The 72,089-nt window shown below is 33.0% G+C and overlaps 3 protein-coding genes and 1 pseudogene across 4 annotated transcripts in view; 2 read left to right on the top strand and 2 right to left on the bottom strand.

Moving 5' to 3' along the window:
- Positions 1-231, bottom strand: part of LOC120073255 (Tetratricopeptide repeat (TPR)-like superfamily protein) — a 2,795-nt gene extending 2,564 nt beyond the window's left edge. The window contains exon 1 of the mRNA XM_039025989.2: positions 1-231. This exon is cut by the window's left edge and continues 2,564 nt beyond it. Within this exon, the coding sequence (XP_038881917.1) occupies positions 1-48 (48 nt within the window). The 5' untranslated portion in view covers positions 49-231.
- A 34,308-nt stretch (positions 232-34,539) lies between these two features.
- Positions 34,540-37,283, top strand: LOC120073048 (putative hydrolase C777.06c; annotated as a pseudogene). Its single transcript, XR_016528373.1, has 5 exons — positions 34,540-34,600; positions 35,010-35,102; positions 35,467-35,600; positions 35,886-36,041; positions 36,393-37,283. The product of XR_016528373.1 is annotated as a putative hydrolase C777.06c (transcript).
- Positions 37,284-47,625: 10,342 nt separating this feature from the next.
- On the top strand, positions 47,626-51,290 carry LOC120073266 (Remorin family protein). Its single transcript, XM_039026004.2, has 6 exons — positions 47,626-48,313; positions 48,752-48,929; positions 49,102-49,779; positions 49,896-50,337; positions 50,486-50,567; positions 50,729-51,290. The coding sequence occupies exons 1-6, from the start codon at positions 48,284-48,286 to the stop codon at positions 50,930-50,932; spliced, it is 1,614 nt and encodes a 537-aa protein (XP_038881932.1). The 5' UTR covers positions 47,626-48,283; the 3' UTR covers positions 50,933-51,290.
- Positions 51,291-53,299: 2,009 nt separating this feature from the next.
- On the bottom strand, positions 53,300-59,834 carry ARF6 (auxin response factor 6). The gene is made up of 14 exons (XM_039026003.2): positions 58,560-59,834; positions 58,175-58,287; positions 57,448-57,546; positions 57,314-57,370; positions 57,075-57,230; positions 56,887-56,971; positions 56,701-56,791; positions 56,352-56,516; positions 56,121-56,243; positions 55,799-55,874; positions 55,574-55,721; positions 54,233-55,413; positions 53,915-54,105; positions 53,300-53,760 (listed from the first exon to the last, which is right to left on the bottom strand). Exons 1-14 carry the CDS (start codon positions 58,600-58,602, stop codon positions 53,559-53,561), a joined length of 2,730 nt encoding a protein of 909 aa, XP_038881931.1. The 5' UTR covers positions 58,603-59,834; the 3' UTR covers positions 53,300-53,558.
- Positions 59,835-72,089: the final 12,255 nt, after the last annotated feature.

The following is a 72,089-nucleotide window of genomic DNA, read 5'->3' as shown; positions in this document are numbered from 1 at the left end:
GATTTGCTTTCTTCCAATTCTATAGTAGTAATTGAAAATGAATAACATATCATTATAATGCAGGAAAAACAGAGAGGAAATTGACGAACTAGCGACTACCAAATTCCTCCAACAGCCGCTCTTTTCCGCCACTTCGAAGATGAAATAATAACCAGTATTTGGCCGCTCCGTCGATTCTTCAACTTCGCGGCGAAACAGGGCATCGCAAGGATGAGCAAGTTAATATTAATTTGGGATATAAAATCAAAATTATTATTATTATAATTATTATTTTGAAGAAATTAGATTACAATTTTTTATTTTATTTTTTACCATTTTTTATTTTTAGTTCCAAAACAGCAGATGGAGAGGATGAATTCGAATTTTTTTTAACATTTGTTATTTGCCCTAGGATTTCATTTGTTGAAATAAAATATTACTATTCTTTTAAAGAAAAATATTATTATTTACTGAATTTAAAAATCAATCCTTATTTTTATAATAATAAAAAAAAACAATCCAACGTTGTGAACATGAACACAGGGGTGTTAAAAAAATCCGATAACCTAGATTACTTAATTTAAACTATAAGAGGTGAGTTGGGTTGAACGTTTTGTTCTTGGGTTGGATTGGGTCTCAGGTTTAGGGTTGGCAATGGGATTAGGGCGGGGTGGGGAGACTCCCCATCCTCGTCCCATGCGGGGGTATTTTCCCCCATCCTTGCCAGGAAAACAGGTCCCCGTGGGGACCCATCCTCGTTATATATATATATATATATTAAAAAAATAAAAAATTTAATATGGGGACGGGGGCGGGATACCCTCCCTGTCCCGGACTCGATTTGACCCCATTCCTGGTTAAACTAGGGATTTCCGGTGGGGATTTTTGCCAACCCTACTATATATACATCCGTCTAAAATTTGACTACTTTGGATTAATAAAATTATGAATTTTAAATATTTTTCTTTTAAAATTGTTATGATGTTTGTATTTATTTAAAGTTTGTAATATACATCTTAGATCCATTTGGTTTTGAAAATTAAACTTGTTTCATCCACGTTTCTTACAAGGATTTATATCTTTATTAAGTACAATGGTTGAATTCTAAGCCAAATTTTAAAAACAAAAACAACTTTTTGAAAGCTACTTTTTTTAGTTCTTAAAATTTGACTTGGTTTTGGTGAAAAGTAGATAACAAAGGAAGAAATTTGGAGGTAGAACTTATTGGGTTTTATGCCCTAAGACTCGTAGATAGTAAATGTAAATAATTGATTGTCATCAATAAAGAATTATCATGTTTTTTTCAATAAATATTATTGATTGTGTTGTATTTTTTTTTGTCTTAATAATCTTAAATCCAATCAACTAACACCCTAAGTTGTTTTATGAGTCTTGAACGGTATGTGGAGACATACAAGGATCAATGCTCAAGATATAACCTAAAGGGTCTATAGTATAGGGATAATGCTGAGTATCTTATCCTGCTGACACTATGGATACGACTCACTTTGTATTTGATATAAACGAAATGATCCAACGTATTCGTGTAGGCGACGTGCGAGTGGGAATATTCTATGCAATGAATTTGTATAAGATTGGACCACGAAATAGTAACTACTAGATGTAACACCATTGACTAGTTAGGTTTCTATTTCAATAGGATGACTTAGGCAACTTAGTCTTAATCTTGAGTATATTATGAACTCATTTTCACGAAGGATTTTCTTTTGCTTTATATGGATGAGAGTGGTCAGTTCATCGACTCAATAAGCCTACTATTTGTTGGACAAGACGGAGTGAAAAGTTGGGAACACAATAATACAAGATGGATTTTACTCCTTTTCGACTTTAGGGTAAATAAATAAGTGTTCACTTAAGTGGTGTCTCCAGAACTTGAACAAAGAGCTCTACCCTCTCACTGGCCCAAGAGGAATTTCTGTTTAATGGTTGGACCATAAACAGATTGTTCATTGGAAGCGCATTGATACTTAAGGATACATAAGTAACCTAGGGGTAAAACGGCAATTTGACCCATCTGGTATTACAGACACTCATGAAGGACTAACTTTCTGTTATTGGTCTATATTCGTAGACACATAAATATATCTCCAGTGAGAATAGTGCTATTGTTAGTATTTAATGGAGTGTACCCACAGTTAACTAATATTGATTAATGTGGTTAATGAGTTTAGCCAAATTAATCTTATATCGTTGAGGCTTGTGATCTGTAGGTCCATGAGATCCTCTTCCTAGCTCGTAAAGGGAATTGAGGTAACTATGTCTTGAATAGAGTTTGAAATGTTCAAATGCACTTAGAGAAATAATATGATGTATAATGATACATTATAATATAAAGTTTATATTTTAATTAAACTTTATAATATAAAAATTAACTTTGGATATGATTCAAAATTAATGTATGGAGAATTAAATATTTGAAAGAGTTCATATATTAATTTAATATGAATTAGATTCATATTAAAACTATAAATTAAAATTAATGTGTATTTGATACACATTAAAACTAAATACAATTGAATATGATTTAAATGTATGCTAAATTATATATTTGATATTTAGTTTGGTAATTATTTAATTGAATTAAAACTATAGGTTATGTGAGAAATGTTTCATTTAATATGATTTAAATGAAATGGTAATAAATTAGATTTAGTTTATTTAATTATTTTATTAAATTAATTAAATCAGATAACTCCCACGCAGGGGAGTTATAAAAAACGTGGGCTATCCCACGTTTACTCACTCTCTCCCTCATTTTGGTTGAAAAACCTACAAAACGCAGATTTTGTAGGATTTATGTTTTCAACCTATAGTATTGTTTTGCATTCATAACTCTCTCAAAATTCTCCACCTTCTTCCTATATTCATTTTGTTCCCATAAACCCATTTTACCTTAATATTTCTCAGAGGATAAGGAGGTAACTCTTTTGGTGGTGTTCATGAAATCTTAAGGAATTTTGACAATTTTTGTTTGAGGTTTCTACAAAAGTAAGTTCTTTCCATTTTTCTCTGTAATTTTAAAGAATGCTCTTAACCTAAGATTAATTTTACAATAGGTTGTATCTTTCATTTTGGCCTCTGTAAATGCTTATTTGAATTTCCTAGTGTATGGGTATTTCAAAATACCTAAATTAATTACAATAAATGGTCCTATGTTTTCTTCCACTGCTTTAGGACTTTCTTCCCTATAGTTGGTATCAGAGCCATCTCATAGAATTAATTTAGGTTTCTGAAATTTGCACTAGATTTTTTGTGGGATTAATTGCATTGTGAATGTAATTTTTGCGAATGAATATTTATGGTAGTTTTTATGACCATAGAATTTCATGTTTTTTTTTTTCGATCAAAATTGTAAAGGCCTTTACATTTTGGGGCATTTAATCATGTAATTCGAAGTTTTCTATAAATCCATGTCTAGAATTAGGGTCGTAGTCGATGAAGATCGAGACCAATATTTGGCCAAAACAAATAACAATCGAAGAAACTACTCATAGTTGCATTTTGGTGTTGCAGCGTTGCAATACTGCCCATGACGTTGCAATGCTACGACTATTGGGTTGTATGTCCTAAAACTCACGGTTTGTAAAATTAAACATATTCTATTTACAATAAAGATGTTATTGAATTTATTCAATAAAGTTGTTATTGAATATGTAAAATTACACTTGTAAAACCTAAATTCAATAAACTAATGAACCCCTGGCTATAGTATGAATACTTGAATCTTATGTGGAGACATAAAAAAGAATCATGTTTGAGTATATAACCAAACGGTCTATACGTATAAGAATAGGGTTGGGTACCTTATCCTGGGGACACTATGGATGTGATGTTTTATATTAGATACAAACGATGTGATCCCGAAATCGTTCATATAGAGACATGCGAGTGGGGGCATCCTATGCAAAAGATGTTTGCATAAGACCGGACCACAAAATGGTCACTTTTCTTTATAACGATTGTTTACTGTTAAAACTGATTATTTCAATATGATGACCTAAGATAACTTGATCTCAATCCTGAACTAACTATGAACTCCTGTTTATTCAAGACTATCCTTTAATTTGCATGGATGGGAGTGGCTCAACAACGTCATTCAATAGGCCTCTTATTTTAGGTAAGATCAGGTAGATAACTAGGGACATAGTCTTGCAAGATGGAATTCACTCCTACCCGTTTTAGGGTTAGCAGATAAGTTGTTCCTTTAGAATAACGTGATGAAAGAATTTGAAACGTTCAAATTCGTTTCAAAATCGAATTAAGGGAATTATTAATTATATGTAATATAATTAAACATTTAATTATCGAATTAAATGAAAGTGGAGAATTGAAAAATATTTAAATATGATTTAAATATTAAATACATGAATATGAATTCATGTTTGGAATAGGTGTTTTATTAATTTAATATTTGATATTGAATTAATTTAATTTATTTAATTACAAAAAATTAATTTTAGTTAAAATTAATTATATAATTAATTTTAGTTAAAATTAATTAATTTATTAATTATTGAATTAATATATTATTATTATTATTCATTTTAAATTTGAAATTATATTTCAAATTAAATTGATTTTTTTTAATTAAATTCAATTGAAATGAAAATTGGAAGTGAGTGGGAAAATCCCACTTCTTCCACTTATTCTTACACTCACAATTCCACTCACAAGTAATTGATTTGGTGTCAAGCCATGATGCAAGTTATTTGCATGCTGAATTTGATCAAAATCAAATTCTTTCTGGGCTAAAAATGATCATGCAATTGTGAATTGCTTTGACACAAAACTCAAATTCTCCAATTTCTCTCTAAATTCAACCTCATTTTGGAATTCAATCTAAGGTCCTAGAAAATAGTAGGGAAGATCATATGGTGGTTTATAAGCTATTGAAGAGGAAATTCGAGCAAGAAGTTGTTGATTTAAAAGTAAACACTTGAAACCCTATCTCAATTTTCTGACCTTGCATGCTTAATTTCTAAAATTAATGGAATTAGAGTGCTTAAGATTCAAATCGCTTCCACTTGTTGATTGTTAACACCAACAACGACACATGTGATGCTAGGGTTACATTGAGCGCAGTACAGCTGCAGTCCAGGCTGGTTCAAAGTGGTTTGTCCGATTTTACACTGGGTTGACTCGGTTCGTGGTTTTGGGGTCTGATTTGGAGTGGTTCGGATTGGTTCGAGTTGGTCTGGTCTGGTTCTGGATTGGTAGAAGCGGTTTTAGAATAAAATTAGCATCATTATTGTAATTAGGGGTGATCATCGGCTGGTCGGAGTCGGTTTTTCGACCAGACTGGCCCCGAACCGACCAAAATCGATTTGGAATATGTCCAAACCGGTCCTGACCGTTGGCTGAACTGTTGGTCAGTCGGTCGGTCGGTTTTGGTCGAGTTATGGTTTTTTTATTATTTTTATTATTTTATATTTAAAAACTTTTTTTTTGTTTTTTTTTCTTCCTTTAAAAGAAATTATATTTATTTATTAAAAATCTAAGAAAAATTGCTATTAGGTAGAAGTTATATTTAGTTATAAATCATTATCGTTATAAATAGCAATTTTTTAATACAAATAAAAAATCAACTATTTATTAAATTCCTTATCAATCATGTTTAGATTTCTCTCTTAATTTGTGATTGTGAGCCAGAATTCAAAATACTATTTCACATTTTATTATTTTAATAGTTATGGAATAGAGCTAGCCTAGAGGTATTAAAAATAAGATATTGATATGATTTGATTTGATAATTCTTAATATTTAACAATTAACATGTCCATTTTTTGGGATTATGTTACTGTTCGCTTCGCTTAATTGCTTAAAGAACCTCTAATACATATTACATATATAATTGAAAACAAAACTAATATGAGAGTCGAGAGTGTACGTCACAAATAGAAATGTCACATGTCACATAGTCACGTACAATCAAATTATAAATTGCAACATAAAGTCAATTGTCAAGTATAACCCAATTACAATAAAACATAAAGTCAATTGTCAAATACAACCAAATTACAATAAAATCAAATGATAAATGCTTAATCGATAACTGACGACTTTGCAAAATCTGGAAGGTCTTGAATGTCTTTTTCAGTGTCCATAATCACTCTAAATCCTATATAATTAAGATTAAGAAAAGAAAGACAACCTCTTTAAGATTTTAATCTAACAAGTTACAACTACAAAATACAAATGATAATAAATACCTTCTTCAAATAATGAAGCTTCTTCCATGTCATGCTGAACTTTAAGATCTATTGGACCAGAATTTAGCCAATTTTGAGTACAAATGAGAGTCTCCACTGTTTTTGGAGCCAATGAACAACGTGATAAATCAACAACACGTCCACCTGTACTAAAAACTGACTCAGATGCTATAATAGATACTAGAATTGCCAAAATATCTCTAGCCATACGACTAAGAACCTCAAATCGATGACTGTTCCTCTTCCACCATTGAAGTATGCCAAAATCACCTTCATTCTTAACATTCGCTTTTGACAAATAAATATCAATCTTTGATCCTTGTTCAAAAGGTGTGGTCTCATCGCCTTCAAAATCAAGATCAATTGTATCATAGACAAAGTCTTCACCCACCTTTTCAGTTGGATCACAATCAATCATGGTCTCCGAGGCTGAGACAATTGGTGTATTAGTAGTATTACTCCCATTCCCACTCTGAGTATGAGTAATATTGTACTCATGAAAGAGACGTCTACAACATTGTTCCACTACATTTCCCATAGATTTGGCAACCTCTAGCCCAAAAAAATTTCTTTAAGGCAAAAATATACAAACCTTGGCTTTTTTCGAGGATCTAGCACAATAGCAACATACAACAATAGATTATTTTTTTTCATTGCTCCCCAATACTTCTCAAATTTGGCCTTCATGCCATCGAACATTCCAACTAGCATTGCATTTGCACTACCAACATTTAAATGTATATAATTTTGAACCACTGTATTCTGATGAAAAACCATATTCGAAGTGGTGTACAAAGACCCTGAAATTTTCAATGTCACATCATAAAAGATCTTTAAAACCTAATCAACATCTTAAAATTTGTCCAATCTTCCTTATTTGGTGACAAATCATGTTTATAAGAAGCATCTTCATCTTCTAATCTATCAAAAGCATTTCAAACTTCACAGATGCCTCAAGTATCAAATATGTAGAGTTCCATCTAGTGAGAACATCTCTTACAAGAAATTTTTTCAATTTCAATGCACTTTTTAAATTTCAAAAAACATGCAGGAGAAGATCTTATAAATTGTACAGCATATCAAATCCTTTCAATGAAATCATTATGTTCCTTAAAAGCATCACATACTATGAGATTTAATATATGAGCACAACTCGAACATGCAAAAATTCTCCATCAAACAATAATCCCTTATTGAATCTTTTTAGAAGATAAGCAATGACAGTGTCATTCAAACTTGCATTATCAACAGTCAAAATCATTACCCTTTCAATGGCCCAATCCTTCAAATTCTTTTCAATGATTTTACCAATAGTATCACCTTTATGATTCTCAATTGGACAAAAACTAAGTATTCTTTTATGTAATCTCCAATCAGAATCTATGAAATGGGCAATTAGTACCATATAATTTATATTTTGTCCCGATGTCCAACAATCCGTAGTGAGAGAAACTCCATACCTCTTGTTCACAAATATGTCTTTCAAATGATTTTTCTCATTAACATACAACTTAAGCACATCTCTAGCCACAGTAAACCGAGACAGAACAACAAATCTAGGTTGACTTGCACATGTTAATCTATTGATAAATTTCTAAAATCCTTTACCCTCCACAAACTTGAATGACAATTCGTCAACAATTACCATTTCAACCAACGCTTCCCGACAACTATCTAAACTATATGACTCACATACAAGTTGTGACGTATTATCCCTAATATTGTCTTTGGCTTTAGTTTTGAAAGCTAATGTCATTTAGGTTGGATCTCTTTTTTTCTGGTAAGGGTATTTTTTACAATTTTTCAAATGATTCTTCATAATCCCAGTATCATTACGTTTGGAATGACATGCAAAGACAACTCCATAGTACTTACATTGAGCATGAGGGCCTTTAACCTTTTAGCCTCTCAAAATGATCTCAAACCATGGATTTTTTCACTGCCTTCCTTCTTTTTGATGGATTTAGAACATGTGATATCTCATTTGTTGAATCAACATCAACGATATTTGTATTGGCATCCGTTTCTTCTACATCTTGTTTATTTTTTGAAGCATCAGTTGTAGTTCCATCAAACTCTATATCCGTTGAATCCATGTAGCTGAACCACAATATATCAAACTTCAGTATCACACAATTCACAAAAACTCAAGGTATTTCAGCTTTACATAAGCTCAGCAAGATTGTTAAGTTCATTCACACTAAGAATGGCTTGGACAATTGTTTTAAAAAACTAATTTTCATTTTTGTTTTCAAACTAATTTCCATTTTTTGGCCACTGTGCACAATCTACAATACATTACAATCAATCAATCACTACCCACACATCCATAAATCAAACTAGTTTCCATTGAAACGAATGGAGTCTACAATCTACAATACATTAAAACGGCTGGAATGGAAGATATCAAGCTATAAATATAGGGACTTGCAAAAGAAAGAAGAAAGTTGGACTGGAAGTCTACCACTGGATCACGTGCGTGCGGAGCGGAACGACGATGTTCATGCAGAGTGGCTGGCGTAACGAAGAAAAGAAGATTGGTAGAATGGCTGGTTAACAAAGAAAAGAAGATCGGTTGGCATTCATGCGGAGTGACTGGAAGAACAAAGTCTGCAGTTAGAAATGGAACGAAGAAAAGAAGATCGAGGACAAGACAACGAAGAAAAGAAGAAAGAAGAAGTTGGAACGAAGTCTGGCTAGAAGAATGAAGTCGTGCGGAGCGGATGGGGTGTGTGGTGGCGGCCTGTGGGTGCGGAAGAAAGAAGAAACTAGAAAGAGTCAAAGACAACCCTAATAACATTTTATATTATTATTTTTTAAATAATTCGGTCGGGTTGGGCCCTTGCGCACTCCAACCGTTTATACCTTCGGTTTGAAAAATCGAAAACTGACCCCAATTGATTTATTTAGATTTTCGACCATCCGACTCTATTTCGGCCGGTTTGGGTCGGTCGTGTCAGTTTTTCGGTCTAACATGCTCACCCCTAATTGTAATTTACTGCTTTATTTTATCCTAAGGGCCAAATTACTCGTTCATTTTGCTATTTAAATGCTTTATGGATGTCATTTAGATAAATCCCATCATAGATTAAGCATGATCATGCATTTTTAATATGTTATAAGCGTTATAATGTATGATTTTAATGCTAATGTGGATATAATTTCATGAGTTATTTAATATATTTTGATATGTTAAATATATGAAATTGGAAAAATATGATGCATGAAATTACATAGGTAAATATAAAGAGTTATATTTATTAATGTCTTGTATATGCTTGGTGAATTTTTATGAGTTATTTAATATAAGCGTTATATTAAGAAAGTTAAAAATCAATTTACATTGAGCATAACACTCCATAGTTTAATATAATTGTTATATTAAAATCATGAAATGCATGTAATATGGTTTTCCTGTTAATTAGAATTTGATTGTTAATCAAGTAATCCATAGAATGCATGATTATAGGGCTAATAATTGATTTTGTAATAGTTATAGAATTAATATTTAGTAACCGTTGTCAACCTATAATAAAGAGTGCATGCAAACTTAGGATATTAAGGAATTGGAATTAATTTTAAAATGTTTAAAATTAATTTAGACCTTAGATCACATTAATTCTAGTAATATGAGAATTATTTCCTATTTATTTTAATAGATTTTAAATATGACTAATAGGACAAATAGGACTTTAGGTTATAAGGAAACTCTTCCAATGAAGTTCTGTCTAGGTTGGGGGTTCTACAGTTCACGAAACTCTTCCTACCTAGAACTGACCTGGAACTTGATTTGAATTAACCCTAATCCTGCTGACATGCAATGTCACTAGGTGAATTAAACTATTTAATTCACCTAGAACATTAGGATAAAGACCTCATTGTAAGAGCTATAATAGGCATAGACTTGGATGAATTCATTAGTCAGAAATTAACTAAGTATAATAAAACTCTATATTGATAGAACACTTTAATGGGAGAAAATGGTATATGGGATATATCAATTTTTAGCTCCCACGTCCCTAAGAGTTCACATCGTGAGATCCATGCTCGGCTTCGTGTTGCGCTGGGCATGGCCTCCCTTCGGAAAATGTTTGCATGGATCAATACTAAGGTGAATAGGGAAAGTGTTCATAATAAGTGGGAGAAGGACGCATGTCAATGTATCCTATGATCTCCTCCATTAGGTTTCACTGTGTGATTCCTATGGTCTGTCTGTGTGTCGTCTTAGAGCGACCATCTCTTCGGTGGGCCTGATCATAGGGTTCGAGACAACGCAAACACCAGTAATGGATAGGGTTTCTTAGGTTAATCTTTAACAATTATCTTTCTTTTTGGTATTCTATTGAAGCATACCTCTGGGATCAGAAAATGGTAGGGTCATAATTACAGGATGAATTAAGCTAGTTAATGAATCCTTGACCGTAAGACGGTAGCTAAGAACTATAGGAATAAGAGTTATTCTAGTATTAGTAATTAGCTGAGATTGTCTCAATTCAAGGAAAGGATAACTAACCACCCTTCAGTGGTTGTTTCTCTAAACCTCTAAAATATTGTTATAAAAACTAAATCAATAGTTTAACTAGGGTTCTGTGATTGCTTGTTTTTTCTGAATTGATTGGATACTTATTTTTATGTAATGAGTTAAGGAAAATATAACTAATATGGTCAATTTTTTGTCATTTATTTCAGTATGTCTTCCACAATTATTTCCTTGCTTAATAACGAAAAACTAACTGGTGAAAATTATGCATCGTGGAAATCTAACTTGAATACGATTCTAGTTATAGATAATCTATGGTTCATCTTAAGGAAGAAATGTCCTCCAATCTCTTCTTGGAATGCATCCCAAGCATTGAGGGATGTTTATGACCGCTAAATAAAGGCCAATGACAAGGCCCCAATCTATATCTTGGCAAGTTTGTCTGACGTTTTACCAAAAAACATGAGACCATGATCAGTGCACGTTAGATCGTGGAGTCCCTCCAGGAGATGTTTGGACTCTTGAGTTTTATGCCTCAAAACTCATAGATAGTGAATGTAATTAAATGACCGTCATTAATAAATAGTTATTAATGTTTTTCTCAATAAGTGTTATTGATGTTTTATTTAATTTTGTCTTATTAATCCCAAAATCTAATAAACTAACATCTTAGGTTGTCTTATGAGTCTTCAACTGTATGTAGAGAAATATAAGGATCGATGTTCAAGATACATCCTAAAAGGTCTATAGTATATGGGTAAGGTTGGATACCTTGTTCTAATAACATTATGGATACGACCCACTTTGTATTTGATACAAACGCAGTGATCCAACGCATTCATGTAGGAGACACGCGAGTAGAGATATCCTGGGCAACGAGTTTGCACAAGATCGAACCATGAAATAGTAACAACTAGGTGTAACTCCGTTGACTAATTAGGTTTCTATTTCAATAGCATAACCTAGGTAACTTAGTCTTACTCCTGAGTATTTTATGAACTCCTGTTCACAATGGATTGTCCTTTGATTTGTATGGGTGAGAGTGGTCAGTTCACCGACTCAATATTCCTACTATTTTTGGGATAAGACCGAGTGGGTAGCTAGGAACATAATCATACAAGATGGATTTCACTCATTCTTGACTTCAAGGTAAATAGATGAGTGTTCCCTTAAGTGGTGTCTCCGGGACTTGAACAAAGGGTCCTACCCTCTCATTGGCCTGAGAGGTATTTTTATTTAATGGTTGGACCATAAATAGGTTGTTCATTAGAGAAGCACTGGTACTTAGGGATGTAGAGGTAACCTAGGGGTAAAATGGTAAATTGACCCAGCTGGTGTTACGAACACTCATGAAGGACTAACTTGTTGTTATTGGTCTACATCCGTGGACACATAAACATATTTATAGTGAGAAAAGTGCAGTTGTGGGTCTTTAGTGGAGTGTACCCACAATTAACAAATATTGATTAATTTGGTTAATGAGTTTATCCAATTAATCTCGCATCATTGGAGCTTCTAATCTGTAGGTCCATTAGATCCCCTTTTTAGCTTGTAAAGGGTATTGAGGTAATTTGTTATTAAATTGAATTTGAAATGTTCAAATTCAAAAATGGGAATTCTTGAATTTATTATTAATTATTGATATGATTCAAAAATAATAAATGAAAGAACGAAATATTTGAAAGGAGTTCAAATATTAATTTAATATGAATAAGATTTATATTGAAAACTAGGTTAAAAATAATGTGCATTGGATGCGCATTAAAACTATAGGTTAAATGAGGGAAATATATTTGAATATGATTCAAATGGGAAATTTAAATTAAATATGTGATATTTAATTGGATGATAAATCAATTGGAGAATTAATTAATTATTTTATTTAATTTATTTTTGAATTTAATTAAATTGATTAAATCAAAACTATAGGTTGAAAGTAATGCACATTAGATGCGCATTAACACTATAGGTTATGTGGGAGGGAACCATTTAAATATGATTTAAATGGTTATTGATTTTTATTTAATTAATTAAATAAATAGTTTCATTTAATTTTTATTAAATAAATAGTTTCATTTAATTTTAATTAAATAAAATGCAATTCCCCACGTAGGGGAGTCACTAAAGATGTGGAATGAATCCCACGTCTCCTTACTTTCACCCTCTCTCTCATTCTCTCTGTATCAAAACAAAAGGAAAAAAAAAAAAAGCAGTGAAGATCAATTTTGATGATGAGAAAATTCTCTACGTTTTTTCTTCTTCCTCTCAATTCCAAAAAAAAAAAAAAAAAAAAAAAAAGAATCTCACAATTCTCATCTCCTGAATTTCCCTGTAAGAATAGGGAGGACTCCAAATGGTGGTGCCCATTCACAATACATACGAATTCCACAGAATTCCCAAAATATTTGCAATGTAGGTTTTTGCAAAATTATTCTGTTTTAAATACCAATTCTAAATACATTTGGGTTCTATGTTTTGGATTCCGTTGTGTCTGGGGTTTTCATCCCATCACGGACAACCGTCCTCTTAGATCCGGCATGAGGCCCTCAAGTACGTTTATAATGTGCGAATGAACAAGGCCAGTCGGTGAAGAACATGTTCTCGACTTGATGGTCCACTTCAATGTCGTTGAGATGAACGACGCAGTCATCAACAAACAAAGTCAGGTGTCTTTTATTCTGGAATCTCTTCTGAAGAGTTTCCTCCAATTCTGTAGCAATACGGTTATAAATAAAATAGAGTACACCATGACTACCCTTCTGAATGAGTTACAGACTTATCAGTCTCTTATAAAATGTAAGGGACCGATAGAAGGAAAGGAAAATATTGTCCATTCGAAGAAGTTCCACAAGGGTTCATGTAGTGATTCGACTTTCTAAGATATCTCATAAGGCCGTTACTACATGCATGCATAAATGTTTATATCGAAAATAAGAAAATTTGGATTGTTTTATTAAATAAAGAATTTAAACAAAATTTCACCTTAAAATTCCATAATATTTAATTCGGGGTACCCCTAAAACACAAATTTTAAAATAAGAGAAAAAAAAAAAAACAAAAATGAAAATCCCTAACACCTAAATTCTTTCAAAACAAGTTCATGAAAAGAAAACTGTAAAACATGAAAAAAGAAAAGACATATGAACCCAAATGCAGAAGAGTTTTCTAGTCCCTTTGGTGCTATCACGGATTCCTCTTGTCAGTTGCCCGAGTATTCTTGCCCTTACCTGAAAAACATGTGAACATAAAGGATGAGTATAAAATACTCAGTAAGTGATCCCATTACCAGAATCAAGCTATGCATTCTCATGCAGCAAATGCTTAGGCTAGTGGGTCAAACAAACTGAAACTGTTTTTGAATAGGATAACCTATCTCACCTCGACTCACATGTCTAATGGTTTGATGGCACACCGTCAATACATGGAAAAACATGAAAGTGAACCTGTCGATTCATGTAATCATAACATGCAAATGAACCCGCCAGCTCATGCATGTCTAGTGGCCTGAGGGTGCACTGTCAAAACATGAAACTGGATTCGTCGGTCCCTTGAAATAAAATATATGTCGAGGCGAGACAGTAGATCGCCCCTGCTGGTCTAATCATGCATCACATACATAAATGTCATTAATGATCCCACAACACAAATCATAACATATCATGTAAATTCAATCATACTCACAATACCCTTAACTTTCACGCAACAAAAAGTGTATCACATGGTCTAAATCATGCTTCTAAAGTCCATTAAATAACTTGATAAGTTTAATCTAAGATGTCTGGCATGAAGGCACCGGCAATAGTACCACTTACCTCAAGGCTTAAGCTCAATAACAGACAAAATAATCCCCTTCTTGGCTTAGGAATCTTGGATAAAGGTCCCTAATGCAAAACACAACATTCAATTCCAACCTTAAACACCTTGAAATTTCAATCTAACCTTCGAAACATTATAAATAACATGAAAATCCATGCCAAAACTTGATAGGCTTTCAAAACTAACCAATACTTCAAGGGAATTCATCACATCTTGAAGAAAATGGCCTTACTTACCAAAATCCAAATAATTCGGCAAGCAAAAGAGGTTGACGGCGCACAGGTCGATGACAGCCAGATGGGGCGGACAATGCACAACCAGTGCAAAACGGACCCACGATTGGTGGGGCTAGAACCCACGAACAACACTGGACGTAACCCTCGTTGGCACGGCTGGAACCCACGAATGACGCGACTAGAATTCATACTGGCACAGCTGAAACAGTGAGGACGATCTGAAGGAAATCACAAACAGAGATCTCCATGAGCAGCAGAAGTGGATTGTTCCAAATTCCATTCAAATGAATGGTGTTGTGCCCGAATCTCTTTTTGATTATCCGCTAGTGATTCCACAAAAACTCTGTTATAGCCATTTCTATACATTCAATGTACATGTACAAAAAATTACAATCTTAAACGGAAACTAATAGATTATACATCAACAATATAAACTACAGCGTGCTACAAAAGATTCAAGGGATAGAGTATGCGTACCTTTGAAGAACCATTCTTCAAGTATCCCTCGATTAGTCTCCAATGTGTCCAACAATGCACTTGAATGCAACGACCGAAACAACCAACAACACGAACACGAACACAATGATCGTCTGAATGCTCCTTGAACCTAATCGAGTCTAACTCGATCCAGGAACTGAGTAAGAACACCACCACAAGTGTTACCTTGGTATTCTCAGTGTGAGAATCCAGGAGTTGTGAGCTCTGTATGATTTTGAATCGAGGAAGTGAGGAGGTATGCGATCGAGTAAGTGGGAGATATGAACACTGTCTACTGCATAGACGATGCACTCAATCGTTTAGAAAACGCAAGCCTATTGTATAGACTTTGCCACTCGATCGTGTAGCAATGATCAAAAGAGTAACTGTCACATAGTCAACTCTTAGTTGATTGTGTAGACTCTATCAACGCTATCACTTAGTAAAACTCCTTTTACTTGATAGCCTATTCCATGAGATTTATCCGAATGAAATCAACTACTAAATTTGGAAAACCGTTTTTCTTTTATCTCATGGTTACCATAAAACTTCCAATAACCTCCCTCTCAAATCGGTTATTAAAGAAAAAGAATTAACTATCATATAATTAATATATTATAAATAAATATGATAACCAACTTATCATGTTATATTTATAACCTATGTTTTAATATTTCATCATATGAAACATATAAACCATAGTTCTTTTTCTATTTTATGGTACTTAATATAAATCATATTTATATTAATTCTTCCAATTAATGTATCTAATACATCATACTAATTATATCACATATAATTGAGTTTCCTCTTGTTAATTTGAACACTTCAAACTAACCCAAAATCTTATTATCAACTTGAACCCATTGAGCTACCAAGGGGACCTCATGGACCTATAGCTTGAAGCTCCAATGGTACGTGAATGGCTGACTAAACTCTTTAGTTACGAGATCCACCATCTGTTAACTGACGGTCACTCTACTAAAGATCGAAAGCTACACTCTTCACACTACAGATATATTTCTATGTCCATATAACCAATCAACAGTGCGATAACCCTTCACAAAACGCTCGTAAATACAACTGGGCCAATTTACCGTTTTGCCCTTGTAGTTACATCTAACTCCTTAAGTACCACTAATTTCTCTAATGAACAATAAGTCACAGTCCTACTATGACCGAGTCCTCTCTTCCAAAGAAAGGGTGTGGCCACTATGTTCAAGACCCGGAATCAGCCCTTAAGGGAGCAATTTATCTATTTACCCATGCTTCAGGGAAGAAGTGAATTTTGTCTTGTGTAACTGAGTGCCCAGTTCCCCAATCAGACGAATTCCCAAAAAGGTAGGCTTGTTGAGTTAGCAATCTGGCCACTCTCACCCATACTAATCAAAGGACCGCCCTCATAAGCAGAAGTTCCCAAAACACTGAGGATTAAGGTCATGTCACCTATGGTCATTTTAGTAAGATGTAAGTCTCAAATTATCAACAGCGTTATATAAAGAGACTAATCATCTCGTGGTTCAATCTTATATAAACTCTTTGTATAGGACACCCCCACTCGCATGTCTCCACGTGAATGGTCAGGATCAAACCATTTGTAGCACTTTACAACACTTGTAAATATCTAAAAAGCGGGGTCGTATCCATAGTATCACTAGGATAAGGTATCCCTCCTTTATCCTTATACTACATACCATTTAGGTTATTACTTAAGGAATGATCCACTTGTATGTCTCATATACATGCTTAAGTTACATGAAATAACCACAAATCTTATTTTATTAGATATGAGTTGCAAATAAAGTAACATTTATTTTATTAATAACAATGTGTACAAAAAGTTTACAAACTACGAGACCACTGGGAGAATTAGGACACCAATCCTAGCACGATTGATGTTTGACAACAAAGGTGAGCAGCATTCGACGAAGGTGAGCGGTTGGCTTCGAATCGAATCGGAAGAAGGTTGTTGGCGCGTGAATAAGAAGAATGAGATTTTTTTAAATCTTTTTTTATCTTCTTTCACACCTAACAAGGTGATTTAAATATATATAAATAAATATAACTTCTTTTTTCTTTTCCTTCATACATTCTAATTTCGATATTCCTCTCCTTTTCCTTCTTAAACAACAAATTAATCAAATGAGCAACCCAAATTAAGATATCAGTTAAATCCAAAATAATTCAATTTTCTCCAAAATCAAATAGAGGTAATTAATAAAATTTTGAATCAATTAAATTCAAGTTAATCAATGAGGCTTTACAATTATCTTAATTAATCCCAAATTACTAAAATTAAAGGAAACTGGAATTCAATAATTTGAGATAAGTATCCTAAATTTTTTTGGAAACTTGGGATGTCATATTCTCCCCTCCTTAAGAAACTTTTGTCCTCGAAAGTTCTAATCTTGAAAAAGCTCTGCGTACTGAGTCCTCATCTCGCTTTCTTCTTCTCAAGTTGTTTCCTCAAACTGATGATTCTTCCATAACACTTTCACTAATGTTATTTCTCTGTTGTACAAAATCTTCACTTCCCTTGCGAGAATTCGGATAGGCTTCTCCTCATAACTCAAGTTCTCACTCAACTATAAAGGTTCATAATCCACTACATGAGACGGATCTTCCACATTCTTCCTTAACATGGAAACATAAAAACATTATGAACTGTAGATAGAGACTGTGGTAAAGAGCCACGGGGCCAATTTTCTATAATATCTCAAATGGTCCAATGAAACGAAGACTTAGTTTTCCTTTCCTACCAAACCTCAAGACACGTTTCATAGGTGCCACCTTCTGGAACATTTTATCGCCTACCTCAAACTCAAGGTCCTTACTCCAAACATTAGCGTAACTCTTCTGTCTACTCTAGGCTATTTGCATCTAAGTTCTAATCTTCTGTATTGCTTCATTCGAAGTCCTCACTAGCTCGGACCCCAAAAACCTCCGCTCAAAATCCTCATCCCAATAGATAAGAGACCTACATCCCTTCCCATATAGGGCCTCAAATGGAGACATGTTAATAGTAGCCTGATAACTATTATTATAAGCAAACTCTATTAAATGCAAGTGAAAGTCCCAACTCCCTGAAAACTCTAACGCACAAACGTGCAACATATCCTTATGTGTTTGATTCAAACACTCCGTTTGCCCATTTGTCTGTGGGTGAAAACCTGTGCTGAAATCTAACCTTGTACCCAACGCAGACTGAAGACTCTTCAAAAAATTAGATGTGAAATGAGGGTCTCTGTCAGACACGATAGATAAAGGCACCCATGCAATCTCACCACCTATTTCATGATAACTATGTCCACTTATTCACCAAGTAAGTAGACTTTTCGGGAATAAAATGTGTTAACTTAGTGAGTCTTACTACTACCACCCAAATCACAGTAAAGCCCTTTGCTGTCCGGGGCAACCCTACAATGAAGTTCATAGATACATTCTTCCACTTCCATTTTGGTACACTTAAGGTCTACAACAACTCTGCTGGCTTCTGCCTCAGAGCTTTCACTTACTGACACACCAAGCACTTACCGTCAAATTCTACTATCTCTCGCTTCATGTCATTCCACCAGTAGAAACATTTCAAGTCTTGGTACATCTTAGTACTACCAGGATGTATTGAAAATGGAGAATTATGAGCTTCTTACAATAGTTCATTCTTAAGCTCACTGTCTGCAGGTACGCATAAGCATCCTTGATTGAGAAGACCATTATCCATGGCACATTAAGAACTCACCACCCTGGCCTAACTCCACCTTGCAAAATTTCTCAACGAGGTAAGAATCACCCTGTTGAGCATCAATAATCTTTCGTTTGAAGGGCGGTTGGACCGTCAACTGTGCCAAATGTGTAATTACTTCCCTACAGCTACTACAATCTTGACCCACTCAAGATCCTTGCACAGATGAGTTTGTCTGGTAATCAGAGCTGCTGAATGGGTTGTCTTCCTACTTAAAGCATATGCCACCACATTCGCCTCGCCTGGATGATACAAAATTCACGATCATAATCCTTCACTGACTCTAGTCATCTGCGTTGTCTCATGTTTAACTCCTTATGAGTGAAGAAGTATTTTAAGCTCTTATGATCTGTGAAAATCTATATCCTTTCTCCATATAAGTAATGTCTCTAGATATTTAGGACAAAAACTACCGCTGCCAACTTCAAGTCATGTGTAAGATAGTTCTATTTGTGGTTCTTTAATTGATAAGAGGCATAAGCAACCACCTATTGAGGTTGATACCCTAAATCTCGTCGGTCTTGTAGTTTTGTAATTGTAATGATACAAAGAATTTTATTTATTTAATAAAATCTGAGGTATTTTATTCGACATTTTGTAGCATTAACCCACAAACCAATAAATTAACATCCAAGGTTACCTTTGTTGGGGTTGATGCCTTAAATCTCGTAAGGTTCTGTAGTTTGTAAACATTTGTATGAACAAACATTTTGTGATTTACAATATATGATATTTTATTCACTTCAACTATGAAATATGAAATATTTTAGTTGCATTAACCACAAACCAATAAACTAAGATCTATGGTTATCGTTGTAACTTAAACATGTATGTGGAGACATACAAGTGGATCATATTTTAAGTGATAACCTAAATGGTCTTTAGTATATAGATATGGAGGGATACATTATCCTGCTAACACTACGAGTGTGGCCCACTTTGTAGGTATTACAAATGTTGTAAAGTGCTACAAATGATCTGATCCTGATCATTCATGTATTAGACATGCGAGTGAGGATATTCTATACAAAGAAGTTTGTATAAGATCAGACCACGAAATGTTTCGTCTCTTTATATAACGTCGTTCATAATTGAGATTTTCATTTCACTAGGATAACCATAGGTGACATGACCTTAATCCTGAGTAAGTTGTGAACTCCTGCCTATGAGGGTGTTCCTTTGATTTGCATGGGTGAGAGTGGCCAAATCGCTGACTCAACAAGCCTACCACTTTGGGGATTCGTCTGATTGGGGAATTGGGAACTCAGCTACACAATATAGAATTCACTCATTCCCTAAAGCATAGGTAAGTAGATAAATTGCTCCCTTAAGGGTTGATTCCAGGGCTTGAACAATGTGGTGCAACACCTTCTCTTGGCTCGAGAAGGGTTTAGTCATAGTGGGACTATGATCTATTGTTCATTAGAGGAATCAGTGGTACTTAAGGAGTTAGATGTAACTACAGGAGCAAAACGATAATTTGGCCTAACTGTACTTACGAGCGATTTGTGAAGGGTCATCGTACTATTGATTAGTTATATCTAATGGACACTGAAATATATCTCTAGTGCGAAGAGTGCAGCTGTTGGTCTTTAGTGAAGTGTTCGATAGTTAACGGATGGTGGATATCGTGATTAAAGAGTTTAGTTAGTTATTCATGTACCGTTGGAGCTTTAAGCTACAAGTCCATAAGGTCCCCTTGGTAGCTCAATGGATTCAAGTTGAGAATAAGTTTTTGGGTTAGTTTGAAATGTTCAAATTAACAAGAGGGAATTCTATTATATATGATATGATTAAATTAATTCAATTATATATGATATAATTGATATGATGTATTTGATACATTATTATTTGATAATAGGAATTAATATAAATATGATTTATATTAAATGCCATAAAAATAGAAAAAGAACTATGGTTTATATGTTGCATATGATACAATATTAAAACTATAGGTTATAAATATAATATGATAAGTTAGTTATTGTATTTATTTATAATTTATTGATTATAAGATAATTAAATTTCTTTTTCTCCAATAACCACCCTTAGTGGGTGGTTACACGGTTTTATGGCTAACTGTGAGATGAAAATAAATTTGATTTCAAAATTCTTTAGACAACGAAATACACTATCAGATTACTAATTGAGAGACTAAACGATAGGATCGAGTTTTACTATACGATAGTACTCATTTCTAAATGATCGATCATCGAGTCTATGCGATAGACTTCCATTTTCTATACAATCCTTCTGTCCAATACTCGATCGTCTTCTCCTCCTACATTCCTCTTTCCCTTTATCCAAAATAAGCCAGAGTTCGCAACTCCTAGATTCTCACGCCGAGAATACCAAGGTAATCTTGTGGTGATGTCTAGTTCTGATCGAGGATCGAGTTCATACTCGTTGTTGGTGTTTGAGAGAGATCGAGTTTGAGTTCTTGTTCGCTACGTTTGAGTTTGATCGAGGGAAATACGTGAAGAAAGAGTTCTTCAAAGGTATTGTTTCTCTTATCCTTTGTATTTGATTCAAACATTTTGTACTTTATCTTTAATGCATAATCGTTTCTGCGTAATTGTAAATGTTTGAATTCTTTCACCATAGAGTTCGGAACGATCTGCTTCTACTCATGTATATATACTCGGGGCAGGGCGAGGAGTCGGGGCCGGGGTCGGGGAATATATTCCCCGACCCCGGTCCCAAAATGGAAATGGGGAAAAAAAAATCCCCACTCCCTCCCCCATTCCCCGTGTATTCGGGGATTCCCCGCCTCGTTCGGGGCGGGTCCCCACGGGGCCCCAGCCCCGCGGATTAAATGGACATCTCTAAGGATAAGGTTTCCTTACTCCATATACTATAGACCATTTTGGTTGTCACTTAAGACATGATCCACTTGTATGTCACCACATACATGCTTAAGTTACATAAAGACAACCAGGGATTTTAAGTTTATTGGTTTGTGGTAAAGCAAATAAAACATCTAAATGTGCAAAGTCAAGAAGTGAAGTAAATATCATATACTATACATCACAAGTGTTTATACAAAATGTGTTTACAAACTATAGGACACAAGACTTTAGGGCATTAACCTTAACAATCTCCCACTTGTCCTTAAGCGAAGTGGGGTGTACAAAACAAGTACAAAACAATAAACTAGGGCATAAAAACCCAATACAATAAAGTCTCCCACTTACCCTAGTCTAGTCACGGGCGGTCTCATAGACCCATGCTTTGAAGGTGACTCTCAAACACTGTAGCCGTGAGAGCCTTCATAAACGGATCAGCAACATTTTGCTTTGAGGCGATCTTCGTGACGATCACATCTCCTCGATGCACTAGCTCGCGGATCAGATGATACTTTCGCTCTATGTGTTTGTCGCGCCTGTGACTCCTGGGCTCTTTGGAGTTCGCCATAGCACCACTATTGTTATAATAGAGGATGATAGGCCTAGACATATATGGAATAACTTCTAGCTCTGTCAAGAACTTCCTGAGCCAGACGACCTCCTTAACAGCTTCACAAACCTCTACATATTTGGCCTCCATCGTGGAGTCGGCATGCACCTCTACTTAGTGCTCCGCCATACTACAACTCCGTTAAGAGTAAAAACTGACCCTGAAGTGGACTTCTGAGAGTCCTTATCAGTCTGAAAGACAGAATCCGTGTATCTAGTAAGGATCAAATCCCAAGACCCATATATGAGTTTGTAGTCCCTTGTTCTCCGAAGATACTTTAGGATGTTCTTAACTGTGGTCCAGTGACCTTAGCCTGGGTTAGACTAATATCTACTGACTATTCTCACAGCATAACAAATGACTGACCTAGTGCGGAGCATCGCATACATCAAACTGCCAACGACAGATGCATATGGGACCCATATCATTTCCTCAACCTCTTGAGGTGTCTTAGAACACATGTCCTTAGACAAAGTGACTTCATGCCTGAATGGTAGTAGGCCCTTTTTGGAGTCTTTCATCGAGTACTTGAGCAAGATCTTGTCAATATACGATGCCTGAGACAACACTAGCACTTTGTTCTTACGATCCCAAAAGATCTGTATACCCAGAACAAACTGAACTTCTCCCAAATCTTTCATTTGGAATTAGATCGCTAGACAATTCTTAACTGCAGTCAGTAGACCTACGTCATTTCCAATGAGTAGTATATCGTCTACATACAACACTAAGAAAGCTACTAAACTATTGATGATCTTCTTGTAAACATAAGGTTCATCCCGATTAAGATCCTCCATTGCCTTTTGATAAGACAACGGATCCTCAACACCGCCATCTGCCATCAAAGCGAGGATTTTCGTGAAACCTAGATAGTAATTAGGGGGGTTCGTAACCCTCCCACTACGTCGAGGTTCCCTCAACTCTTAAGGTGGAACCGACCTACCAGATGAACTATCATCAACAACTCTGGTTAATAAAGCAGGTTCTTCAACAACACTTGTTGAAGTTTCAGTAGTTTCGTTGGAAAGCTCACATAACATAACTTTACTACGTGGATTGTGCTCCCTGATATGATCTTCCTTTAGGAAAGTAGCGTTCGTGGAAAAAAACACCCTGTTTTCAAACGAATTATAAATGTAACCCCCTCGTATACCTTGGGATAGCCTACAAAGAGGCACAACCTCGACCGTGATTCCAACTTCTTGGGATTTGCCTCAAGCACATGTGCTGGGCAACCCCATATGCGAAAGTGATGTAAACTAGCTTTATGCCCATTCCACAACTCCAGAGGTGTTCTCGCAACACTCTTAGAAGGAACACAGTTGAGTATGTATACCAGAGTCTCCACTGCGAAACCCCAAAACAAGTTCGGTAAGCAAGAGTAACTTATCATCGAACGAACCATGTCCAACAAGGTTCTGTTTCTCCTCTCCGCTATACCATTCGGTTGAGGTGTACCCGATCCTGAGAGTTGGGAAACGATTCCATGTCCTATCAAATAGTCCTGGAACTCAAAATCCAAAAACTCTCCACCTTGATCTGATCAAAGTGTTTTAATTCGTCTATCCACAGCATTCTCAATTTCAGTCTTGAATACTTTGAACTTTTCAAAAGATTAAGACTTTCATTGTATCAGATAAACATACTCATATCTAGAATAATTATCAGTAAAACTGATAAAGTACTTATAGCCTCCTCAAGCTCACACATTCATAGGACCACAAAGGTCAGAATGTATTAATTCTAAAGGCTCTTTGGCTCGATAACCTTTTCCAGTAAAAGGTCTTTTAGTCATCTTGCCCTCAAGGCAAGATTCACACACTGGTAAAGAATTTTCTTCTAATTCGCTTAGAAGGCCATTCTTCACCAATCTCTCAATCCTATTGAGATTGATGTGCCCTAATCGAAGGTGCCAAAGTTGGGCATTTTATTTTGAAGAAACTCGTTGACGTTTAGATTAAGTTACGATAGATTTAAACATCTCTATGTTATAGAGGGAACTTAAGGCTAACGATCTTAGCACATAAAAGTTATTTTCCTGTTTAGCTGTACAAATTTCAACGCCATCCTTATGAATAAACACTTTATTCAATTTAAAAGAAAGAGTGTAATTGCATTGTAACAGACACTTTACAGAAATAAGGTTCCTTTTTAGTTTAGGAATTACAAAGACATATTTTAATATAAGAAACATATTATGTAAAGTTAACTGGATGCCTCCCACTGCCACAGCTGAGATGACGTGCTCGGTGCCTACTCGCAATGTCATCTCACCAACTTTCAGCTGTCACTGGGATCTAATCCCCTGAAAAGAAGAACAAACATGATTACTGGCGCCCGAATCAATTATCCAGGCAGAATCATCATTCTTCACTAAACAAGTTTCTAACTAAAGTAAATCACATTTAACTTTGTCTGCCTTGGTTGCCTTCCTTTCCTTCAGATAGTGAGGATAATTCCTCTTCCATTGTCCGTTCTGGTTGCAATGGAAACATGTTTCTTTTTCAACCGGCGGTGGACGCTTCTTCTGGGCGACAAGTGGTGGGTTAGCAGGCGTTTTCCCTTTCCCTTTACCACCCTTCTTCTTCTTCCCCTTTCCAGAGTTAGAAGTTGAAGGTGCAGACTTCGTTCTTGAGGTCGAACCTCGATGAAACCTTTTAAAAGACGAGACAACATTTGCCTCACCTCTCTTTTTCTCCTTACTTTTCAGCAAGGATTGGTAAGTTTGCAACTCGTTGAGAAGAGTAATAAGGGTATAGTCCACTTTGTTAAGAATCGTATTGCTAACAAAATGGAGGAAGCTCTCGGGCAATGAATGCAGGATAATGCTAACCTAACTACCCTCATCCATTTTAGACCCATTCATCTCCGTCATGTTAAAGTGGACCATCATATTCAGCACTTGTTCACAAACAGAGGTGCCTTCCTCCATTTTGGAGCTGAAGATGTGTTTCAGAGCCTCGTGCTTGAGCTATCCAGACGATTGTCCGAACATTCCGCGCAGGGACTCCATGATCTCACGTACTGAGACTATGGGCTCATGATTCTTGCCTAATACGTCACTAAGACTAGCCAAGTTATAGGCTCGAGCCTTCTTGTTTGCCTATGTTCAATGCTCGTATACCATTCGAACATTTCAAGTAGTGTCCTGAGGTGGAATAGGAGGATAGTCCTCCGTAAGGACAAACTTCAAATCTTCGATGATGAGTATTCGTGATCATATGTTTCCAACTCGAATGGTTTTGGCCATTCAGTTTTTCGATGCTAAGTAAACTGATAGTGGCTGTAGCCATTTAAAACTGTTGCTGAAAAACGAATAATCTTTTATAAGACTTTGCAAAACCATATTTTTAACCAATTAGTTTTAGCAAAACAGTTTCAAAGTACTCTAAGTGATCAGACTTTTATTTTGCAATAATGCCCCAGTGAGGCAGGACAAACGTTGTCGGTGGGGTGATTAGATATACCTTCATTGGGATGAAATATTCTTAACCATTAGACAGAACCAACTCTTGGATCTGAATCTAACAGCCACCATTTGTTCAGTCCAGAACTGTTAATCTTTAACAATTCTGCGTAAGTTTAGCCCCTCGTTTTCGGCCCCAAAGTCCCCCCCTAATGCGCCCACCGTAGGAAAAAAGTAGATTAGGACAAGAGACTAAGTAACTTTATCCTCTTACAGGAGATCAAATAAAGAAACGCGCAAAACAATCATCCTATAGGGGGACATTCCCACGGTGCCTCGAGGCGATGCGCAGAAACTTTATTTAATCCAATGAAAGAGACTGTGGGATATACTATCGCACTTTCCGCTCCCACTTACTATGAACATTCTCTCCATCCACCTTGATATTGACCTACCCAAACATCATCCTTTAGGGAGACACTCCCAGGGTGCCACGAGGCCGAGGATAGACCTCACAGTGTGGACAATAAGGGAGAAATGTGAGAGGTTTAAATGAAGCAACAGCACCAAGTACCTCTCACTGAATGTTCTACCTAGGGGTTCATTAACCTAGACAATTTGGCTACTGATTAAAATCTAAGTTATTAATTAATTCTGCTAAAAACAACGTTTGTCTTTGAAATAAAACAAGTTCAAGTAGTCACATATAAACTCTTTAATGGAATGTCCTTAACTTGCATGCATGCATCAAATCTATCTAATTCATTTTTCCAGGTAGGTTCCCAGGTAGGGGTGTTCAGTTGCCGTCACCTTAAATACCCCAGCCTAGACAGAACCTACCTTAGACAAAAGGTCCCTTATAGATAGATTTGCTACATTTTAACCTTTTATTATTGATTTTAGTTCTAATTTCATTTTATAACCTTTATAAAAGAAACAACTAAAACATACATTGCTACACAACGAGGTATTTATAATGCTTATAAATATAACGCTTAATAAATAATGCATACATAAATATAACCCTTATATTATATGATGCATGAGCATGCACTTACGTAATTTAAATCATGTTTCTCTAAATAATAACACTTATAATAAAGAGAATATGCATGACCAATGCATAACCTAAGGTGAGATTTTTCTATATATGCATACCATATGACATAAAAAAAACATACATCGCATGTATAAAACCATGTATTAATGGACCGGGATGAACCAACACTAAACTGGAATGAAAATTCTAACTATTACATTATTCCACCTAGCAAATCGGTTCACAAGCAAATCAGGTCTTGAACCGCCAGGCGAAGCTCCATCGTTTAGTAAACGCCTCTAGGTAAACGATCGTGTAGCGTATACTAGACGATAGCGTGAAAGCTAAACGATCGCATAAACGACAACGAGGCCACAAAGCCTGATCGTTTAGACGATCGATTAACAAGATAAAGGTAAACGATTTACCACGCATTTACTCCACGATCGTATAGTCAGTAACTAAGTGATTAGGCTTGTTGAGCTATACGATTGTCTAGTATGCGAGTGCGTTAAACGACAGTCGAGCATCTAATACTCAGCGATCGTCTACCTCATCGTCTACACGACTCGACCAACGCTTGATCGTCTTCTTCCTCGAATAATAGCAACCCTTGCTCCAAACTTCTTCACGAACGACTTAAGACTCAAACTAAATTTGATATAACAAACTTGATAGCAATTGATTGTGCCCAAAAACATGGGGGCCTTTACAATTAGCTGGAGAATTTAACAAACCGAGGTTATATCCCAGAAAACTCCATTAATCCACACATCCACAAACGATTTAACAATTAAAACAGAGAGTAGACATGCTACACCCACCAAGAATGTAAATGCAATTCTTTTGCAGCAATGAATTGGAATACCAAAAATCTGGCTCTAATACTAATTGAAGGAACTCTTATACAAGAGTACCTATGAGCAAAAGCGGATCTTTCCAATTCATTGTGACAGAATTTCCACATATACATTCAATCATACAGATATGCATTCTCAACGCTAAATTACTGACATGCTTTAAGGATCAATAAATAAGAGACCAAGAGATCATACCAGTTGAAGACTTTTCTTCACAGCAAATCTCGCTTTCGCTGGAACGACAAGCTATCATTTAACAACTCCCAATCGTCTACCTCGAACAGTCTCCACATGAACAAAAGGAAACGGGGATGACACCACCACTCAGAGCCCTCAGTATTCTCGGAGTGAGAATCCCAAGGGTGGGCTTTGTTCAGATTTGGTAGAGGGGAGGAGGAAGGGAGATCGTATACAACGATCCAGCAAGTGGGAGAAAGGCTCGTCTATCGTATAGACAAAATGCTTGATCGTTTAGGTGAAGTATATGATTGTGTAGGAAATGATAAGCAATCGTCTATACGATCATGTAGGAAAAGCTAAGCGATCGTCTATACGATTGTATACTTCAACTAAACAATCAAGCATTTTGTCTATACGATAGATGAGTCTTTCTCCCACTTGCTGGATCATTGTATAGAAAAACTTGGGCGCTAAACGATCATTTAGTAAAAGGTAAGAGATCGTTTAGTAAATAGCATACGTGGGTGTAAGCGTTAAGCGATCGTTTAGCACTATCGTATAGGTAAGCGATCGTTCAGCACTATAGTATAGGCTCTGATTTTACTAAGCGACGACACACTTCAACACTATGTCCAATCCAATTATTAACACACCTTGAGCTATTTAAGCATCTCAAAGCGATTCTTCATCTTACTCATCCGTTATGAAAATAGAAGAGACGCTGGCCAATTATCCCATAACTGTCCAATTAATAGATAATAAATATAATCACGTTATATTCATAACTTATGGTTTAAAATCATATATTAACCATAGTATTTTTCCTCTACTAGATATAAATCATATTTATATCCAATTTCCTTCAAATTAATGTATCTTATACATAAAGTCAATTGTATTATATATAATTAACTAGTTCAATTATATCATATATAATTGAACTCCCTTTTGTCAATTTGAACATTTCAAATTAACCCAAAAACTGATTCTCAACTTGTATCCACTCTATTAAGGGGATCTTATGAACCTATGGCTCGAAGCTCTAACGGTACGTGAATAACTAACTAAACCCTTTAGCCACGATGTCCACCATCCGTTAACTACCAGGCATTCCACTAAAGATCGACAGCTAAACTCTTCTTGCCATAGATATATTTCTATGTCCATTGGATATAACCAATCATCAGTACGATGACCCTTCACAGATGCTCGTAAGTACAGCTGGGCCAATTTACCGTTTTGCCCCTGTAATTACATCTTTCTCCTTAAGTACCATTGATCCCTCTAATGAACAATATAACATAGTCCTACTATGTGTGAACACTTCTCGGGCCATGAGAAGGTGTGTGGCGCCTCATCGTTCATGCCCTGGGATTAGCCCTTAAGGGAGCAATCTATCTATTTACCCCTACTTTGGGGAAGAAGTGAACTCCATCTTGTGAAGCTGAGTTCCCAACTCCCAAATCAGACGAATCCCCAAAGTGGTAGGTTTGAGTCGACGCTCTGGCCACTTGCACCCATGCAAATCAAAGAACTGCCCTCAATGGCAGGAGTTCCCAACTCACTCAGGATTGAGGTCATGTTACCTATGGTCATCCTAGTGAAGTGAAGTCTCTATCATGAACGGAGTTATATGACAAGACGTTAACACTTCGTGGTCAAGTCTTATATAAACTTTTTGTATAGGACGCCCCCGCTCGCATGTGCCCTACACGAATGATCAGGATCAGAACATCTGTGACAAGTTACAACACTTGTAACTATTCCACAAAGCGGGTCGCGTCCGTAGTGTTACCAAGATAAGGTTTCCCTCCTATATCCATATACTATAGACCATTTTAGTTGTCACTTAAGACATGATCCACTTGTATGTCACCACATATATGCTTAAGTTACATAAAGACAACCAGGGATTTTAAGTTTATTGGTTTGTGGTAAAGCAAATAAAACATCTAAATTGGAAAATTCAAGAAGTGAAGTAAATATCATATATTATACATCACAATCGTTTATACAAAATGTGTTTACAAACTACAGGACACGAGATTTTAGAGCATCAACCCCAACAAGCTTAATGTATGTTATGCTCTACACTAGGCCAGACATTTGTTATGTAATGGGAATAGTCAGTAGGTACCATTCCAATCCAGGGTCAGACCACTGGTCTGTGGTTAAGAGTCTTCAAGTATCCGAGGAGAACGAGGGACTACAAGATGGTGTATGGATCTAAGGATTTGATTCTTATAGGATACATCGACTCTAATTTCCAAACTGACAAGGATTCTAGGAAATCCACATAAGGATCAGTGTTCACGCTGAACGAGAAAGTTGTAGTATGGTGTAGCATTAAGTAATGATGCATTGCAGACTACACTATGGAGGTTGAATATGTAGTTTTTTGTGAAGCAGCAAAGGAAGCAGTTTGGCTCAGGAAGTCCTAAAGTGATTTGGAAGTGGTTTTAAACATGAACTTGCCTATCACTTTATAGTATGATAACAGTGAGGCAGTAGGCAACTCTAAAGAGCCTTGTAACCTCAAATGAGGAAAACATATATAGAGGAAGTATTATCTAATATGGAAGATTGTGCAATGAGAAGATGTGATCATCACAAAGATCGCTTCAAAGCACAATGTTGATCCACTTACGAAGACTCTCTCGGCTAAAGTGTTCGAGATTCATCTAGAGAGTCTAGCTCTTTAAGACATGCACATTGTATCATCTAGGGCAAAGGGGAGATGTGTAGTGGGTGTATAGATGCTTAGTTTATTGTATTTATTTAACATTCTCATTGTTTTGGATTTTAATATTTTGTACATCCCACTTATTAGAGTTTTAGTTCAAGTAGGAGTTGTTGGGTTTTATGCTCTAAAGCTCGTAGATAGTAAATATAAATAATTGACTATCATCAATAAAGCGTTATCGATGTTTTTTCAATAAGTGTTATTCATTGTTTGTATTCGTTTTTTCTTAATAACCCCAAATCCAATAAACTAACATCCTAAGATATATTATGAGTCTTGAACTGTATGTGGAAATATACAAGGTTCAATTTTCAAGATACAGCCTAAAGGATCTATAGTATAGGGATAAGGCTAGGTACCTTATCCTAGTAACACTATGGATATGACCCACTTTGTATTTCATACAAACATAATGATCCAACGCGTTCGTGTAGGTGACATGCGAGTGGGATATCCTACGCAATGAGTATGCATAAAACCTGACCGCGAAATAGTAACCACTAGATGTAACACCGTTGACTAGTTAGATTTCTATTTCAATAGAGTGACTTAGGCAACTTAGTCTTAATCTTGAGTTTATTATGAACTTCTTTTCATAAGGAATTATCCTTTGAATTGTATGAGTGAGAGTGGTCAGTTCGCCAACTCAATAAGCCTACCATTTTAGGGACAATACAAAGTGGGGAGCTAGGAACATCATAATACAAGATAGATTTCACTCCTTCCCAACTTTAGGGTAAGTAGATAAGTGTTCCCTTAAATGGTGTCCAAGACTTGAACAAAATGCTCTACCCTTTCATTGGTTCGAGAAGGGTTTTTGTTTAATAGTTGGACCATAAACAAATTGTTTATTAGAGGAGCAGAGGTACTTAAGGATACAAAGGTAACATAGGGGTAAAACGGTAATTTGATCCAATTGGTGTTATGACACTCGTGAAGGACTAACTTGTTGTTATTAGTCTATATCCGTGGAAACATAAATATATCTACAGTGAGGAGGGTGCAGTTGTGGGTCTTTAGTGGAGTGTACCCACAGTTAATGTATATTGGTTAATGTGGTCAATGAGTTTAACTAATTAGTCTCATATCATTGGAGCTTCTGATTTGTAGGACCATGAGATCCCCTTCCTAGCTAGTAAAGTGAATTGAGATAATTATTTCTTGAATAGAGTTTGAAATATTCAAATTCACTAAGGGAAATAATATAATGTATAATGTTACATTATAATATAAAATTTATATTTTAATTAAACTTTATAATATAAATTTAATTTTGGATATGATTCACAATTAATTTATGGAGAACTAAATATTTGAAAGAGTTCAACTATTAATTTAATATGAGTTGGATTCATATTAAAACTATAGATTAAAATTAATATGTATTTAATGCACATTAAAACTATAGGTTATGAGAGAAATACAATTGACTATGATTCGAATGTAGACTAAATTAAATATTTGATATTTAGTTAGATAATTATTTAATTGGAGAATTATATAATTATTTAATTAAAATTTATTAAATTAAATTAATTGAATTAAAACTATAGATTATGTGAGAGATGTTTCATTTAATATGATTTAAATAAAATGATGAATTAAATTAGATTTAATTAATTTAATTATTTTATTAAATGAATTAAATCAGATAACTCCCAATAGGGAAGTTATCTGAAACGTGGGCTAGCCCACGTTTACTCACTCTCTCCCTCATTTTGGTTGAAAAACCTGCAAAACGTAGTTTTTGCAAGATTTGTGTTTTCAACCTACGAAATTTTTCTGCATTCATAACTCTCTCAAAATTATCCACCTTCTTTCTATATTCATTTAGTTCCCACAAACCAATTTTACCTCAAGAATTCTTAAAGGATAGGGAATTACCTCTTTTTGTGGTGTTCGTGAAATCCCAAGGAGTTTTGGCCATTTTCATTTGAGGTTTCTACAAAAGTAAGTTCTTTCGCTTTTTCTCTGTAATTTTAAAGCATGCTTGACCTAAGATTAATTTTGTAGTAGGTTATATCTTCAATTTTGGTCGATGTAATGTTTATCTGAATTTTCCAATGTATGGGTATTTTAGAATACCTAAATTAATTATGGGAATGGTCCTGTGTTTTTTTCCGTTGTGTTAGGGCTTTCATCCCTATAGAACTAGTGTCTATAAAGTTAATTTTCAAAAACAAAAACAAAATGGTTACCAAACCGTAACCCAACCCAACCGAATTTTAAGGATTGGGTTGGAGATTTTGTTTAGGTCTTTTAGGTTGCCAACCTATCCAACTTGAATTTTCAGGTTGATCGAAAAAATACCCTCAACCCAACCCAAACAATGTACACCCCTACATGAATAGAACCATAACTCAATTAATGTGTTTTTAAAAATAATAATTAAAAAAAGCTCAATTAACTTGCACTATCGACTTTGAGATTTGAGGTTTAATCCTTCCATATACTTCCGCTAGCAGTTTAAAAAATCATCTCACAAAAGTTTTTAAATACTTGCAAAACTTTTTATACATGGAAGATGAATAATAGAAATATCTGTATTAATTTTATTTTTCAACAAATTTATACTTAATTACTATTTTTATTACTTAAATTAGAAATTTGAACTATCAACGTTACTTTTTATTGTCATTTTTTTAAATAAAATTAATGTTTATTGTAAATATATTTATTTATTTTTATATAGATTGGTATCAATTTAACCGTAAAAGTAACACTAAATTTGATTTATAATTATTTTTGAGGTCTTACATTTAATTAATTAATTATAACATTTTTTTAAAAAAAACTATAACATATTACATTAAAAATATAACTAAATCTGGTCTTGGTTTTGCCGGTATCAAGCGATTTCATTGTTCTGCCGGTCGGGGTTTTGAATTCCACTGGAAGCAATTTTTGGTTCTTTCCAATTTTTATTTTTATTTTTATGTTTTTGAATGATTCAATTTTTATATCATATTCAATATTCCATCCAAATATTTCTTAAGTTTTCTTTATTTATGTATTTATATATTATTTTAATAAATTTCAATTTTTTAATTTTCGTATTTTAAATTTTATGCAATAATATAGTTAAGTTAGTTGTGAGTTTAAAATTATTTAAGACAATAACTAAGTGAGGGATGACATTGTCGATCAAGTTTGGACATTATTTGAAGGATAGATATATATTTGTTTTTGCATTTAGTTATATATTGAATCTTATTTGTATTACATGATATAAATATTTTATATATTTTTTTTCAATATTTAGTGTATGATATATTTTTTTATATTATATTATTAAAAAAATAAGAAATAAGAAATTAGAAATAGTTATGTTTCTGATTCTAAAAGTAGAAAATAAGAATAAGAATTAAATATATTATTATTTCTAGTTATTAAAATATAAAATAGAATAATTATAATTGGTAACATTTTTAGAAATAATGATCAAGTACATAACATCATTTTTAAAAAAATTACAAATATAACTAAATCTACGAGCTAGACTTCTATCGTTGATAGTCTATCAATGATAGGTCTATCACCAATAATATGATCTATCATCGATAGACTCCCTACCAATAGTATAGTTTATTATCCATAGACCGTTTAAATTTTGTCATATTTTTACCGATTAAAACTTTTTAAGTTTAATGTCCGCCTTTTTTTGATGAGATACATAAAGGAAAGCCAGAAAACGGGAAATATTACATTATCAAACCGGCTTCAAGTGATGGAGTTGGTTGAAAATGGTTAAAAGACTCGAGACCGTTGAAATTGGCGGGACTCGGAAAAGCATCCATAGTGTAGCGCAGATTCTCCCGGGAAAATGTCGATTTCCGGAATAGGCGACAATGGCGGCAATGAATCAGCGCTCATCTTCTCGAGCACAGCCTCATGATCCCCCTGCCGTGTTTGCTTTTAGGCACTGGACTCCTTCCGAACCTCAACCCAAACTACAGGTGATTTCATCAGATTGCTCGTTTCTGACTCTACTTCGAGGCTAGTTTGAGGAATAGGTGTTTCCGCTTCTAGATTTGTGGTCATCTCTCTGGAGCATGGATTTTGGACTTCGTTGCATCTAAATTGCGCTGCATCCTTTGTCTTCTTCTTCCTTTTTATAACAATGGTCTGAGGCAGTAGATTCAGCTTCATGGTAGCATAAATCAAGAAAGAGGAGGCCCTATTTCACTTGAAACTGTGGTTTTCTGATTCGTTAGCTGAAATTTCCTTGCTGCGCAATTTAAGTTGTAACTGGACCTAGGTATATGCTCACCGGCGCAGTTGCTTGCAGTTCCATTGCCCTCGTTTTGTTCGTTATATACCAGTGGCTACGGCGTAGATGCTAAACCAAGTTTTGTATATTTTCAGATGCAACAAATTACTGCTCATTGATTATTGCCAAAGCAACGGTGAGTACAAGTACATATTGATCGATGTAGGGAAGCCGTCTTTAGGGAGCAAGTTCAAAGATGGTTTTCTCGCCATAAAATTGCTTGCGCGGATTCTGTGAGTCGTTTTCACTTGCTTTTTATGTTTTTATGTAACTGATGTACAATTTATTGCAAAATTTCAAAATAAAACGTAAGATAATTATGATCAGGACGTTATTTCTGTCTCCCCTCCGTTATTGCTTTCAGAAGCAATTTTTGTTTGTCTTGGTTTCACATTTGCACTTTTAAAGTGCTTGAACCTTATATGGATCACATTTCTGTTTTGCGCCATTTTTTTGAAAATGAAATTTCATTATCCTTTTAATCAAAGAACATTTTCTTTGCAATAAATTTGGCTCTTAGGGCATGTTTCTTTTTCTTTCAAAATTCTTCAGATTATTTTGACTCATGAACATGTGGATGGGATTCTTGGTTTGGATGATATACGTATTGTGCAACCTTTTAGTACCACAAATGAATTTAACTTGACGCCTGTTTACCTAGCACAAGATATGAATACGACAAAGAGGTACATATGTGGCTACCTTTTCTTTCCTTTTTTCTTTAGATTATTTTCCATAGCATCTTACCTCATAGTTAATTCGCCATGGAGTTATTTGCCTTTGTTTTAAATGTTGCGCAAGCTGCTTGTTCAAAGATACTTTATTAAATGGACTAGATGTCTGATGATGGAAGAATTCCTATTAAGTGAGACTGGTAGCGCAGCTTGACTGGAGAATCATCGAGGACATGAGGCTCACAGTTTGTTCCTTTCCCAGTTTGTTCACCTTGTCTTTCTTTAAATATAATATATACAAATATTTCTTCTGTTCTCCTTCTTACCTGTAACTGTTCGAGTTCAGTTTATGCATGGAGAAGATTATGTCTGTCTGGGTTTTCTCTTTGGGGGAAAAACATAAAGTTGCCTATATATCTGATGTCTCAAGATTTTGTCCAAGCACAGAACACAGTTAGTGTTGTTTCATTCATCTCCTCTATTAGAATATGCTTACGTTTCTGTTTTCTTGCACTTCTCTTTTGGATTTTCCATGATATTATGAAATACACACAGATCAGTTGCTAAAGTTTGCAAACGTCCTCTAAGAGCCTCTTGTGCAGAATATGGTATGCTAGGTAGCTAGAGTAATGTTTGTAGGAAACTGCTAACTTCTTATACTACAATGTGATACTAAGCCAGAAATGGCCTTTTTTTTTTTTTCCTTTTTTGAACGTATTAGTCATTGGATCAAATCATTGAAAATGGCTTCTACAATTGACTAGTATCTTGAAGCTCATTTATAGAAGATTTTCTTTTATCAAGATGACGTGGAGGGATTCTGAAGTTCCCATGTGCAAAAACAGATTCTCCAGAAATCTTTTTTAACGGTAGTAAATCTGAAAAGATTCCACGTTTAGAACTACAATTTGGGGTAACCCTGCCTTGAATCCCTATACTTGGCATAAAAATATTACATCTTTACGGGTTTATATTATTGAATTTACGTTCTTTGCTATTGAGTAGCCCATAGCTGTATATTGAGTATGCTGCTTTTCTTGTTTTGTCCAGCAGAAAGCTTCAGAGACTAGTTGCTGCGAAAAAATTGGATGTTATCTTGATCTTGGAGATTTTGGTTCTTTGTCTACTTCTGTTTCCTTTTTGTTCATGGGTTAAGGCTAAGGATCTTCCAGTCATGCCATTTAAAAAGGATTCTTCCAAGACTTCAAGATAAATTTTAAGCAAGAGAACATTTCTTTAGAGAACTCAAGGATACAAATGTACAACCTATAGAACAGATCCTGTTCAAGTAAGATCGTAAGCAAGAGAACATTTCTAATATTTATTTTTGCGCTGCAGTCATTTCAAAGGGTGAAGCGGGTGTTGGATCTTCTCATCTTGGATGCACTGCGTAGGATCAATGACACAAATCTGAAGAAATTTATTCTGTGAAGTTCTTTGTGATGTATATGAGAAGAATGATTCGTAATTCACACGAACACTTAGAAATCATACTGAAGCCAACTAGCTCACATGATTCGTTTTATTTGAAGCCTTTTACCCTGTATTGCTTGGCTTCCCAACTTCTCCACCTCTATATTTATTTCTATCCCCTGTATATTTACAGTGATAACTTACTCCCCCTACTTTAATTTGAACCATTTATTTTGTTGACACTTTATCGGAGTTATTTAATGAATTAGACATTTTAAGGTATACGCAAGACCACAATTTTTAATTAACTTGATATACATATGCACATGTGAGGTCGTAAATGTTTTGTTAATCATTCATGTGAATGTGAAATACTGTTGTCTATTGTTCAATGTGAAATGTGAGGTGGGCAATGCTTGATTGTTTTAATAAAAGTTGCCACACATATGGAGGTGCGTATAAGTTTTTTCAAGTATACTTGCACCACCATCTCGATCAGAGGATTATCGTTGGCAATATATTACCTAAGTGATTATAAATTTATGAACTTTCTAAATTTATTTGTTGGCTTGCAGTGGTTCAACTACAAGAAGTTGAAGTACAACCAAATAGCAGAACTAAACAACAGTCTAATAACCTCTGTTATTTATATTCTAATTTCTCTGTTGGCAATCTTCTATATAAGAGATTGCAAAAGTTATCTTGATCTTCTTAAATATTCTTTTTCTGTCTTAATTCACATAAGTCATTGGGAAGTTTCTTAGATTACTCTTCTACAGTATTAGAAGTGTTCATTGGAGAAACTTTTCGTTGACTGATGCCAATGAAATTAATCTTGTACCTGTTTTCTGCCTTGAAGATAGTTTTCCTTAGATTCTGTATTTCACCTTCTCATTACAGACTGATTCCCACAATGTCCATTTCTGCCTTCTGCAGGTTTTGTAGACATCTTTATGAGTTTGGTTTTAGTAATTACTTTCATGACATTATATCTCTTGGGTCTTTTGACAGACTCTTGAAGCAGTGAAAAGCAAATGCCAAAGCAAGCCATGCTAATTGGGATGGTTCATGGATTTGATCACCACATGGCTAAAAGGTATAAAATTTACATTCCGGTCCTAAAAATGGAACTAATTAAGTTATAAATATTCAATCAATGACTGTCCTGCACATGGCTGTCAAGTTATAGAGATCGTTCCATCGTTCCAAAGGATTCTACCCCACCCCACCCCACCAAGATGGGATTTTCAGTACTGATCTTTATGTCCTATCATCACACTCATGATGGTCTTAAATCTCTATAGACCCATAATGAGGTAATGTTTCTTCATTTAGGTCCTTTAAAGGGGCAACATGATTACCATTCACTTCTTCGAAAGCTATCGTTAATGGTAGTATTAACTATACAACCTCGCAAGTGAAGAAAGTAAACCAAACATTCTACACACCATGGGTGGATGTGCTATTAGAGAATGATACACCTTAATGAAGCATAATGATAGAAATGCTATTAAGGGATGCATTAGTAATTAGTTAGGAAAGTTGTTATGGTATTTAGTTATAAATAGAGGGAGTGGAGAAGGAGGAAGATAGATATTGATCAAGTTAGTTTAGGCTCGAGTGTTCTTGAGAAAAGGATTGTCCAAGTGCCTTAAATTACTTGGTTTATCTTGTAGCTATTTTATGTTTTATGTTGCAATATATTTTTGGGTTCTATCACATTATCTACGTGATTGCTTTTTATTAACACCTTGAGTTTTCTTTTTCTTTTTCTTTTTCTTTTTCTTTTTCATTTTTTTGGGAGTCAAAACAACATTCAGTTCATGTCCTACTCATGTTTGTGAGAATAGAGTTTATATGGAATTTGAATCCCTTATCTGAGCTGGACGGGGGCCGGAATTGTATTGTGACAGAAGAAAAATGGAGTTAGTATGGTTAGCCATTATTTAAGTAGGTACAACGAGTGCAAGGGGAAAGTATTCAAACCATCAAACACTGTAAAGTTCAAACCAAATATACCAAACAGAAAAGTAGAGAAAGAAACTTTGTTCAAACTAAACCGTCAAAACTTTGAAAATGGAAGGAAAATTAGCAAACATATGAATGATGATGGATCATGGGACCCATTTGGAAAGACGAAACATAATTATGCAATTCCTTTTAACAACCCCACGATCTCCTTCCTCAATTTCTCTGTTCATTTTAGAATCTTCCACAGCAAAGCTGGAAAAGTTAAAATTTAATAGAGAGACAATATGGAGCTTATGGTATACAAAGTAGGACCTTGCGTGAATAAAGCTTGGAATAGTCTTTTTTGTTCGTTCGTTTGTTTGTTTTCCCTTCAATAATAACAATGCGTATTGAAAACTTTTCTTTTTCAAATATTTTATTTTTGGGAGACATTATGGAAACATACATTGTAGTAGAGTTTATTACTGAAAATCTGTTGCAAAAACTGCTCAAGCAACCAATCATGAAGAATTATTATTGCTTAAATCTTCACTTTCTTTTTATCTTTTTTCCCTCTTGAGTTTTTAGTTTTTTTTTTTTTTTCCTTTCTCCTAAACAGAAATTTCTTATTTTCTTCTGTAGTTGGATATTGTATAAAGTAGACATTTCTTATCTATTTTTCAAGGAAAAGTATATCAATGGCACATGAAGAGACAAGGGCAAAATACAAGAAGGATGTATCAGAAGCATTGTACTATGATAGAGAAGTTTTGAGAGAAAAGGTAAGTTTCTTACATACCATGACACGTTCTGAACTTTACATATTTACTTCTTAAAGTACTAGGAAATTTCAACTTCTTCCTCATTGGTTGGTAACTTTTTCATCCAAAGCTTAGGTGAAATTTTTATTACTATCCTTATTAATATAAGTAGTTTCATTTGGTGTTTATAAAAAGAAGAGAGGACGGTCTTTGAATTTGTTTAAATAAATGAAGATTTTTGGAAAGTGTGGTCTTCCTGTTGTCTTGAAAAGGGGAACCATAGGAAAAACTTTGATCAAAGATCACAAAGAAATAAATATAGGTTGATTTGTCTTAATCCAACATCTCCCCATTGGAAGGGAATTTTGATGCCCTGTACATTTACTGATCATCTAAGATATTTTCAATAATCATAATAATATCCTATCCCTATTGTTGATTTTTGTCCTCATTACATCTTTGGATAGATGGTTATGTAACCCTCCCACCACTCTATTTCACAGCCACTCTTTTTCTGCAATAACATTCTTTTACACAGGCATCGTACAAGTGGGGATAAAGAGAATATCAATTCTAAAGGAAACGTAAATATAAATTGGATTTTGTCCGTTTAACCACGAGTTAATTTAAGAGTTCAACTTGAATATAGTTCAATTAGTTAAGACATGTACTTATGACCAAGACGATATATTCGAATCTCTCCCTCCCATGTGTTCTTGAATTAGGAAAAAAGACTTTGAGGACATTTGGGCCCTTGACTTGTCTTAAGTTGAGTGTGTTATCATAGCCAATCCAATGTTTGGTCCACCCATTATAATAGTTGAAGTTTTCAATTATCATAAATCACATTTTAAAACTATTTAAAAACCCTCATTTTCTACCGTGCTTATTATTTTGTAAACATTTTCTCTCCTCATTTATAACACAATTAAAATAGTCATCACTCCAAATACAGACTATTAAAGCTCAACACCGCAAACACAAATTATTAAAACTAATAGACAATAAAACCAACTTAGGGGGCGTTTGGGGCAATGACTATGCTAGGACTATGATAACCACCTCTTACTGTAGTACATAATATTTTGTAATTTTCAATTAGTTACAGTCAACATTATTTCAAAATACCCATTTTCTATAGTATTTACTATTTGCTACAATTTTTATTATTTTATATTCATCATTTTTTTATTATTTGCTAGAGTGTTTACCCTTTCTTTCTCAAACTAAAATAGTTTACACCTCAAACACATACTATTATAACTCAAACTAAAATAATCTACACCCTAAACACAAACTATTATAATCCAACTATAATAACCTAGTACTATATTAAGAATTCCTTGCCTCAAACGCCCCTTAAGTGTTCAAAACATTCCCTTGCATGATTAATGTTTGGAAAATTATTGGCAGATTAGAATGTGAATTGCTAAGGGAATGTGAAAAGAAGGTTAGAACTATGGATGGATATGTTAAATCAAGTGAACATTTCCAACCCAGGTCCACAAAAGGAATTAATGAAAGGAAGTGGGCCTGGAAACAAAAAAGAAAAGAAAAAGGAGCCGAAATGTCTAAAAACGTGGAGAGTATGGTCAAAGAAAGCAGCTAAGGAGTCGAATCATGTCTGTATTGTTCAAAGAGATTGCAAATGGTCAAATAAAATCAACAAGGACGTGTAATTCATGCCCTAACACACCACCAAAAGACATGTCCAACCCACCCAACACAACACGTGACCTACACCCAATTCCTTCCTTTCCCTTTGATTCTCCATAAAGAATGTTTTTGGACTTCACACTTTCACCCTCCCCATCAAATTCTCCTGGAAAATATTATTATTACAAACCCCAACTTTTACCTTGGCCTTTGAGTTTATACTATATTCATTAGGTTTCCTCTACATGTTTTTTTTTATTGTTTGATAGCAGTATGTTATAGGTTAAATATATATATATATATTTCTTCTTAGTCTTTGGGTGTGTGTTTTCACTTTAGTTTCAATTGTTTCAAATGCTCCAGTTTGTTAGTAAATTTTAAAATTAATTTATATTAAATGTATATGATATTGTACCTGGTGAGTAGGTAGAAATTTAGATTAAAAAAAAATCGGCTATCTAACCAGGAAAAGTAAATTTAAATTTCTGCCAACTATTTAGAAATTTAAGGAAAGAATTATGATTTTTTTTTTATCATACAAGTTTTAGTTCCTTTTCTTCTAAATTTTTACAAAATCATCGAGTAATGTATTATATATGTTTTGCCGACTTTATTTGAATAGGACTTATTCTACAGATTATAATGTGTTTGAGTTTGAAAAGCTATCAACCAATTTCAACATTATAATGAAAGTTCCGCAATTGAAAAATGTCTAAATATTAGAGACTAATTTAAGAAAAAGGTGTAATTATTTTCATTGCTTTTTTTTTTTTTTTTTTCCAATAAGCGCAGTACTAGAGTTTTAAATTGATATTCCCCCGTTTTTGCTCCTGTTTTTGGGGCAACTTCCCTTTTTTATTTTTGGTTTAAGCAGAGGATAATGCACAATATTAAGTTGATTTAACTTTTTTCTATCTCTCAATTTATTTATTAATAATGGCTTTTGACATAAAGTAGGGTTAATTTAAGGCCTTTGGATTCCTTTAACTCCACGTGTACCTTTATAAAAAGGAAAATAATAATAATAATAATCTCTCTGCCATGAAAGAAAGTGCTTTCGTTCGTTTGTTCTCCTTTTCTTGTAACTTAAAAAGGTTAAAGTGGGGAAAATAAAACGTTGGGTTTGGGGCAAAAATATTCCCAATTAGTTACCGTCTATATTATTTTAAACATCCATTTGTTATTTATTATTTAACATTCGTTATTTTTGTTATTCTTTGTTATAATGTTTACTATTTTCTTTTCAAACTAAAATAGTTTATACTTCAAACACATACTATTATGACCCAAACTAAAATAATCTACATCCAAAATACAAACTATTATAATCCAACTATAATAATCTATAACTATAATAACCAATTTCTTGGCCCAAGCGCTCCCTAAATCTTATATGGAAGTCTTAAACATATCGAAATTTGTTTTCTAAAAGCGTTAGGTGTCATTATTGGTACTGGTAGATGATATAATATGAAATTTATCTTCATTTATTAACTTAAGCTTTTGAGTTCAGTTATTTAATATTGTACCAAAGCAGGTGATCTAGGGAGATTATGTATTTAGACCTCAACAATGTTATTTCTTCCCTAATTAATATTGATTTCCATTGGTTGGATCTTCTTTAATTAATATTGATTTTCACTTGTTTGGTCTTCTTCATATTTCACACAAGTGAAAGAGAACGTTAGATGATATGATATTAATTTTTTTTTTACCTATCAAATTCCGTTTTGGGACCATAAGTGATCCAATAGGTATGTAAGTTTCATGTTATTAATAATGGAGGTATGATAATTTTGAGAATTAAGGGCATATTTAGGATGGAGTGTGGAATGTACTCTTCATTCTAAGTTTTATCCAAAATTTGTTTGAAAAAGGAAAATCATCAACCTGCCCTTTGTGAATAATTGAATCCACTTTGTGGGATACATGGACCATTTTGGGTTAGACTCCTAGAAAGGAATTTTGATTCTCCCAATATTTTGGAAAACTAATTTGGGTTGGTACCCCTAATTATATTATCCTAAACTATTAGGGACTTAGACTACAAGCCCTATGTGAGAAGCAACAAATAATTAATGCAACAATTCCAATAAAAACAATAACTTTTTTTTTAAAAGCCCTAATCGAATATTATTATTAGTTTGAAAAGAACCTAGTGGAATATAATTTGCTCGTGACTCGTATCTTTCAACTTGTCCCTTTTTATTTTTATATATATTACAATGATATTATGAATAGGATGTATAAGAAGTGAGAACGCCTCATTTGTTTTAGATTTATTGTTTCATAAAAATATTTGGAGTTCAATCTGTCGTATTTATTTCATGTATGAAAAATTAAATGCACGAAATGAATTTATTTTACTTTCATATTATATACATGAATTCTTTCCGTGAGCCAAAAAATTTGACTTATATTCATATGAAGTTGTTGTGTGACCCTGCTAATTAGTACTAAAGAAATTAAAAATAAACATCGTTTCTTAAAAGAGGACATTGACCATTTGAAAAAAATAGGTTAGCACCGACAATTAAGATATTGGTTCCTATCAAATTAAGGTAATGAAATGTGTTTGTTTTTTTTTTTTTTTAAAAAAAAAAAGTGTTTGGATTAACTTTCTTAATAGAACCTTAATCAATCACATTCATTGGATCACTTTTTCGAATTTGATTTGTCCTATAAAATACTTGAAAGATATCGTACCTGGAAAAAAAATGATTAAATCGGTTGAAAACAAATCAAAGTTTCATATTAGCTAGCAGAAGGAAAATCATAGATAGTTAAGCGTGATATTTTATCTCTATTAGTGCCCTATATTTTCAAGAAATCCCTCGTTAGTTTGTTGTTAATTTTTTTCCGAAAATATTTAGTTTTCATCACGTGAAAATATATTTATAACTGTTTTTAAGAACGTATTATTAGTGTTTAATCAATTTCGATAAAAATTTATGATTAAATTTAAGATTTATTGAAAGTTGAAGGACTAAAATTATATTGACTATAATAGGATGAAAATAAGGTCACGTTTACAAAATATATATCATAATATATAAAAGGTAATTTGAAAAGTGGGTTTTTTTTTTTTTTTTTTTTTAACATTAGTTAGTGTTTACGAGCGTTCTGCATTCGTATTGACAGATGAATTCTAATTGAAATTTCATAATCAAGTAATGTAATCTGAATAACGGGCGTGAGGTGATCCATTGAATTGCGTCCGAAAATTACATCATATCATTACCATTACCGTTATTGGTTGTCGTTACCATTATTGTTACTATTTCAAATAAAAACTATATATTTTGACACATTTACTGTTATCGTTGTCGTTATCATTATGGTTTGATTCTTAGAGATAAAAGTAACCATAACGGTAATAGTAAATTTGACAAAATTCTTAATTTTAGGTAAATGCGATCAAAAGCAAATTAATTACATGTATGATTGATGTCCATTACAATTGACCTGTCAATAAAATTTGATTACAATTCCACCAATTTTCATTCAAATTAGTAAATGTGGCCTAAATTCCATTTGAACAAATTTCAAAAAAAAAAAAAAAAAAAAAGTATATAATTAAATGGGAGTCTCCTAGACCCAAAAGTAAGGATGACAGTCAATAAATTCAAATTATAAAATTCTGAACCCCAACACCCTACATTTCTTTTTCATTTTAAAAAATCTTTTTCCTGACATTGTGAATTCTTTCACTTTTTTTTTTTTTTTTTTTTTTGAGCAGAAATAAAAATAAAAATATCTTTTTAGGAAAAAAAGGAAAGGGTTTTGAGCATGGGTGAATGTGCTTTTTCCCTTAAAAAAAATAAATAGAAAAGAAAGTATCTTTGACTGCTGACTTCACAAACCTTCCGCCTTTACCCAAACTTTCTCCACTTCAAAAATTTAAACAAAAAGTAATAAAATAATAATAATAATAAATAATCGTCGCTTTTAAATAATCGTCATTTCCTCGCCGCTCAATTCAAATTCCTTTCCCCTCATTTTTGTCCGAACTCGGAGATTCTTTAATTAACCGTTGATAGTGCCGATATTAGCGCTACTCATCTTATTTTCAATTTACGATATTATCCACAACGTAAGATTTTTCTTCGCTTGTGATTTTTCAGCTTTTTAATTGGAAATTCCAACATCTCATGTTTTTATTTTACTAAAACATTATAAATATGTATCAATTTGAATATAATTTAATAGAGTAGACATTAATTATAATTCAAAAAGATCAATAGTTAGCTTTTTTCATTCTCTAATTGTTGAACTAATTTTTTTTATAAATAAACAAAACCACCATTGTAAATATGTATGACAGTATGTTTTGTATTTAATTGAATTTTGAAATTTTGATCTCTTTCTTTAGTAACTTTTAATCTCCTATTTTATCAAATTCAAATATGTACTTCAATAATCAATTAAATTATTATGAAACGAGATTCTTGTATGGAGGGTTGAATATATTCACTAATAAAAACCATAATTCATTATCATCCGAAATAATTCATACATGAAAACTTATATAGTTATGTGTAAATACAATGTGAATATAGTTATAGTGTAGCAATAATTCAAACTTCTATACTCACATTTATTATATTAAAAAAAAACCATGTATAAGTTAAAAAGATTAAAATTTTCATTTAAAAAATAGAAACAAGAGTACATATCAATTAATGTGTTCAGAATTCTTTTTAAATATATATATATTTATATTTCAAGATAAAACTCAAAAAGGGTTTTTTTTTTTTTTAAATTTTTTGCTTAAGCCGAAACATCTTTGAATGTCTGTTGGTGTTTGCTGTGGAATCTGATTCCCTCGAAGTTATTAATCTTATTAATGGATTGTATTTCTCCTTATATTGATATTCTAGTTTATGTGAGAGACATTGATTTTGTGGACATTATTATCAATGTCTCACATTTTTGTCACGTTCCTTAGAGGCAAACAACGCCACTCATGCTTTCGTAGCTTTGGCTTCCTCTTGGAGTCTCTCTCGATCCTAGATAGAGTATATTCCCAGTTGTAATTGTTACGTAATTAGCAATTAAAGAATACAAAAAAAAAAAGTAAAAAGAATCAACAAACAGATATACGTAGTTCACTTATGGTGTGTTAGCTACGTCCATGGAGTAGATGGAGAACAGTATTATTAGATATAATATTTTCTGAATACACCAAACAATGCCTCCAAGCACAGAAAATTTATATAGCACGCTACTTTAAACCCCGAAGTCATAATCATAAATAATTATAAATAAATAAATATATTAAATACGAATTTTGTTATACTTAATTGTTCGAAATGCCGACAAATAAATTCAAGATTTTTCAACTGTAATCTCTCCATATTTTTTATGAAGAGATTTCGATTTAGAGATGTTTCTTTTTGTATTTTTTTAAGAAAAAAAATATATATTTTCCGAAATAACAAGTGGAGAAGGTATGGAAATGTTGCTAAATCCCCATCCCAAAGTACCCCTTCTGACTCTCTTTCTGATCTCTGTCGTACGGTCAATCCAACCTCCCAAATTACTACACTCTTTTCTTTTTTTTTCTTTATTATTATTATTATTATTATTATTATTATTATCATCATGTGAATCTCTTTCAAAATTAACCTTTTTTTAAAAAAAAATATCTGTAGCTTTATCGATGAAAGAAGAAGAAATAATGGTTATTGGTTTTCAACCCCTCTTGAAGATTTAATAAAACAAATATTACAATGAAAATTTAAAGCTAACGAAAAAAATCATCGTGAAATCTGATTCAACAAATATTATTTGTGTTCTTATTGAGTCAGTTATTGATAAGTTGATAACAAAAGATATCATGGATGTTTCTATATTGATCGTCCATCGTTTGTGGTTGTTTTTGTTAATCATCATTGTTTATATAATTTTATTATTCAATCACTTGTGAGTGGTATAGTTTTTAGTTTTCTTTTTCATCTAGTTTAAAAGATCAAAGGAATTTGCGATTTTCTAATTTTCCATGTTGAATGTCCTATGTTCTTAGTGAGGTATTTGTTTGCGATTAGTTTATATTTTTTAGTAATCACCAAAGGACGACTTATTTTATTGGAACGGAATGTAATCCAAAATACATATTTGGATTGAGAGTTTTAGATCCAAGCTATGATATTAAACTCATTCTATTTCCACAGTTCAATTCTCTCTACTGTTTTCACGTTTTAGATCATATTTCCATTTCGATTTTTTATAATTGGTTGTATCTCACTCTCCTAAACAGCTTCGAATTTATGATCAATTGTGTTATAAAAAAACATTTTCACTATTCATTATTTAGTCAATTTGATCGAGGGATGATGAATGAATGAACCATTACTTTACTTCAACAGTTTCTATGCAGAGGAAAATTGAAATTTCCACTTTCCTTTTTCCCCTTTCTCCTTTCTGCTTTCCCATCATTTTCACTGTTCATTGTTCAATGCTCTTCCTCTTCTTCCTCCTTCCTCCTCCTTTCTTTTAATCATTTCCCATAATTTTCACTCCTCTTTGTCTTCTTCCCAAATCCCAACTACTAATTTCAAAACCCATCTTCTCCCATTTCCATTTGAATTAATCGCCGACCATCCCCTCAGTGTCTCCTTCTCATCTCGCCACCTCATTTTGGTGGGTCCGCCGACTGCCGTGGAGAAAATCCGAGATGGGTTCTTCAGTATGTTGTTGGATTTGTTCATGAGCTTCTAGGAAAAGAAAAAACTGCTCTCTTATTTCCCACTCTTTGTCGGTATTTCCAAATACCCTGAAAAATTGTCTTGTGGGTCTTCTTTCTTCTTTTTTCTCCGGCCATTCTCTTTATTTCTTCCTCTCTCTCTCTCTCTCTCTCTCTCCAGCCTATCTGCAGAGTTCCATCTTCACAGAGAGAGAGAGAGTTGAGCTCTAATGGAGTACGAGAGGATTCACAAAGTTCAGGTGGGTGTTTCTTTTCCATGTTAGCTAGGAAACTGGGAATACCCAAGTCCATTTTTCATTTGCTTTCTGATTTCCTTTGGTTTTTGGGTTGGATTGTTCTTGTTCTTCTGGGTTTTAATTGTGCTGAAGTTTGTCCCTGTTTTTTCACCTGGAACTACTCGGCTAGTGTTATGTTTGTTTGAATATGTATGGGAAGAAGAAGAACTCTTGTTTAGGTTGATTGGTGAGCATGTTATTTCTTGATCTGGGTTTGTTGAGTGTGGGATTGAATCTAGTGATTGCTTTTAATTTGTTTGGAGTTGAAATCAATTCTGATTGTGAGTGATGCGTCTGTTCCAACTACTTAAGACAGAATAGAATATTTTTTGTTCTTTCTTTTTCAGTAGTTATTTTTTTTGTAATGGAAGAGAGTTTTATGGGTGTTCTTCTCTATTTCAGACAGGTATAATTTCTCCAAGTAAACTGAGGATGAAGCTTATGGGTCCTCATCACCATAAAAAGAAGGATGGATCAAACAGCAACTCTTCAAGAACTTCTCCCTCCAAGCTTGAAGACTCTGAGTTTGTCAGAAATAGTTTATTATTGGGCACAGAAAGTGGTGGCTTTGACGAGGAAGGTTTGTCCATCTCACGCTCTCTTCTTTACCCTTTTCGTCTCTATTCCCTTTTCTTCAAATTATAGCATAAGTTTCTGTCACCTAGTGAATTTCATTAAATTATGTCTGAAGGTGGTGGAAGATATGTTGTGTCTATATTTTTACTGATGTAGAGACATTGTATGTCGTGCAGTGACATCTTCCTGCTTGGAAGTTCCATCTGAAAAGGTTTTGAATCAGTCAGTTTCAGACCCAAAACCAAATGATCGGTCTTCAGGCCTACCGAAAGAGTTTCTCTCAAAGGAAAACGGTGAATCCGTTCGAAATAGAATGCAGCAATGTCTGAAAGGTGATGGTTGTAATTCAAGCACAGTACACCCTTCGAAATCAGTAGAAGATGAAAATCTGGATTATGACAGTAATGCAAGTTCATCTAGTTTCGAGTTTCACAAGGGGGAGAGGTCTGTACACAGTTCCATCTCAAGGTCCCACTTGAGACCGATGCCATCGAAGTGGAATGATGCAGAGAAATGGATAATGAATCGTCAAAACAATGGGCAGGCTGCTAATTATTCTAAGAAGAATGTTCCACAAAACCATGGATATAGAATGATGGCAACGAATATGGTGAGGGTTGCTCCTGAATCTGCAAACTCTGAGCTTCGGTCGTCAATTGGTAGAGTCATGGAGGCAAAGCACGTTGATTTCTGTCAATCTGGAATGCAGATGGGGCCCGAGAAGTTCTCTTTTGTGCCTGCTGGTGTTTATTCCGGTGCAGATAATGTGTTGATTGATTCATGTTCTCAAATTAAGGACTTGAAGGAAGTGGATCACAAGCCATCCTCAAAAGCTAGTAAAGAAGATTCTACAGGTATAAGATCAAAACTAATTTAGTTTTTTCCCTCATCTATCTCATTTATGTTCTTTGTTTTGATTTTTTGTAAAAATATTTTGCTTATGTATAAGTATAAATGTTTAATTGTTCAGGCATCCCTGCAATAAGGGCAGTTTCAATGAGAGATATGGGAACTGAAATGACCCCAGTTCCTAGTCAAGAGCCTTCAAGAACAGCTACTCCCATTGGGGCATCTCCACTTCGCAGCCCGACTTCTTCAATTCCCTCCACACCTCGGAGAGATGCACCAGCTCCAACTCCTATTGAGCAATCTCTGACCGGGTTGCAACAATCGACAGAAAATGGCAAAAAGGAACTATCAGAAGATGAAATGAAGCTCAAGACAAGAAGAGAGATTCTGGCACTTGGTATGCAGCTCGGCAAGACAAATATTGCTGCTTGGGCAAGCAAGGATGAGCCAGAAAAGAAAAGACAGAATGCTGAAAATGCTGACAAGGAGGCACTCGAACGAGCAGAGTTTGAAAAACGTGCTGCTGTATGGGAGGAAGTTGAAAAGTCTAAGCATATGGCAAGGTTTTCCTCTTATAATTCATGTACTTCATTACCCTTGTAGTTACCAGTAACCCTTTATAATGCTTACGGTTATCAAGTTTTAAGATCTAGGAGATCTAATGGCAAGTTATTCGTTCTAATTTGATAAGAAAATTTTGACATTGCTTAGATATAAACGTGAAGAGATCAAAATCCAAGCATGGGAAAGCCAGCAGAAAACGAAGCTTGAGGCCGAAATGCGGAGGGTGGAGGTAATTAGATTTCTTTTAAAGATTTAGATTAAGTAAATTGGCTATCTTTTTTATGAAGGGATGAACTAAAAGGGAGATCCCATATCATAACAATGAAAGTCTGTCATTGCCAAAAGTATGGCAACCATATTAGTACTGATCTAAAGCTTGACACAAATCAGGCCCAAGTTGAGCAAATGAGAGCTCAAGCTGAAGTGAAGATGATGAAGAAAATTGCCATGACAAGGCAAAAATCAGAAGAAAAACGGGCAGCGGCCGAGTGTCGGAAGAAGCAAGAAGCAGAAAGAGCAGCAGCCCAGGCTGAACATATTCGGCAGACAGGACGGATGCCTTCGTCTCCGTACATTTGTTGTGGTTGGCTGTGATAAAACCAAAATCCTCCCATGAAAAGGGAAGAAAAGAACTATGAATTATTCAGGAGAGTCATCTTTCAAACAGCTTCAGTTAGTTCCCAGAAGAGAATTTTGCAGTTGATGAATTAAATCCTTACCTCAAGAGTGAGTGTCCATATTGAATAAACAGAGAGAAGTAACTTCATTTTCTCGATGAAAAATCTCAATAGGAAGAGAGCCATTTTCCCTTATTGTAAGTTGTACCTAATACAGTGAGAAAGCTTGATTGTTTGCCCTTGTGGATTTGGCTTGATTTTCACTGGAAATTGAATTGATCAAAAGATTTGATGGTAAATGAAAAGCACTCAAGAACATGGCAATTTTGAAGTTATGTAGAATTGATTTGGACATGGTTTCACTCTTAAAGTAACTGAGAAAGCTACATGGCATGAAATTGGATGGATGGACAATGTCTCTTTCATGGTTGTGATGAATGATTTTGCCCTTCTACTTTTTTTTTTTAATATAATTTTTTTCCCCAAAACTTGAACTTTTGAAGTGATAAATAAGAATTGATCTGACAGATAATATCTTATAATCAATTTTTTTTTTACCTATGAATGATGTTACATATACATATATTTTTTCATTTTTTCCTATAACTTGGTGTATCATTTTCAATTGTGTATGTTTAGGTGTATGTTGTACAATTTAATCAAATAGTTCTATTGTTCTTCTATTAGTGACTAATAGACATGAAAAAGATTAAAATTTTGTTATTTTATATAAATAGTTTGTTTTTAAAAAAAATTTCAAGATTTTCTTTTAATTATTTATTTTTTTTTTTTTTTAAACATTCATATGAGAGGAGCCAAATTTTAATACTTGAAGATGTGGCCTAGAAAATATTGGGTTGAAAATAAATAATAATAATAATAAATAAATAAATAATGATAAAACCCCAACAATAATGAGTGGGTTGGGGTGTTGTGCTTGTGCCTAGTAGTTTATGGTGCTCTATCTTGTCTTTTTTCTCATCCCTCCAAATTAGTACCTTCATGTACTATGCCTTACTTTTTAGCATCTTTTTCTCTTTTTTTTCCCCTTTTCTTCCTCAATATCTTCTTTTTCTATAATGTTTTCCTTTTACAATTTACTCTATCCATTAATGACCTAAGTCTACATTTGAAAAAAAAAAAAAAAAACCCTCAAGTCTATTTCTTGTCTATTATTTCTTATTGCTAAAGGTATCACAAAGCATGCAAATTTATATGGATTATTTTAATTAGTAGTCATATCTATGTTCAAGGAAAAATTGAAAGTAGCCAAGTCTATATTTAATTACACGATAAACTTTTTTAAATTCACGGTTTGAACTCAAAAAAATAATTAACTATCTACATAAATCAAATTATTTTGTTGCTTCTATTGATACCAAAATTCAGACTAGAAAAAGTACATATGGTTTTCAGTGATTGTAATTTAGGAGGAAACGACCTGCAAAACAAAGAAAATGACTATGATGCTAAAGTCAAAGACACTGACTCTACTAAGGAGAAGAAGTCAGAAGTTTAAGTTCCAAATCAAGTTCCCTCATAAAGTTATAATAATATATTTATAGGAAGAATGACCTGGAATTATTAATTTTTTCTTATCTACCAAAATTAGGATTAGATTTGATTAAATCAATGATTAGTTAGCTCGAGCTTGAGTCCAACATTTTTTCCTAACTTTGGGCATATTTCGCAAGGTCCAAATTTCATCTACGATGATTTGAATTTTTTAAAGAAAATACTAATAAGTTAGATGGTTCGAATTTTTTAACAAAGAAAATACTAATAAGTTGTTTCAATCAATTTATTATTGGATGAATTTTCCCTCCTTTGTGCAATGGAAAATGAGGGAATCATTTGGTTGGACAGTGATAAAATTTAGGAGACATCCCCATCTACATCAAAAGGGCCCATGGGGCATCACCATTATGTAAATAAAGTAGTTTTTGGAGCTCTAAGATCAGACAACTCCTAACCAAGTAAATTTTACCTCCTGTTTCTCATAATTATGGCTTCCCAATCACTGTTCTAATAAAAATCATAACTTGTGGATTGTTTAAAAAAATGCATGCACAACTGCTTTTTTAAAAGTTCTCTCATTTTCCTTCAAAAATTTCCACAAATGGTTTGTTTTTAAGAACCTTTTTGCAGTCATTTTTAGTACAGAAACCAGTTGCTTTCAAAACCAGAAAATTAGCTTTGAAATCAACTCCATTACATCAAATTATCATTAAAGCTAAGCTAGCTAAGTCACTAAAAGCTCAATTGACAAAGCATAAACATGGAACTTTTTATTTTCTTCATAGTTTTGAAGCTCAATAAATACAAACCAAACAAGACAAAAAGGTTTTAGCCATTCTAATAGAACTTCATTTATAGACTGCAATATATAGCAAATAGCAAAAGCTATCTCCAGTCATACAGAGCTGTCCTGATACCTGTATGTATGAGAAAAACAGAAGGGAGAGAAGGAATCACTTAATTAATTACAGTTTCTGGCTCATATCTGAGCTCAAGTTAACAAACTAAGATTGCTTTTACATTCTCAAGAAAAGTAACCGAGAGAGCTAATAGTACAGAGAAGGCATGTTGACCGGTTAAATGCCTCAGTACTCGAGAGACCCGACAGAAGTTATCCCCGTACTCAAATTTCTGGATGACTCCTGTCTGTTGGCGTAGTTATCACAACTGCCATTTGAGAGCCTCTGAATTGGGACCGAGTTCAAGAGCTCTAGGCCACGTTTGCCCATCTCCTGCACTTCCTGCGGTGAAAGTATCTTGATACACCACACGCTGTTGACAAACTCCCTGTCAAAGAAAAGACAAAACCATGCTCGTCAAGAAAGAACAAAGAGTTTCAACAAAAATAAAAAGGTACCACATTGATGAAGAATTAGGGAATAGAAATTCTTAAAGGATATAATTCTCCATTGAAAATATAGTAAAAAGGTCAGCAACTCACGGCCAGGGATCGTCCCCAAGAAGAAGGACATCATTTTCCCGGTCAACGAATACAAGCTGCCAGCCTGATCTCAAAGGGTCCTCCAACTCGCCTTCAAGGCTGAACATGTGAGCAAGCTCACTGCGTAGCTGGTGGTAGCTACTGAATTTGGAAATATCCAGTGATCTACCAAAGGACCCCGACTTGTAAACCTATTGAAATTCCAACAATACAATCATCAAAAAGAGGAGGAGCAAGGGAACACACATACACATGCACACGCACGCAAAAAAAAAAGAAGTGAAATGAATCAAACCAAGTTTGGTAAAGAGAGCAAACCTTTACAAAGGTTCTGGTTGGTGGGTTTACTTGGCCTGTGTTTTCTGGAGACTGCAAAAAACCTGAATCCTCAATGCAATTGGAAGGTGTCCCTGTCCCAGTTGGATTGGCAGAGAAGTTGGTACCAGCAGTATTAACATAATTTGATGAAAAAGGTATAGCTGTTGAGTCACTGTCACTGCAAATCCCCCTAAGATTCGGCATACCATTCTGCATTAGAAGAGATGAAGGCTCTATGTTGACACCAAAGAGAAGATTACTCTGCGGATCGGCATTCCCTTGATCTAATGAACACTCTCTTCCAGGAAAAGGCGGCAATGAAATAGCATTTTGAGAGATATTAGTCTGAGTTGTCCCCATGTTTTCCCCTTGGGAAAGAACAAACTGAGAATTTCCAGAAGAGAGAAGAGGATTGACTGCAGCTCGCTTTGACGGCCATGTAGATGAATGGATCATGGGGTTGGTTCGAGGCAGATTAAGCAATTGAGATGATTCATCTTGCGGAAATGAACCTAACAGGCTATGCAAGGGTGAAATGATAGGACTCGTTACATGGTTGGCATTTGAATCAGAAAAACTCTGCTGCCGACATAATGGAGGAATAGTTTGCAGGGATTGGGATTGGGATTGGGATGCAGAACTGAACTGAGACATTGTAGATATTGGACTTGGAATTTGTTGGTGATCAAACACTTGTTGTGATTGTTGCTGTTGTTGCTGTTGTTGCTGTTGTTGCTGTTGTTGCTGCTGGTTGTTGAATGTTTGATGCTTTATCTCCTGCTGAAGAACAGTAGGCTGGCTTTGGGCCTGAGAATGAGAGAGATGTTGGTTTTCATCACTTTGAAGAAAGGTCTGTGGAGGTTGAGGCTGAGGCTGCTGCAACATTTGAGGTGGCATGAAAGTAGCAGGCCTATTGGAAAGATTTTGGGATTGCTGGAATTGAAGAAGCGAAGCAGCCTGCGCCTTAGCAGGATCTACGGTTCTCATCTCCTGTAGTGCAGCAGCAGCCATTGCTTGATATATCTCCGGCTGCAGACCCACCATAGAAGCATCAAGCCTCGGCTGCATCCAAGGTGCAACTCCAATTCCAGGGAAGTTTAGAGGTTGAATTCCACGATCTAGACCATCTCCTCGTAGCCACATTAGTTGAGAATTTAATCCCAGATCATCCTCTTTGAGACCTGAGACAGGAAGCGGACAGCCGAGTTCATTAGATACAACAGAGGATACTTCTCTTGATAGCTAAATACAACATACAGAAGGCTAGGGGAAAGGATAAACCAAACTTCAAAACCATACAAAGGCAGAAAAATGTATTATGCTAGTCTCATAGTATTATACCATGGAAAGAGGGAAATCCAGTTGGCCAGGGTCGCTTAAGCCTGAGGGGAAATGGAGAAGGATACATTGGGAAGGTTGTAAGTGGCTCGATCTCCCATAAGGAAACCCTTGGTTGTCTCTCCCCAGCTGTAGATTCATCCCATCCAACCTACACAACACAAAAGTTAAGTAATTGCTTAGACAATTGAACTCCGAATTCGTCTTATAATGGTAAAGTAAACCAACCTTGACTGAGCGCCAGTGTGAATTTGGCCACCGGGTAGAATCTAAATCGCTGATACCAGTAATGGTCCCCATGTAACTGGAAGACATACGCAACTCTTAGAGGTCCATGATTCCACAGTTCAATTTCTCAATGAATGACCCCACAAACACACACATATACACATATAATTAATGGAATCTGGTGAAGTGAAGTCAATTGGATGCTACACAATTAAATGTGAAAGTACAGTCTACGAAGGGAATAAAACATACCCCACAAAAGGCAATTACTACTGATCAGTTAACTCAAATCACAAATAGCTAAAAATGTTTAAAAACCTACCGACGAACGCTCGATTCTTCTGTTTCAAATAGCATTCTAAAACGCATACCAACTGAAACACGGGTGTGGTACACAGCTTTGACATACTTGGCCAAAGGTATGATGAACTCTGATGGGCTAGCCCTGAATGAAAAAATAATGAGACTTCAAGTCATAAACAAAACTAAAAAGGCTCAAGAACTGTTCACAAGAACAAGAAATAGGCAATGCACTATCCTCGCTAAATCAAACCTTGGATTATAAAATATCGTAAACCGACTATTTGTAGCAGCTGCATGTGCTGCAGCAGCAAGAAGCCCCAAGTGCATGCTGTCACTAGATAAAACCGATGAGGGCATCACCGTTTGTGGTCGATTAGCTCGACGGATCCCCAATAGTAATTGATTCTTTTCATTCCTGAAAAGTCCCATCATTGCAAATATGATATAAATTTGAACGAATAAATGTGGAGTTTAAATGAATGAACAGCCAGCCCATATGCTCTGCATAGTCATATAGCTTCAGTCACACAAATGCTGAAGTTCTATTTTGAAATATTAATTAATAGAGCCTACATACAAGGAAGAGCATAGAAACGAACCAAATAAAGATAACCGAATCGCCAGCAACAAGCCTCTTAGCACTTACAAACACGCTCCATCCAGTTGTAAGAAGATGCCTTTTGGGCTGGCCTGCATAGGAAATATAATTAGACCATAAAAGCTGCTTGGAAGGGGAGGTGAAAGAGTAGGGGCAGTTTTTAAAACATTAACCTCACAAAACTTACCACGAAAGATATGCCTAAATTTCCAATCATTATCGTGCAGATCCTTTGCAATTAACTCCTGAGCAGGTGGCTGCTGAGAGAAGTCCTAGAAGTCGAAACATGATATTTCTCAGTTAACAACTTTTTTAAACTACATCAACGAGTATTTGTGATCAAGGTCAATGTTTCAAAGGCATCCATAGAATTACCAATGGAGGAAACACTTTCTCAGCAGCACGACGAGGAACAGAAAATCCTCCATGTGTACTTGTGTCACTTGCTGTCAATGTTTTACAAAAATAATTGGTTGGTTGTTTGCTGGGGGCACCCAACTCAGCAGGAAGATAAGGCTCCTTTTGCTCTTGCTATAGAAAATGTTAAACTTTTCAGGAAAAGTTCTTCTTCAGACCTACAAATACATTATTCAAATTAAGTGAAAGTAACATACAGCAGTGAGCGGTTGCAAGGTCATTTGGGCATACACTTCATCTGTCTCAACATCTGCCTGCAATCATCAAGTCATTCAATTAGGACCTTTGGAGTTTGAACAAACCCATGCTAGAAGTCAATGACAAGCCTTACATGCATTGTAACATTGTGAAGCTGACAGATAAGTTGTGGCGGCAAGCTTGGATAACTGGGTATATGGGCATCCACTTCTCTGTTGGTTGATATGGCAACCTACTCCACATCAATGAATATTATGTTAACAACCGATTCCTCTCAAACCATTAAATATTGGTAAAAGTAATTTGTGAAATAGTGGAATGGAAACATTAAAGAGGACAATAGGATACAGAAGAACATATGAAAATGTTAGCTTTATCAAATTTAACTTTCCATTCCATTCCATTCAGATGAACTTGAAAAAAATCAATATGGAGCAAACTGGCCAGGCCAGGTAGAGATCTGGCCATAAGATATAACCAAAAGGGGTCAAAAGGAATGAAATAGCACTCCAAACAAAAGTAGATAACAAGAAAATTTTTAAGAAAAAGAAATATGAATCGAGTTGTTCTTCTAATGATCATCAGAATACATGAACACGGGCAGACAACATCCAAGTACAAGCAGAAGCAGCTTAAACCAACTGAAGATCAAGAATATCTTCTCGGATTAAAAGGAATAAGTCCATTCAGCCAGGTTGAAAACAAGTGATGAACAGGAATCAAAAGCTTAGTTGGGAAGTTCAAAACCCACAAACATGAAATGATTATTAAAACAATAGGCAAACAAATTACACATCAGAAGAGGATCAATTTCTAATTTCAATTTGTGCAAAAGACTACTCAAAAGGCTCACGGCTCACCTGCTCGCTATGACCCTGTGGAAAATAAACAACCCGACTTCCAACAGTAGGTAGAGAAACAAGAGGGCCCGCGCATGCATGCCAAAGCTCCGAGTTAAGAACTCTCCTCTCCCCTGAAAAATTTGATACAAGCTTCAATGAGTCCCAGCATTTCATCAAAAGATCACAATCAACATAACAAATTCCCAAAACAAAAAACACCCAACAGAGAGAGTGGATCATTTGACAGAGGAATTGACCCAAATAAGTCTTCCAGAAACCGGGAGAAAGAAGGAATAGAAATCAAGCAGGAAACGAAATGGGAATATGGCCATCTAAGTTAATGGAAAAGTAGTCATAAAAGAGAGAGAGGGAGAGAGAGAGAGAAACCAGAAGAAACTTATACCTTCCGGGGCCTGAGGACTAAAACCAGCAGTTGAAAGCCTCATTTCAGTGAGATCCAACAAACCAAAAAAGAAATTGACCCACAAATTTGAAGCACCAAAGTATCTTCCAAGAAGGCAACAACGACTGCAGAACAACCTTTTTTGCACAACCTTTCTTATCACTACAGAAATACCATAAATCGACCAGCAAATCAATCTGAATCTTCAAAAAGTAAACTACAAACAGCGGAACCTCATCTGGGAATATCACAACCCAACCCCCACCGCCCAAAATCTCAGCCGAAGCCGGTTTCGCTACAGAACACGATCAATTTCAACCTCACCCGCATCTAATTCTCTCTACCCGAACCCCCCACATACACAACTCTTCAATTGGCGACTTCATGCCACAGCAACCTCGAAGTTCAACAAACAAAACCCAATACCCAGAACCCAATAAAATCCACTGATAAACCAAAGAAACTATAATTCTAAACTTAAGGGGAGAAGAATTCCAACGATTCAACCAAATTCCTTCAATAACCCAACAAGAACAGAGTTAAATCAAAGAAAACCCAGAAATGCAAAAGGGAGAAAAAATCAGATCTCGGCCCCTAAAACGCCAAAAACCCAAAGCAAGAAGCAAAGAGAAAGGCAGATCTCAGTACAGTAGAACCCCAGTAGAAGAAGCTAGAGCTTGGTGGCCATTAACATCACGGGAAACAAACACAATGATTTCAGGTAAAAGAAAATAATGATGGGGGGTTCCTTCCTTCCTTTCTTCGTTCCTTCCGTACAAACACAAGTTCAATTGAATGAACTGGGTATACAATGAAGAAACAAAAGGGTTAACTGGTGGAGCCAAAATTGGGTGTTTATTGTGACAAAACGAAATGGAAAGCTGCTGGAATTGCAGCAGAGGAGTTGAGTTGCCAATGGTGGGTGACTTTTTTTTCTCTCTTCTTTGCTGCTACTGAAGCTTTTCTTCACCAAAGCCCTTTAAGGCTGGCTTTACCTCTCTGTTTCTCTCTCCAATTCTCTGTTTTCTCTTGTTGGGTACTCTGTAAAACACAATCAATCAACGAAACCAATATTATTTCATGCTGTCTTTTCTGTACCAGAGATTAGGGAAAAAGGTAAGGGACAGACTCTAGAGAGAGATTACGCGCTATGACTATGAGAGAGTCTTCGATGTCTCTCATTTTTATAGAACCCTCTGTGAAATCAACTCTTGTTTTTCATCTTCTTCATACTTTCTATTCTTTTCACCCCAAAATTTTATATATTATAGCCTTATATAGGTTAATTATCGCAGCTTATATGTTACTTTTCATTAAAAAAAAATATAGGTTAAAATATATTCTTTTTATTACATGTTAAAATGTTATTTTTAATTTTTTAAAAAACTATTTTAAATTATATAACTATTGAAAATATTTTAGCAAAACATCGATAAATCATAATAAACTTCTATCATGAAGATATAAACTTTTATATTTTCAATTTTAATTCATAAACATCTAATAGATCTTAAATTTAGTCTTTCGAAACTTATCTTTAACAAAATTGGTTAAATAATAATAAAGTTAAATTACAAATTTGGTTTATATGGTTTAAAAGATATTACAAATTTTGATTTATATGGTTTTAAAAAATTAGAATTGATTCTCTATGATTTTAAAAGTTAGATTTTAGTTTCTTTAGGTTGATAAATTTTTCATAAATAGTCCATTTATGATCAATAGATTATAGAGACTAAATTTTAATTTCTTTTTTCAAACCATATGAACCAGATTTACAATTTAATCTAATAATAATTTTCAAGCAAAAAAATACAGTAGTGAATATATTTCAAAAATTTATAGTAAAAGTGTTATTAGATAATAAAAGGTTTTTGGGAAAAAAAACTAATAGTAAAAACTAAATTTAAGATTTATTAAAAGTACAGAAACTAAAATTCGAATTTTGAAAGTATATAGACTAAATTGAACATAGTCTAAAGCATAAAAGTCCAAAATTGTATTTTGACCTCAATTATAAATTTAGTTTATGGACATTCAAATTTGTATCTATTTTATTTTAAAACTTTTAAACTCACAAAATTTAGTCTTTTAAATTTTTTGCTTTTTTAAAATTCACGAATATATTGAACACGAAATTTAAAGATGGGATTCCATTATACACAAAATTAGAAGTTTAGGCATTTTATACTTCCAATAAATCTTAAAATAGACTATGATTGATTTAATGTTAACTTTTCTTATTAAGAAAAAAAAAAAGGGTTTTCAATAGCTTTTTCTTTCTAGATCCTAGAAACATATTCACATAATTTCTTTTAATGACTTTTCTATTGAATGACATTATTATTAAAATTACATCATCATATTTGATTAAAATTAACCATAAATACCGTTTTAAGAATTTATTCTATCATCGAAATATTGAATTAAATTCAGATGTTTAGAAGTACATAAGTTAAAATAAAGCTCATTCAAACTAATCATGAATATTAATTTTAAAATTTTATCAAATATTTTTATATTTTCATACATACATCAGTTAAAGTTCAACATTGACATGACATGAAGAGTTGATCGATATTTCAATTATATTATAGAAAAATAGATTAAATATAATATTAAAATAATACCACTAATTTAAACCTAATATTAGTAATAATAGGTTTAGAAATGTTTACCTGACTAATTTAATCATTTTAATGAATTTTTTATACTTATAATTTTAAAAAAAATATATGGACATCAATATTTCTAGTAACATTTTCATAAAATTGAAATGATTTGAAACTTTAAACATGAAACTAGTTTCATACTAAAAGTGTAAGTGTATGTCAAAGCGAGCTTAGCTAATAATTGGCATTAGGGTGTAATGGGTTAGGTTAGGTTGGGCTGAGTGTATTTTTTGGACCAACAAAAAATTCAGGTTAATTGGATTTGCAACCAAAAAGACCCAAACAAAGTCTCAAATTCAAAACAAACCCACCTAAGAATTGTCTGGTTATATTTTTTTTTCTTATTAATTTTAGATACATAAATTTATCTACAGTATGACTAATAACTAAAATCTTATAAAATTCAAATGTTAAAAATAAGATATTTATGATATTTATTACAAAATTTAAACAAATACAAACATTATAACAATTTTAGAACAAAATTATTAAAAAATTATAAATTTATTAACTCAAAGTAGCCAATATTAAACAAAGATATATATATATATATATATATATATATATATATATATATATAATTCGAGTTGGGTTGGGTCAACCCGAATATTTGTTTAGCCAACCCGAGATCCAACCCAACCCAACAAAAAATAGAAAAAGTTCAACTCAACCTAATCCAATAAGAAAACTAACCCAACTCAATCCTTATAATTTGGGTTGGGTAGTCCATATTGTTCGGATTGTCGGATTTTTTTAATACTCCGAATTGGCATAACCTAATATCTTGAAGATTGGAGGTTCAGTCTTCTATTTCCTAAATTGTCATGTTAAAAAAGCGTATTAATTTCCTATTTTCCACCTATTTAACATGAAAAAAAATAATGCTAAGAAAAAAAAATCACCTATTATTTTCCATAAAACCATATTAACATAAACTTAAAAAATTTGGACTAAACTTATATTTAACCCTAAAATAAAATATGTTCATCAAGTTTCACCTTTTATTTCTCTTTTTTTCCCCACTTTTTTCATTGCAGTAAAGAGAAAACAAGGGAAAAAAGTGTGTTTGTGTGTTTTTGTTTGAATATGATAAGAAACAGTGGCAAATGAAAATTATTGAAGAGAGAGAAACACCATCCATGAAGACCCCATACAGATAGGTTGAGTACATCATTTACTCAAAAAGTTTAATACGATGTTTGCGTTTACTGAATTCAATAAATACGTGTATTTAAGAAAAAATATGGTCTCTACTTTGAAAAATTGTTAACTAATTTTACGATCCAAACAATACAAAATCTAAAAACGACATTCTTATGTTCAACTGTATCCAAATTTTGAACTTTAAATGAATATCAATATGTATAGTTATATTTTAAAAAAGATTAAAATGTATAAAAACAATATTTCATGATATAAACTCAATTCATATTAAAACTTTTAAAATATATGTTATGTAAGGTGTTATAAACTATAAAATATTACAAAATAATAATTATACAAAAAATTATTACAAATGATTAATAATTAATTAATAATAATTTCGGTAATTACAACTATTTATGGTTTATAAATATAGTATCAAACACAATTAAAATAATTGTCTAAATTAGAATTGAATTTTATTTATTCTACTACCAAATACATATCTAAAAATAAGATATACAATTATATTTTCATTGAATCCCTTGTTTATGTTGCCGGCTAAACAAAGTCTTTATTTTTATGTTTTTTTATGGCAAATCTACTCTGCGACTCCTTTTAAGTCATAAATTTAAACATATCGTAATTGGTTAAGACATATATTTAATTAAGAGGTCAAATATTCAAATATAAAAAAAAAATAAAATAAACCACCCACCGATATTTTGTTGAACTAAATATTTAAAATTAATATATATATATATATATATATATTATTTAAAAAAAAAAAAAAAGCCTCCATTTGAAAATATAAAGTATGGTTTATCTTGTCTAGTACTTTCTTCTCCCAGCTGTTGATGAAAGGTTTAGAAAATACATTATTTCAAATACGCAAAATATAGAAAGTTGGACGATTTTGCCCTTCCTTCACATATTTTTTTCAACTTTCTATCTTCTTTGATGAATTTACATTCCTATACAATAAAGATGGGAAAAGAAAAAAAAAAAAAGATAAATTTGAGAAAAAAAATGTTAATTAAGATGTTGAAAATCTAGTATAAGTTGGTTGAAAAAGAAAAAATTGATCTTAAAATGGCACGGTAGAAAATATATATAAGAAAAATTGTTGATCTTAAAATGGTACGATAGGAAATACATTTACATATACACACATTTATTGTTAGATTATAGTTTTCATTATCATAATCTAAAAAATGGGTTTTTATAGATTCTAATTTCTTAATAAAAATCAATACTCTCTAGTTATATACAGATTCTAACACAGTATAATAAAATAATTAGTAGGAAGTCGAATAAACCATTTAAATATTTCAATGACATTTTTATCAAATTGAGTAATATTATTTTCGAAACTATAAAAATGTATCTTAATAGTTTGAATGGAAAAAAATTAATATTGATATATGTAATGTCTATTTGGACGAGTCGAATAATGAGTACTTTGATGTAGACATCCTGTGATTATATAAAGTTAGGATGGGGTCGAGTACTCGATCTAGATCATCCATGTATATTATAGGTATACAATGATTTAGATATTTCGACTCTATCTAATAATAATAATAATAATAATAATAATAATAATAATAATAATAATAATGTGTTTTTAGCATATATTACCAACATGTTTTTATATAGAGGACTAAAAGGTGCTCTGAATTTTTATTTTTATTTTTCCAATGGCAGTATTTGGTTAAAATTTTATAGTGGTAAAAACTTACTTTTGAATAATTAAAAACGTTTTTCAGTGCTTTCATTTTATAGTCAAAAGTGGGATGAAATTTTTTGAAAACAGTTACTTAAATTGCTTTAAACGAAGCACTTAACTATTTTCTTTCAAAAGTGTTTATATAATAATTGGTTTGCTCCATAATATTCTTTTCAAAAGAATACACTAGATGGATAAAAGTTCAAATAAAATAAAATAAACTAGACAAATATTAGTCTATTAATTAAGATATACATCTTCGACTAAAAAATGAGATATTTGAATCTGAACTAGACGAAAAAATATTTAGGAATAATTTGTGAATTTTAACTGGATGATGCTAATTTTGATCCTTGACATCCAAATGAATTAACTCTCCAAAATCTAAAAGTTAATTAAAATGTTCTCTTAAGTTAATTTGTTGTTTAGGGTTCAAATGAAAGTATTACCTAATAAATTATTGAGATAGTATAGCAACCCATATATATATTTTCATTTCTTTAAGAAATATTCCAATTTATTTCAAGAATTGCAATATTAACCTTGATTTTTCCTTTAATATGTTTCAACATTATCTTTTGGAGTATAAATCCTTTAAAAATTTGGACGAAAATTGAGATATGGAACAAATATGGCAGTATTTACATCTAAATTTTTGTTTTGCTTCACTGTCTCATGATTCAAGGTCCTAATTTGCGTCTAATATACTAATAGTTTTTTACTCTAACAGTGATATAGAAACATTTATGAAAGGTTAGGAGTAATTATATTGTAACGCCTAAAAGAAAATGGGTATTCTTTTGAAAAAATGACAAATTTAGAGATTTTTTTATATAATTTAGCGTAAAAGTTAAGATAATCGTTTCTAGAATATCGTAATTTCGATTTGAAATGAATAGAAATAAATGCTTACTAAACTGACGAGTCAATACATGCCAAGATAAAGGAGAGATTTACCAATATTCGATTATTATTTTACGACTAAACATGAAATGGGATTTTTTTTTTTTTTTTTTCCTATTCAAAACTGAAATCTTTCAATAAGGGATTTTCTGACTCAAATACTTTAAATTAAGAAAATGGACGGGAGTGAGAAAATTTCTAGTATCTTTATTAAAACGATAAATTTTATTTTAATAATTATGATGTTGGTATGGCTTATCATAAATGGAAGTAGTATAGTGTAGAAATTATTTTTCTTTCCAAATTAGAACATAGGTTAAAAATGATTGTAATGTTGTAGATCGGAAGAGCATTTTCGACCTTGTCTTGCTCCGTTGCCATTTTCAATATTAAAATTATGGTTTAGAAGATGGTCAAAAATAAAAGGAAAAAAAAAAAAAGTGAATAATTACAAATATGAAAGGGAATGTGCAAAGAAGATAAGTTAGGAAAATTGAGAGGAATAGGGAGAAAGTTGGGAATGGGACTCTCATCACCTCATAACTCTTTCAATTTATTTCAATTTTTAACTGAAAAAAAAAAAAAAAAAAGCTTCTATTTAATAATTTCATCATTGTTATTTTGTTATTATCAAACTCTTTTAATATTGTAATTTTTATTTTCAAATTTTTAAGCAATACCAATGCTACTTTTGATAAATAGAAATTATTCATCTTTTGAAATGAACACATTACGAATTAAATATGACACATGTCAATATTATTTCTTAAAAGGACGATATACGAGTGAAATCAAATTTAAACTTATGTTGTCTTTTTTTCAAATTTTAAACACCAAATAGAAACTGAGTTAAATTTCAAACGTCGAAAGGTATATTTTATCATGGTTTTAAATATAAACTTTAAAGAAACTTCTACAAATGTCACTTTTCTTTTTTTTTTTTTAAAAAAAAAAAAGAAAAGAAAAAAGCCAAATTTGTTTAATTATAAAAGGTTTAATATTTCAAAATGTGGTATGAAGATTTTAATATTATTATTATTTTGGAAGAAAATGAAGAGCTAAACTTAACATTTGCTCCTTATTTGGACCGTATATATTGTTTCATGAATATGAATATTAAATATCTAGGATTTAAATATTTGTATTTAGATATGTAAGATAATCGATGTCTTTTGTTGGATATGCAATATAATTAATTAACTAGACCATATTTTTATGTTCATCTCCCAAATATAAAAATCTCACATGTATAGAAAGTATTAGAAAACTCATGTCATATGGGCTTTTAAGTTTTTTTTGAATAATAATATTTTAAGTTTTAAAAAGTAAAATCCTATCAAATAAATAATAATATTAAATGTTTCTTTGAAATTTCATGATAAAATCTCTAAAATAAGCAGACCCTTGAAGAAGTACGTATCTTAACTATTACAAACTTTCTTTTTGAAATATACAATATTAGTTTTTTTTTTTTAATTATTTTTTACTGGAATATTTTAAAAATTCTCAATGATCTTTACTCTGCTGTTGAAAATGAGCATAATAGTGAGGTGGGTACACACTGAAATTGGACCATATTTTTAATAACCACTCCACATTCAACTCAAAACCCATTTTTCTTGGTTTGATGTGATTAAAAAATTTAGGCCGGTTTGAATTGATTTGAAAAAAATAATACATTTTTATTTAAATACTTTTGATAAAAACTGATTAAAATACAGTTGAAAAATTGATCTGAATGGTTACCAAACACTCAATTTCTTCCAAAATGACTTATTTTTTAAAATTGAACACTTGAGAATGTATTTAAAAACATCTTTAATCTCTAGTTATAGTAGTTTTTTTTTTTTTCTTTGAGAAAATGCTAGCTACCGTAATACTAAAGGAAGCATTTGGATCCCCAACTTATCTTGGGTGGAGTAGGTCACTTAATATTTGGATTTCCCATTATATTAGTCGAAATTCTAAGTTATTATAATTCACACTTAGCTACACAAGTACTTGAAAAATCCTTATTATCTACTGTGTTTATTATTTTTTTTTTAACTACTCTTTTTTCTCATTTGTAACACAGATTAAAATAGTTTGCACTCTAAAGACAAACTATTATAACTAGACTAAAATAATTTGTATCCAAACATAAACTATTATAACCTACCGACTATTATAACCCGTTCAACTTTCCAAACAACTTCTAACACATTAATAAGCTAAATAGTTAAAATCTGTAATTAAAAAAAAAATAGCTGAAATCTTTTATACAAAATGCAGCTAATTGCACACTTTTAATAGCGTTATTGTATTAATTATGGTTATGCTATGTACCATAAAAATTTAATTTATCATATTTGTTATGTTTATATATATATATTTGTATTGTTGATGTTGGATTTTTTTTTTTTTTTTTTTTTTTTACAATAATTGAGGTAGATGTTTGACATTTATATTCTACTAACTAAAACATTAACAATAGAAATATAAATTGAATTTTAAAATAGTATTCCCAGTATCAATGTCAAAGTCAATATGAACATAGTTCAATTGATCAAATTTAGAACATATATTTTTAGACTAAAAAAACAAATCAAACTTCACATTTTGTTGAATTCAACGAAAAAAATATCAATCTCGTCAAATGTTTCATCTTGATTTATAATTTTACAATTTACTCTATTTATCATTTCTTTATTTGAAAGTCAATAGTGTGAATTATGAGTACATCAACTTTAAATTGTTCCTCTCTTGGTATCACTAATAAGTTCAACTTACAACATAGTTATATATATATATATATATATATATATATATATATATATTATTCTCAGTACTCAAATAATTATTGAACTTAAAAAACAAACCACTCTAACTTATCTTCGATGATTGAAATATTCGTCGGTGTGATATATTTACGTAAGTCGAAGAGGTTGACATCGATAATAATTATGGATTAATCGATATAATTTCGATATCTTTTATTAATTTTGATATAAATAATGTGTGTATTAATAACAAGATCAATACTTAATTTGAAAGTAAAAATTACATAATTATTGAAATATTAAAATTATTATCCACATCGGTATTTTAATATTTTCTAAAATTACATATCGATATCCTTATGAAATGAACTTAAATTACATTAATAAACAAATACGACGAAATTCAAATAGATATTTAAAAATTCGTCCACGTTGAGATTTGGTTGTCTCGTTGTTCATCTCATTTGAGCCACGAAAAGCCTACAATTTAAATAGGTTATTCCAATGATTTATTGCCCCTTCCCTCTCAATTATTTAAACACTTAAAACAATAGTGGTTGAAATACAATTTTGATCCCTTTATTTTTTTGTTTTTTATTATCTTAAATTTTTAAAAGGTTTATTTTAGTCTCTATATTTTCAATTTTTCTTATTTTAATTCGAATATTTTATAAATATTTGTTTTGGTTTTTATACTTTTAAAAATGGTCATTTTGGTTCATTCATTTTTTTTTTCATTTTCAAAAGATTAAAATGGTCACTTTTAGCCTATATACTTTCAATAAATGTTAAACGTTGTCTTTCAAAATTAATCTTTATCTAAATTTGTTATTTATTATTATTATTTAATCAATTTAATAATTATTGTTATTATATTATGAGCATCTATTTGTAAATTGTGAAAATATATTTACATAATGTCTTTTCTTACGTGATAATAATAATAATAATTAATTTCATTAACCACACAATCGAGGAATCGTTAATTTGACTTTCGACGTTTTAATAATAGACGAGATTGAGAAATCTTAATTGTAGACGCATGAGAAAAAAAGTCAAAGGCTGCTCACCCGACCCCATCCAACGACTTTAACATCAAAATCTCGTATATTCTTATTCTTTCGGTACACAAAAGAACAAAGAAGAAAAACAGAATGAAGTTTCTCATTCAATATCACTTCGAGAGCCATAAGAACAAGTCTATCTTCGGGTTCTCTCTTGAGCGCGAAAGAGAGATTTGGCATTTCCGAATGTTCCATGAACGGAAAAAAGTCTTCTATAAGGTTGTCATCCTTTCCTTTTTCTATGAGTATGAGTTTCAAAGGAGAAAATTCTTTCCCCTAGCACTTCATTTTCTATTTTTTCCTACACCCTCTCCTTTCAGTTGAGCTACTCAATGTTCCTCTCCCTCGTAAACTCGGTCGAGCATTTTCAAACCTCGCTTTTGTTCAATTATAAATAAATAACCATTTTGATGGAGATTTGTAGCATCATTCAAGTAAATACAGATTAAAATTCAAGCAGACCAAGACTATAAATACTAAACTGGTTAATGCAATAACCATAAATAAAGGACCAGGATCTCCTATGAAATAGAAAATATTATTCATACATAGCATAGTCCAAGCGGACCCACTTAAAATCTTTACAAAGAGATGCTCATAATATAATAAATTATTATTATTATTATCACAAGACACTATGTAAATATATTTTCACAATTTACAAAGAGATGCTCATATAAATTTTTTTCTTGGAGAAATAAACAGAAAAAAAAACCCAATTGCATTGGCTAATATTAAGATTATTAAAAAGACAAAAACTAAAAGTGAAATAAATGAAAATATATAGACCAAAATAGAACAAAATCTAATATACATAGATCAAAAACGTATTTTGCATTTTTGACCTATAATGTTTGTGAAAACAAATTGGATGGCTTCAATTGGACCTAGGACTAGAGAAGCTTGTCATAGCAAGTTGAATTTATTAAAAATAAAAAAAATAAAAAAAAAGAAAGAAAAGAAAATAAAAAACCACAAAGAATATATTTTTCCAATAATAAAAAATAAAGTAATTATTTCTTAATTATTGATGGAAAAAAAAACTTAAATTAGATAACAAACTTGAGTATAATTATAACAAATAGATTTAATAACAAAAACAATAAACACAACTCAATTAAATTATCTATAGTTTTAGAAGTATTTTTAAGTTTAAACCTCACTTATGTTTCAAATTAATCACAGGATTAATATCAAGAATGTTTAGGTATGAGTTGACAGAGAGAATAGAGAAACATAAAAGAAAATGGACAGGGAGAAGAGAGGAGAAATCTGAGCCGTTGATTGGAGGGTGGGGCCCAGGAAAAGATCTGATGAGACGTGATGTGAGACTGTGGAACCTCTTTGATTGGTTGGTTATTAAATGTTTTGTGAAGGAACGACACAAATAATTATTGTCCCACGTTCCAACATCAATCACCCCCATGACATTTTTTACCGCTTCCATTTTTACCACTCTCAATTACCCTTTTTTTAATAAATTTATCAAACCGCCACACATAAGTTTAATGGAGCATTTGAGACAAAAAGTTGATTATTATAGTCATAAGTTATTATAGTTAGTTTATAATAGTTTGTGTTTGAGATATAGATTATTTTAGTTTTAGTTATAACAGTATGTATTTGAAGTATAAATTATTTTAGTTTGAGAAATAAATAGTAAATATTGTAGCAAAGAATAAAAAAATGATGAACGTAAAATAGTGAAAACTGTAGCAAATAATAAATATTATAACAAATTGAGATTTTAAAATAATATTGACTGTGATTAAATGGAGACTACAAAATAATATTTACTGTAGCAAGAGGAGATTATTATAATCTTAGGATAATATTTGCCATAAATATTCTTTATAATTTAAATTTAAGAACTAATCCATGTTTTATCCATTAAAAGTTCTATTTTGAATTAGTGGCATATTTTTACTTTTTATAACCTCCATGATTACATGAAATTAAATATTCACATGATAAATTTCTTTTATTTCTTATCGTTTTCACTGCCCTATTATCTTCATTTGATAATAAATGTTGGAACGACTATTCTGTGAAAAGTGACAAAAACGGAAGCTCGTAATTAACAATAGCGAACAAAACCAGCAAAACAGAAACCTGCCAAAAATGAGTTGCAGATCACACTCTCTTTATGACATTTCGCGACTGTGCCCTTTTTGCAAGCAATTCCGAAAGAATGTCACGTCATCCCCAAGATGAAACAACCCAGATGAAATTTGTCTCAATTGGAACTACACCAAAAATCGATCGAAAATACTCACACTCTTCTACATTGTACTAAAAAAAATGTAGAAAAAGATACATGCGATCGAGAAAAAAAAATAGAACGATGAAAGAACTGTGATTTTTTTTTCTATATTTCCTTTGAAGAATCGAAGCACCATTTATTCGAACAAAAGACGAATGATTAACATGGGTCATAAAGTTAATAATTAATTAAAGTTTAAAAAAAATAAAAAAATATATTATTTCTCACCTCGCCCGACCAGATGGCAGCGACGCGCATGTGAAAAGACCATCAAACAACCCTCATTTGCCTACCTCCTTATCCCTTCTAAAACTTGAGTACCTCTTGGAATCCAAACCCAGATGGAAAGATGTAAGTAAATAATGAGGCATCTTCTTACTGTCCCAACTAATGTGAGATTCTCAATTTTTCTCTTTTTCTTTCATTTAAAAGATAAGAAAATTTTACCCACAATAAATTATTAGAGATAACAAAACAATGTAGTTAACAATTCTATATTGTTGGATATATGAATTTTGCATTAGAGGGAAAGTGAAAACTATACATATTTTAAATCTACATCCAAGGAGTAATAGAGGGTAAAAAAAAGATGTTGAAGCAACATTGGACTATTATTAAGTGACAATCATTGAATTATTCTTTCACCTGAACCATCTCCATTCCTAATAACTTCACTCAGCACCAATCGCTTTCTTCCTCATTACTCCCTTCTCTTCCCCATGTCGTCCCCCCCTCTCTCGAGTCTCTCAACTTCACTTCATACTTTGAAAGGTAAATCGTACAATATTTTAGATAAGACTTTGAGAGATACATATGTATATGTTGACTAACAACACGTGTACGAGTTCCATTTTTGTAATTTTGCTCTTTTCAACCCTAAAAGTTAAAAACAAATGTATGAAGATAATAATTTACTATATTTTACCATTATATCTCTACTTCAATATGTTCTTTACTAACTTTCCCAACACGACCAAAAAATCAAGAGTAAAATCCG

Source organism: Benincasa hispida, chromosome 3 (genome assembly GCF_027475165.1).
Source record: "Benincasa hispida cultivar pf3 chromosome 3, pf3_genome.v1.1, whole genome shotgun sequence".
Taxonomy (NCBI): Eukaryota; Viridiplantae; Streptophyta; class Magnoliopsida; order Cucurbitales; family Cucurbitaceae; genus Benincasa; species Benincasa hispida.
Note: the sequence above shows the minus strand (reverse complement) of the source record. Positions and strands in the feature narration are given on the sequence as shown.

Excerpts from the sequence above, each read along its gene's own strand:
- LOC120073266 (XM_039026004.2), top strand. The coding sequence starts at position 48,284 with ATGGAGTACGAGAGGATTCACAAAGTTCAG. Across the intron at positions 48,314-48,751 it reads AGAGGATTCACAAAGTTCAG|ACAGGTATAATTTCTCCAAG; the intron begins GTGGGTGTTTCT and ends TCTCTATTTCAG. Across the intron at positions 50,568-50,728 it reads CCGAAATGCGGAGGGTGGAG|GCCCAAGTTGAGCAAATGAG; the intron begins GTAATTAGATTT and ends GACACAAATCAG.
- ARF6 (XM_039026003.2), bottom strand. The coding sequence starts at position 58,602 with ATGAGGCTTTCAACTGCTGGTTTTAGTCCTCAGGCCCCGGAAG. Across the intron at positions 58,288-58,559 it reads TAGTCCTCAGGCCCCGGAAG|GGGAGAGGAGAGTTCTTAAC; the intron begins GTATAAGTTTCT and ends CAAATTTTTCAG. Across the intron at positions 53,761-53,914 it reads CTTGGGGACGATCCCTGGCC|GGAGTTTGTCAACAGCGTGT; the intron begins GTGAGTTGCTGA and ends TTTCTTTGACAG.